Genomic DNA, 72,089 nt, shown 5'->3' on the forward strand with positions numbered 1-72,089 from the left:
TCAAGAAAAACTACCCGCTTACTTAAAATATGACAGAACTTTCCCTCCAACCTAAAATCTATACATCTCATTACATAAATATAGTATTCACTTTGTGGTAGGGCTTTGTTCTAGCCCGTCTGGGTAGGTACCACCTAAATAACACTACTCAGTATTGTTGTGTTCCGGTTTGAAGGGTGAGTGAGCCATTATAACTACAGGCACAAGGGACATAACATCTTAGTTTCCAAGGTTGGTGGCACATTGACGATGTAAAGAATAGTTAATATTTCTTGCAGCGTCATTGTCTATGGGTGACCACTTACCACCCGCTGGCCCGTATGCTCGTCCACCAACCAATACCATAAAAAAAATCTAATACAATTTTCTTTGCCTCATTGTGTTAGACAAATTATAGTAGGCTTATGGCTTTTGGCGAATTTGGACGCGAGGGTTTATCACCAGACCGGAGGCATCAGGACAGAAAACGGGCGCCGACAAGTGCCCTCAAGGTGTTGAAGCCTACGTACCTTTCTGAAGGTTTTCAATGTGTAATAAAAGTAGCCAGACATATGGCATAATCATTATATCATAGTATGGGCATGTTATGTGAAGGAATGAAGAACATAGTGTGAAGAAGGTCTTGAGTGTGAATATGGATGGATATAAAGGTAGACGACGACCAAAAAACGATGGATGGATTTTGTGTAAGATAGTATGGTTACGTCCGACAGAGAAGTATGGAAGGTAAAAGACATGCTGCGCCGACCCCAAATAAAATTCGGATAGAGGATGGGGCTTGTCTGAAAAATCTCGAAAATAAAACAAACATAAATTATTAAATATGGATTACTATTAGTGTGTGTAAATGGAAAAGAATATTGTACTAAACTGGGTTTGATTCTACTAACTACTAAATATAATCCCTATTGTAGAATTTGTTCTCAGTTACGATCAATCTGAGGATTATTTTTGTAAGAAACCATTGAATCTAGAACGAAATAAAATCAGGAACTTATCATAACCGTTTTATGATAGTAGAATTATCCCCCTGCTTTGTCTTTCCCCATTTATATATAGATTTGGAATTCAATATAACCTAACCAAATTACGAGTAGTACGGGAGTACGTGAGATGTAACACGTCACGTCGAAAACAGTCAAATGCAAAGTTAACGCACTAAGGGTTTCGTATAATTATTTACATTATTTCGACACATTAATATAATTGAAACTTTCACATTGGAATTGAAACTAATGCTTACAACAACTAGCACAAAAATCGCTTAAAAAGTAATCCATTCCATTTGTTAAAAATGTCAAGTCTTAACTTAATTTGAGTAGGATTCTTAAAGCGCTGTAAAGCTGATTTATTCAAGCCAAAAATATCTCTTGACAAAGACTGACTGACGGACTGATAACAGGGTTAGTACTTAGGATCCGCTTTTTGCATTATCGAGATACAGAACCCGAAAAGGATAAAAGTCGTATCAACTAAACCAATTATATGTACTTACGTCCTTAAATTTCCGCTAAGGTTAATACCGTTTGGAGAATCACATTAATATTACGTCATAATGTTATTAATTATCTGTGGTTTAGCTTACTTACTTACTATGATAACATGTAAACGTATATATCAACAGATCATTTAGGTACATAAAATTATGTATAGGTACGTAAATATAAGCTATGATATATTATTGAATGGGTGAATTCGCATAGGCTAAATAAAATCTTTTCTAATCTATATTGAAGAATTCCCAGATTTGTTTTTCGCTGCAATGGCGTTATGAGTAATTATTATTATTATTATTATTTACACCTTAACCTAGGATACCTGTGCCCTATCTCTGCATTTCCAATATTTTATGAGTATATAAAGTACGAGCCCAGATGGCCCAGTGGTCAGATCGCGAGCATTTTAACCGATGATTACGGGTTCAAACACAGGCAAGCAACACTGAATACTCATGTGCTTAATTTGTGTTTATAATTCATATGGTGCTCGGCAAAACCTGCATGTGTCTAATTTCATAGAAATTCTGCCACATGTGTATTCCACCTACCCGCATTGGAACAGCCTGGTGGAATATGTTCCGAAACTTCTCCTCAAAGGGAGAGGAGGCCTTTACCCAGCAGTGGGAAATTTCCAGGCTGTTGTTGATGGCGTTGTATATAAAGTACGAAAAGAGTATCTACTTGTATAATTGCAGTTTTGTATAATCACTGTAGTTAAAGTGGCACTGACCGCAATTATTTATTTATAGTACGATAATTACGTACCAACACACATACATATTCTTTCATGATAAATGACTTACCTTTTTTTCTACAGATAATAAAATCTCAGGTTCGGTCATAGCCGGAATGAAAATCTGTATGGTAGTTCGTATTTTCTTAAGTCAGAAATATATAGTCGCATATTTTTTGTTTATGAGTAATCAAAAAAGGATGTTATCAAGAGGGAACGCGGCTATAATAAATAAATATACAAAACCTTTATTAATATTATAAATGTGAAAGTAACTCTGTCTCTCTGTCTCTGTCACTCTTTCACGACCAAACCTGAACCGAATTTGATGAAATTTGATATAAAGCAAACTTAAACTCCACAAAAGGACGCGAGCGAAGCCGTGGGCGTCTACTAGTAAAATATATATTTTTTAGGAAAAACCCTTATAATATCAGTATTAATAAGAGTGTTAAAAACGTCAAGCGTTTTATTATAGGTACGTTTAGGCTATAAATACAATTATGTATATTAAACGTAATAAAAACAATCTTTGGGTCACGAGATCACGATGTATCGCGCTATGGATAAAACCGCAGCGCACGTCTTATCTTGGAGAGAAAATAATTAAAATCCCGCGATACATCGAGATGGAAATTCCGATTCCCGCACTTTGCTTCGGACCACTAGATCAAGGAAATTACATAACACGAACCCACACATTTCTCTTTATCCAATTCATCGATGATTATTTTATAGCTTTTCTTTAACAAACAGCAGTGCAGCAACAGCTTCTAACTAATACTACGTGTAGAAGAATAACATTGAGATAATCCGTACTTTTTAGATGAAATTATGTCACAAATTTAGTACGATAATTGTCAATTTTGGATGTATTTGGTTAGGGTTTTACAAGTTATAACGTTGGAGTAAAGTCCATTTTCGCAAACAAATAAATTGATGATTTTGAAGTCACTTAATTCGGATGCGATCGGTTTTACGAATACTGCCGATGCTACATATATGTTGTAATGCTATATAATTGTATCCACAAACAATCGAGATGTGACACATTTATGGTGTTCCAATTGTTTACAGCTTAATTAATCGTATACAATTTCAACATTATTACATAAGATGTGTTTTTTCCTTAAGCTTTTAAACCATTATATAATAACGTTAACAAAGCAGACACATACGTAACGTTATAACACCAAATTTAACAGTCAACTGATGTGAAGCCATATACGATTGATGACATAAATATATATTAGTGACGTCACTAACATGGTGACATTTGATATTCTTAAAATACCCTTAATAAAAACTTTAATCCGACAGTTTAAATGCGGCTTAAACAATACATTCAAAACTTACGATGAAAACCTCTGTAACATTTTTATGAGAATAATTTATTCATTAAAAAAAACCCGTCCACTATCCTTAATGATGTGATAAAAACAAAAATTGTAAATATGTATATCATGTTAATCAAAAGTCATACCACGTACCATAAAGACAAAGTCGATTTTAAGTTGACACATTTATGACGAAGCATTAATACGTTCGTCTTGGTCATAACACAGAGGAAAAAAGAGACAGCCTATATATTAAACTCATTTTGATAGTCGAGAACGTGTGTTAGTATTCATACAACATTACTTACTCGTTTCAACTTAGTATTTCCTAAAGCACTGCGCCGAGCGCACGCCATAATGAAGTGTTTAATATTTTTTATGTTTACCGTTGCGACGTGTCGCGGGGAAATTGAATTCAGTGGAAGAGTGAGAAACTTTAGTTTGGAACTGTTACACTACACACAGCTGGAAACAGAAGGACATGTGGTCATATCACCCTTCGGTATATGGAGTTTGATGACTGGCGTCGCACTCGGGGCGACCGGCAACAGCAAAGCTCAACTTGAACGGGCTTTTCTACTACCAGGCAATCAAATATCTATCATAAATGGTTACCAAAATTTGACGAAGACGGTGCTTGATCCGAGAACACAGGGAGTTCAATTAGCAAGTAAGAATTTCGTTTTCAAAGACAAAGGATTCCATGTATTTCCAGCATTTAAGAAGACCTTAACCACTGACTTTGGAGCAAAGATAGTTCAGCTCGATTTCAAAGATTCAACCTCAGCAGCGCGTATCGCGAACACAGCAATCGAAGACTCCGGAGCGACAGTTTCAAATGTCCTAAGGTCAGACGATTTTGCGACAGCAAGAATGATTTTGACAAACGTGATCTCCTTCAAAGGACTTTGGTCTTCCCCATTTAATGTATCCGATACAAACATCGAATCGTTTTACGATGAATACAAAAATGAAATCGGTAAAGTCAAAATGATGTATCAAAGGGCAATGTTGCCTTACTCAAACATTCAAGAACTGAATGCCCTTGTTATGGAATTACCTTATGGCAATGATAACAAATACAGCATGCTGATCATCTTGCCATATCCAAAAATTAATGTAACTGAAGTGTATAAAAAGTTTTCAACTATTACATTAAAGGACGTATTTGAGAGACTTGACAGTGATGTTAGAGAGTTCGGTTTGGAAGACGTCGACGTGAAGTTGCCAAGATTCAAAATCAGCACAAATGTCGTTTTGAACAAACCATTAAACAGTATGGGTGTGATCGATATATTCAGTTCTAAATTAGCAAGCTTCGAAAAGATTACTTCGGAGGAAATATTTATTTCCGCTATCGTACACAAGGCGGACATAGAGGTCACGGAGTCAGGTACGGTCGCATCAGCAGATACATCGGCTTACTTCGCCGATCGCATCTCAACTCCCGCCTTCGAAGCGAACCGACCGTTTATCTACTTCGTGATGGAAAAAACGACAACGACCATTATCTTTAGTGGAATCTATTCGAAGCCGAGCGTTTTTTGAAGTGTTACAAACGTAAATATGGTAAACTTTAATGGAAGTGCGTGAAAGATTGATAAAAGAGATGTGATATATTTATTACATTTGTTAATGTCGATCTTCGATGACTTAGTCATTTAACAATACTCAGCTGTGGTACTTGGTTTCCGTATTTCATGCATATCTTTGAAATAAAAGCATTTATTATAAACAAACCTTATTATACCTATTTATATACTGTAGATAATATATGTGTCGTGATTAGCTTACATTGAGATAGAAGTCACTGTGCATTGAACTTTGTATCCGAGTATATAATATATTGTCTGATGCAGCCTTGCGGTGATTTCATCCGGTATTTTATATTGTTTCACACCGATCATGATGATTTGAATGTTTCATAAAAGATGGATTTGTATTAGATGTGTTATTGAAAAGTTCATTTTATAAAATATAATTAACAATTAAATACACAATATTTAACGAAGTTACAACGTGTTTATTAGTTAGATTTAAAATTATTTTATCCTTATAGTAAAGACTGCGGAATATAATTGTCATTTCAAGTATTTTTGTTAATAAAAATGTTAAAAATATGTTACAATAAAATATGTATTTTTTTATTTAATTATATTTATTTACAATAACATTAACTATTTTCGATGTGTATGACTTATTGCTTCCTAGCGATAAATCGATATAAATTTAAGTAGGTCCGTAATTTATAAAGTAATTAAGCTATCACTTATCAAAAAAGCGATTAGCTTAATTTAACGTTCAATTAACAGTCAAGTATTTTTGCCGAGTGACGCATTTCAATCAACGGTCTAACGAAAACGAAAATCGCAATTTACAATGAAAATTACATTGAAAAATTAATTCATAAAAAAATATCATTTTCTTTTTTTCTCCCATAAGCATTATAATTATTTTTATTTTTAGAATTTAAAGCAAATTACTTTACTCTATTTTATAAATGGAAATTGTATTGATCGAATATTTTAGTTTTAATTGAAAAATTAATTAAAGTAATTGGTTAAGATTTATTTAAATAACTAGTGGATCGGCTTCGCACGTGTGGACTGTGGTCATAAGTTTCTTTTTTATATTTTTACCTCTTATTTAAAAAATATTGTTGCTTTATTCCGACATGTTTAACAATTGTCGTTTATTTCAACTCATTTACACAATAACCGTAATAAATAATATACTTAAGCCTTCCGAAAGAAAAAAGCGCATGAAAATCCGGTCAGTAGTTTTTAGGGTTTATTACGAACATATAGACAGTCAGACGCGCCCTGGGGACTTTGTTATGTAATATATACAACAAACAATAACAGCCTGTAAATTCCCACTGCTGGGCTAAAGGCCTCCTCTCCCTTTGAGGAGAAGTTTTGGAACATATTCCACCACGCTGATCCAATGCGAAATTTGTCACATGCAGGTTTCCTCACGATGTTTTCCTTCACCGCTGAGCACGAGATGAATTATAAAGACAAATTAAGCACATGAAACAGCGGTGCTTGCATGGGTTTGAACCCGCAATCATCGGTTAAGATGCACGCGTTCTAACCACTGGGCCATCTCGACTTGTAATATATAGTGACTTTGTAATATATAGTGAAGATGATTATCACCAGACCAACTTTAGTAACAGGAGATTTATCTGTGCTCAAACATAAGTAATCCACACTCCTTAACTGTCATAGTAGGATGGTACGCAACCTATAACGCCGGAAATAGTTCATATACAGTTCAACCAACAACTTTGCTTGCTTTCCGAGACACTGAAACAAATTTTAAAATTAGAAATGCTATTGAGAATTTCTTGTAGGAAATACTACTACTTACTAATTTCATAGGCCTGACCTAAGGCTTGGACAAAGGGGGGGTGGTCTCAGTATCCCTGGATGGAAGGGGGATACCCTAGGCGTTGAAGGCCTACCGTCAAGGCGTCATGGTTTTCAACCCCAACCCCAACCCCCCCACTTTCCGTCACGTGGGGGAAGCGCGTAATGCGTTTTTCTAGCGAGAAAAAAAAGGCTTGATCAAAGGGTCTATACCTACATACTAATATATTAATAAATAAGTAAATAAAGCATAAAAGATAAATAAATATCATTTAATGAGAATGGTGTCTGAGTATAAATTTTTATAAATAAAAAAAAACCGCCTTCAAAAATGAACTAAAAAGAAAAAAATAATCAGTTACATCCATATCCAATTAACGATTTTTTAATCACCTCTCAAAGTCGGTGCCGACATTGCTAATACATACAAAAACTAAATCTATTTATTGTATAGATGACACCATTAGACAAACCTTACTATCGATACAAATTAAATGATTTCAATATAGGAATTTATTTACTTTGTTGGCACCGACTTCAAAAGGTGATTAAAAAATCGTAAATTGGATATGGATGTAACTGATTATTTTTTTCTTTTTAGTTTATTTTTGAAGGCGGTTTTTTTTTATTTATAAAAATTTATTTAATGCTTTTCAGTGTTGTTTTGTTATTTATAATTACAATTGGTAGTGTTTATCATTCACTTTATTATACTCAGTACATTTCGGCTTTCGACTCTAAACATAACTCAACCCCGTTTCAATACGATGTGGACTGCAACTCAAATTAAGCGTTACCTAAGTTACAATAGCCTAATGTTAACTGCTCATCGCCAATTAGACAATACCATTTTTCCCGATGCAATGCCGTTAATTTTTGAGGAATTGTCCGGGTAATCCACCATCAGCTAGACTTCATCATAGGCATATTTACTAACATCAATTGCTTGACGACTATCTTAAAGAAATAGAACTAAACCCGTAAAATAGTTACTTACTAATAGGTTCTGATTACCAGTTGTGGTCTTCACCATCAGTTCCACTTCATCAAATGTCACTTTTCGTGAGCATATGACCAAGGCACTTTGAATAAAACCGAAATCACTATAGGTGTGCCTATAAAATTTGAGGAGTTCCCTCGATTTCGCCAGGATTCCATCATCAGATCCTGATGTCCTGACAATGGGACCACCTGTAAAACATGCCCTTTCAAACAAAAAAAGAATTGTCAAAATCGGCCCAGCCATCTTCGAGTAATTCGGTAACATACATAAAAAATAAAAAAAAAGGCCCCGACGAATTGAGAACCTCCTCCTTTTTTTGAAGTCGGTTAAAAACAAAAAATGGAACAAGGCTTAGTTATTTTTAAATACCTACCGTTAAACGCTTATCTAATAAACAAGGGAGGCGCATTTCATACTTGATCGCCTATTGTGTAATAGTACCAAAAACCCAGCAGACATTATCCTGTATTTATATGGACATATCAACTGTCACGGCGGTCGGTTGAAAGGTTTAAAGTTTGCTCAACTGTATGTCGGTAATTCTTATGTTGAGGAATGCAAACGGTTCGACAATGATTACATAAATCGTACAAAACGTCAGTGTAACCAAATAAAAAAATATATCTTTTGCAGTCTATGTGCAAAAGGTTATCTGATTATTCTTAAGTTCATAGTTGACACATACACCTTTTTGATAAAACGATAAAACGATCGCCTAGATATTTCTTTGGACGGACGGATTCTTTGGTTGGACGGAAGATTGGCTAATTTTGGTACCTATTTTTTTGTGTTGTCTTCCTTTTAAGGAAGGTGAACGCTTTTTTCTTGAAGATTCTAAAGTCGTATCGGCGTTGGAAAAAACGTCGGCAAAAGTTGGTTCTACAGCGTGGTCCACTATTGGGGATTTTCATCATCTGGGTGGTGCTGTGAAACTTGTAATTTTGAATACCCTAGCCTTGACGACCTTGCACAAAATGCCAGTTTTTGGGGACATCAACCGGAACAACTAGGGATGTAGGCCTCTCTCTTGTTTCCACGAGAGAGAGGCCTAAATTAGGATCCCGACAAGATAACATTGTCATGTTATACATGTTTAGATTCCTAGATATAGTCAACTTATACTTATTAATATTTTGTAAGTTACTGATGAAGTGAACGTGGACACTTACGACAAGGTTAGTCCACCAGCTTAAAGTTGCTCAGAGTGCTATAAAAAGGGCTATGCTCGGCGCTTCTCTGAGGGGTCGTATCAGAAATGATTTGATCCGTCAAAGAACCAAAGTCATCGACATAGCCCACCGGATTAGTAAGCTGAAGTGGCAGTGGGCTGGTCAAATTTGTCGTAGAACCGACAACCGTTGGGGAAAACGTGTTCTAGAGTGGAGACCGCGTCTCGGCAAACGTAGTGTAGGACGTCCTCAGGCACGGTAGAGTGACGATGTACGCAAGGCAGCAGGCAGGAGCTGGATGCGAGTAGCCGAAGAAAGAGCACAGTGGCGTGCACTTGGAGAGGCCTATGTTAAGCAGTGGAAAAAACGAGCTAATGATGATGATTAAGTTACTGATACAAAAGATTTTGGCAAATCCGTCAGAAATTAAAATGTTAAAATTGTGACAAGATCTTTAAATGCCTATCTGGACCATATATTCATAAGGTAATAAAAAATATTTTTTTTTACTGTTAACTGGAAACATTATATTTTTTGAGTTCAATAAAGTATTAATTATATTAATACTAGAGGCTTCGCTTGCATTTCATTGGTTGTCATGCGTTCGACAAAAAATCTAGCCTATGTCCTTTCTTTGAGTTTGAGTTTCCTTCATCAAATTTCATCGAATTCGGTTCAGCGATTTGGTCGTGAAAGAGCGACAGACATACAGCGTCACATTTACAATATGAGTATAGATTAATATAGATAACACCAGTTACTTTATGAATAAATTGCACCCGTGCAATTAATTAGTAGGTACCTACTACTTACACTTGTATAATGTAATATAGTTTCCTAATTATTTAATTTAAGTTAATAAAACTGATGATCATAAATACCTTGACCGTTTGAGGTCAAACTCATACATTACATTTAATACAATATTTGTTTTACTTGGTAAGTTAACTAGGCCTCGATAGATGGCGCTGTAAAGTATTTATCAATTTGAATTTGAGCAAGTAATATCTTTGCTCTTGCTCATCAAATTAGTATAAAAATCACAATCTATAACCCGGAGAGTTGTGTGAAAATAACATATACTTTTATTATTAATTTATTTTAGATGTAGTTTGCTAATTCTATTTATACTGTTATGTTTAATGTGTTCATTGATATTCGTTAATTGCACAGAAACAGAGTAAGATTTACTCTGTATGTTGTGTGTCTGAAGAGATTTTCAAGATTAAATCCCAAAGGACATCGTAGACGGTGACATTGTCTAGTTTTCAACCGATTTCAAAAAGGAGGAGGTTATCAATCCGTCTGTATTTTTTTATACCTAAAACTTACGACCGCCTGATAATTATTACCTATTATTTCGCATTACGTAGTATGACGAAATATTAGTAAAGTTTTGTCAATCAAGACTTAAAAACAACATTATTTTAATGACAACAAAAATAAGAAAAAATACGAAATGTCGAAACGCTTGGCCCTTGGAATAGTGGTGCAAAAAGCATCATCAAAAGTATCTCGTAAAAGTATCTAAAAAGTACCTCGCCTCATTGTCTCCCCTGGTGACAGGAGGGCTGGTTCGTTTTTTGCCCAGAGGATCGGAATTGCGAATCAACGGCGAAATGCTGCTAGCATTCTTGCCACCATTCCACGTAGTCAAGATTTATACAGTAACTAGTTTTAATTCGTATTTGTATATATTTAAGTATTTAATGTTATTAATTCTTATGTTAATAAAATCAATCCATATGACATGAGATTGAAAATTACTAGAATGCTTATTAAAATTAATATTCTACTAATGATTTTAATAACACTTATCTGTTAATCATCGAATTATTTTGAACGAATATAAATTTATTTATTTAATATTGCACTTACGTATGTATCTTTCCTGCTAGGGCAGATAATGAGTGGATATTTAGATTAAGATTGCAACCAATATCATTCCAAGTCGTTAATAGAGTGGTGTGTACATCGGTTTTCATGAGTATGCCACTCCGAGGCCCTGAGTTCGATACCCGACCGAGTCTATGTAGAAAATTCATTAGTTTTCTATGTTGTCTTATGTCTGGGTGTTTGTGGCACCGTCTTTACTTCTGATTTTCTATAACAAAAGTGCTTTAGCTTCTTACATTGGGATCAGAGTAATGTGATGTTGTCTCATATTTATATTTACTATTAAAAATAGTTGTTTGTTTATTTTTACTTCTGCGATTGAAATAATGTCATGGTTTTTTTCACAAGCCAACCTGTGACTTCCTTGAAAAACCAGAGTGGGTGCTGCTGGTTTTTAGTGGGTATTTCGTTGCACCTCACCTCAGCCCTAATGAGCCCTCGCTGTATGCAACAGTGAAGGCTATGATTCATCGTCAAAAATAAATATAACGTCAAGTTAACTTGAAACTAAAATAAGGACATTTATATAACAGTACTCACTCGCTCGAAAGATTTATATATATTGTGCATCGAGGCGAACAGATTTTATTATTAAAAGTTTTTAATTACAGGTATGTTACATGTTATTATTTTTTTAAACCAATTCAATCAATGAGGTTTCGTGTAATCTATATTTTACCATGAAGTAAAATACTCCATTGCATTTTATTTTATCTTGGTTTATTTTCTTCTAATTACTTTTATTATACGTATCCAGAATATATACCTAATCCTTTTTAAACCGGGTTACACAATGGTATTGATTAAAAGACTGTATTTTATATGTTTCTATTAATTATTATAACATTTTCTTAAAATACATTTTTATTTTCTTCTCGAAATACGATTCCTCATAATTAATAGAGCTGAGATGGCCCAGTGGTTAGAACGCGTGCATCTGTATTTGTCTATCAAAAATATTTTAGAATTAATCGTCAAATTTCCGCAAAAAATATAAAACATTTAAAGGTAATAAAAAATCAAGTTGAAACAAATAATAATGACGGGTCTGTTTATACTTCCATCTCGACCACAATGAAGAGGAAAAACGAGACGGATTATATTTGAATACAACATTAAAAGATCAGAACTTGTTTTAGTATTCATACTTGTTCCACTCGTTTCATCTTAGTATTTTTCAAACCACTATTGCAAGCGCACGCGATAATGAATCGTTTGATATTTTTAATTTTCGCCGTTGCGACGTGCAACGCAGAAGTGGAATTCAGTGGAAGAGTGAGAAATTTTAGCATAGAACTGTTACACTACACACAACTGGAAACAGAAGGACATGTGGTTATATCACCCTTCGGTATATGGAGTTTGATGACTGGCGTCGCACTTGGCGCGACCGGCAACAGCAGAGCTCAACTATCAAGAACGTTTTTGTTACCTAGCAATCAGAATTCCATCATAAATGGCTACCAAAACTTGACAAAGTCAGTGCTACAAACGAAGAAACCGGGAGTTCAATTAACGACGAAGAATTTCGTTTTTATAGACAAAGGATTCCAAGTGTTCGAATCTTTCAAAAGGACATTAACCTCTGACTTTGCCGCGAAGATAATCGAACTCGATTTCAAAGATTCGACCACGGCAGCGCGTATCGCGAACACAGCAATCGAAGACTCCGGAGCGACTGTTTCAAATGTCCTGAGGTCAGATGATTTTGGGACAGCAAGAATGATTTTGACAAACGTGATCTCCTTCAAAGGACTTTGGTCTTCCCAATTCAATGTTTCAGACACAAATGTCGAACCATTCTACGATGAAAACAAAAAACAAATCGGTCAAGTTAAAATGATGTATCAGAGATCAATGTTGCCTTATTCAAATATCCATGCACTGAACGCTACCGTTATGCAGCTGACGTACGGGGGTGACAATAAGTACAGCATGCTAATTATCTTGCCATATCCAAAAATAAAGGTCACAGACGTATACAAGAAATTCACTATGATAACTTTAAAGGATATTCTCGAAAGGCTTGAGAACGACACCAAAGAATACGGTTTGGATGAGGTCGATCTGAAACTGCCACGATTCAAAATCAGCACAAATGTCGTTTTAAACAAACCATTGAACAATATGGGTGTGTTTGATATCTTCAGTCCTACATTAGCCAGTTTTAAAAAGATTACAAAAGAGGATATATTCATTTCCGCCATTGTACACAAGGCAGACATAGAGGTCACGGAATCAGGTACGGTCGCATCTGCGGCGTCGTCAGCTTATATCGTCGACCGCATATCAACTCCTGCTTTTGAAGCAAATCGACCATTCATATACTTTGTTATGGAAAAGGAGACAACAACTGTAATCTTTAGTGGTATTTATTCTAAGCCGAGCGTTTTTTGAAGTGTTTCATTGTGATTGAGATCAGTGCATGTAAGGGAAATAATGTGTTAAGACTGATGTTCTTTGAATTACTAGGTCACAGCTAATATTGCCCAGGCAAAGTGATTATGTCATACAATGCTATTTTATCCATTATCTTAGAAATCTGTAAAGTTTATATCATATAATAATTTTTTCTCAACATTTTATGTCTTACTGAAAAATACTTTCACAGATAATAAAATATTTACTTAAATAATAATAATTATACTTAAAAGTTATTTTATTTTGTCCCTATTTGATGTCTAAACTTTCGAGTTTAAAAAAAATAAACTAACAACCTGTATATGAACTCAAAGCCTACTCTTCATTTGAGCACAAGATTGGCTTATTCCACAAAGTTACTCCAATGAATTTGTGAATACCGATATAGCAGACTTAGATTCAACACATAGATTCCAGTAGAGCTTGCCAGGGTTTGAATCCATAATTATCGGTTCAGATCACTGTGTCATAGGCACTGGGCTATTTTGATTCCAGTATTTCTTATTCAATCAGAAGTCGATTTAGAATCAAAGGGTCAAGGAGGCGGTGGGTCCAGGCAGGATGCTGAAGGATCTTGGAATTTTGGCGTTTCTTGGGTAAGGACTATATCCAGCAGTGGCTGATAATGACTTATTAAATTTTATAAATTTAAGATCAAATTTTATATCTATACATATCTACAGACGACTGAGTAAGGCAACAAGAAAATATATTTTGATATCGGAACGTACATTGTTTAGATTTTGATTTTGATAATCATATTATTTATTGATCGATTGCTGAAATAGTCCATTCTTTTAATCAAATAAAAATATTGTTTTCAGAGTTCCGTATCCAAAAGGTAAAACGGGACCCTATGAATCAGACTCCGCTGTCCGTCCATAACCAAACTGACTGACTGACTTTCCCTCTATTACCAAACTGTATCTCATGAGCTGTGATAGTTATATACTTGACTTTTTACAGATGATGTATTTCTGCATATACTAAATGAATAGAATGAAATGATTATTCAAGGGAGCTTCCATACAACACACTTTTTTTCGTTTTTGTGGTTTGGTACAGAACCCTTCCTGATTTCGTTTGACTCGCACTTAGCCAGTTTTTTTTATTACCGACTATCGAAGCGCGCGAGTAAATTAAAAATGCAAACAAATAGTTCCTTAGTATTTTCCATATTACGTAATCATAAAGTTCATTATCTAGTCATTGTTTATAGTATATTTATAGTCTACGTTTAGGTCTAGGTCGACCACAGAGGTCGTCAATAGTTCTCATTTGAATTTGTACTTTATAGATTTGTACAGTACACGTAACAGCCCCTAAATCTCTCATCTCTGGGCAATATCAATAATGTCTTCTAGTAAAAGAAATATTTCGTATACAGGTGACAAAGACAACCATATTTGAACATAGACAATTTTAATACTTTTTTATACTTAATTTGTTACTTGGTGGTAGGGCTTTGTGCAAGCCCGTCTGGGTAGGTACCACCCACTCACCAGTTGTTCTACCGCCAAATAACAGTACTAAGTATTGTTGTGTTCCGGTTTGAAGGGTGAGTGAGCCAGTGTAACTACAGGCACAAGGGACATAAAATCTTAGTTCCCATGGTTGGTGGCACATTGACGATGTAAGGAATAGTTAATATTTCTTACAGCATCATTGTCTATGGGTGATGGTGACCACTTACCATCAGGTGGCCCATATGCTCGTCCGCCAACCTATACCATAAAAAAAATCACCTATTCATAACACTTTCCCCCACTTTATTCCAGTCTGGGCTGATGAATACTAAGGACGCGTCCTTTTGTTATGATTTCCCGAAGAGAACGAGATGTATTATAAAATACATAACACCCAATTTGAACTCTCGATCTTCTCTTATCCACGAGGCCATCTTGATTCATATTATGTCTATTAAAAAAACGTTATAAAGATTATAATTATAAAATAATTACATATATACTTAATAATTGTATATTATTATACTTAGATAGTTGTTACAATCTTATAATGTAGTTACATCTAGTTTTTTTTTGTTCTGTAATAATTTAAAAAATCTAAGGTCATTGTGATCACTATTCCGTTTTATTCTTATTTAATGGTGACTGGTGGAAATTCGCTGTAGCGAATATTTGGAGATGCGTCTTGCAACAAATGTACGGAAATTTACAGTCAGAGTAAGAAAACCATCGACATCGTCGTTTTCAAATTCATTCCTTTATCAAGTCTTAAAAGTACCTTTTGTAACTAAATAACAATCATATATCAATAAATTGCTCATACTGAGTACACCAAAAAAGATATTAAGGTGACGAACCATTTGTTAAACCAAGCATCCAAGGGCTGTCCTATCGCTGACCGGCAATGTTATCTGTGCATGTCGCCGTGGAAAAGTGCGAAAAGGCACGAGCCTCAAGTCAAAAAAAAAAATACTAAAATTCCACTAATATTAAAGTCATTTTTAAAAATACATCGGTAAAGAAGGCATATTATTCAGTACAAGATTATATAGACGATAAAAAGCGGGGAGCTAATACTTGTAGAGTTCAATGGTGGTAGCTTCACTTAAAATAGTTGGTAAATGGCGTTTCAAACGTGCTTGTAAAAGTCTGAATAAACTATATTTTGATTTGATATGAGTTATTAGCAATTTGCTAATAGTCATAACCAGTTATCAAATAGCTGCTGTTATACATAGTCAATTGAGAAATATTTAATAAACTGACATGATACAATTATATTGTGTTAATTTATTACTAATCGAAAATAATAACTATTACCTAAAATAAAGATTTTTGGGCTGAAATTATTATAATATGTACTTTCATATAAGTATTTTTCCAAAGCTATATGTGGAACAATAACAAATACTCATCTTTTGTAAGTATCCGAACAGGACTGTTCTCGATAGTAAAGTAACAACTGACAAATGACAATTAGTGACATTTAATTTGACAATATTGTCAATATCACGCTTTTTGCCGACAATAATTCTTATTAAATTAAAATTAGAATATAATAATAAATATAACCAAAATATAATAAATTAATTATTAAGAATTATAAGAATACTGTATTAAAAAATTGTGTTGGTAGTAGTTTATTTATTTGGAAGAATAGGTTATGTTTCTATAGTATTAAAATAATCGAAAATGTTTTTAAGAAAATTTACCAGATGCAATGCTTATAGATTATTGGTATCAGAACACAGCTGTTACAAGCCCCAGCACTTGAAATCTCTATGCGGTTTGTATATTATATAAAAATTTACAATGTATAAAAAAGTCTAAGAATATGAATCAGGCTAATTCGATTCTGCCAAAGCCTTAAACCTCTTAACCCGTATTAACTATATTTGTATTAGGTATGTAGGTATATAAATTTTATTATACTTAATAAGAGGTTGATTTCATATTTGTACTTTTATTTAACTTATGTAATAAATATATGGCCATGAAAGTTTTGTATTATTTCATTAATTAATACTTTTAATTTTTCAGGTACAAATAATAAATTACTCAATGAGTATTTCAGCAATTTAAATAGAAATGCTATTTTACCCACATCATATTCCGTTAGACATTATTCAAAGAAATTAATAGAAGACATCTTTAAAGATTCAAATAAAGAAACAGGTAAATTTTATCATAACCAATGAGAATTGTGTTTCAAGATGTTGTAAACAAAGGCCAGTCTTGTTTGCTAATCAAATTGGATTTTTTTATCTTTATATATTATTTTAGAAATATAGATAATCAAAAATGTCATCTTATGTTAACTGTTTACCATGTGGCCCTGCAAATACTTCATCAACTTTTATATAAAAGGACTTTAAGCATATTTATTCCTAAAGTCCTGTTATATAAAATTTTAAAATATGCTCAATTCATGTTTTCTCTGAACTCGTACATAAAAGCCGATCACAGATAAAATAATATTTATATTACATTGTAATTTCTTTTAGTGTAATTACTATAACTTGTAAGTATTATTTAAAAAAACATATAATATTGTACAAAAAAAGTGCTCAGATTTCAAGAGAGAGATAATGTCAACTCTATAAATTTAAAATTCATCCAACCAGACAAGATTTAATACAAACATCTGATCAATCAGTAAGAGAAGTTTATGTTGTAAATAATAGTAAGGCTGATAAGGGGTCTGTGCAAATACTGTACAACAGTAACAATTAGCTGTAATGTAAATTACTTTTATTTAAAATTACTTAGCACAAAATATCCTCAACTGCAATTTTTATCTCAACTCAAACTCCACCAATTTATAAATAAACTGCATTGAATCTCTTACTCTCTCCATCTCTCTCTCTCTTTTTCTCTCTATATTATTTTCGAAGCTAAATTGTGCTAAATTGTTTATTTTAGTTACAAATAATACTATTTTAATCCAATCACATGGGATGTGTCTATTACATGTCACTTCTGGGAAATTATTTGTGCACTGGCAACACAACTAGAAGACATTATACTTAAAATTAAAATGAATATCCTCCAATGAGGTTTAATTTTAAACCCAATTGCTACTTGATAAGGTTTAAAATTAATTGACAACTTTCTTAATTTCATATTCTTCTGTTTACAGAGTTGAATAAAATCAATGAAATATTTAAACAACCACGGGTAACACTTAACGAATTGCTAACTAAAACTCCACAAAAGATATTCGATATTCATTATAAGCAATCAGTAATCGCTCCAAAGGGTGGAAAGAAAAAGAATATTCAGAATGATTGGACTTGTACGTACACTTTTATATGGCCGGAGAAAATGAAATTTGAAAGGTTTGTTTGATATTAATTTTATATTTGGTTCTGAATTATGAGATTTATTTTTTTAAGTCTTCTTATTCGAAAGTAATATGTTATATCGATTTTTTATATGGCAACAGAAAAAAAATCCATCGACAAATTAAATTAAAAAAAATTCTGTTGTTTTTTTAAGAATTAATAATTATGTGTAACTATGTCATAAAATTAATTCTAAATAGAGAAATAGATATTTTCACAGTAGTCATAATCAAAATGGGCAATTTTATAAGAGCCTTATTGTAGGTGGTGGTAGGTGTAGGTGTCTAAATTTAGTACTAATTTAATTAATATATTTGTATTTATGTTTTAGTACTGCTATATCAAAGAGGAAAGCAGCTGAAAAGGCAGCAACACAAGCAGTGCTTTGGCTGTATAATAACAAACGAATTGACGACAGAGGCTGGCCCATTTATGATAAAACTGTGATAAAAGAAATACAAAGCACATTAAACAAAGATATACATATAACTATAAGTGATAACTCTATCGAAAGAATTAACAAGATATGGAATGAATATGAAAGTGATATAAGTAAGAATTTGTAACTTTATACAATGTATCTGGTTTATATGACAAGGTTCTATATAATAATAATAATAATTGAAACTTGCTGTGCCTGCGACTTTGTCTGAAAAGTTGTGGTTATAGCCTAAGTTACTCCTTATTACATTAGCTTTCTGCCAATGAAAGTCCCATCAAAATAGGTCCAGTCATTCCAGAGATTATCTGGAAACAGACAGACAGATAAAAATGAAAAAAAATTTGGTATACGTACCATGTATACATACACAATGATTTAGTACAAAGTGCTTATTTCAATATTACAAACAGACACTGCAATTTTCTTCTATGTATAGACTAGTGATTTGTCTGAGCTATACTCCCGTTTTATTGATAACAGGTGTGAGGTATTAAAAGTAGCCTTATGATGTATACTTCTTTAGAGTTCAAGCTTTCTTTATATAAAAATTCATGTTCAGTGTTTTACCAGTGAAACAGTTAGTGACAATTGGAGTGAGTCGATTTATAGGTTAGTGCCAAGGACGGCAATGGAACTCCTTAATTTTTATAACTGAATTGTTTTGTATTCCAGAAAGTATATATGAAGCAACATTCAATGAAGCACAACGAAAATTATTAAATACAACATCTGTTTTCAAGAAGGATTCGACTATAGATGATCAAGGTAAATATAAAGTTAAAATATTTACTATTTGCGAAGACTAATAATGTTTATGTCACCGTAAAATTGTAAATACCGTTAGATTATGATCTATTTCTTGACACGTGAAATAATAACGACATTTTGCATTATTAGCGCCATCTATTGGTACTGTGATGTATCATTACAGTAAATTACGTTAAGAGATTATTTTTCAAGGTCGCAATGACGCACCAAAACTAAAATTACCTAAATTTATTTTAATTGATACTTTGTTTTTTGAGCCTATGGCTAATACCTACAGGATATAATGTCTCAACTTTCTGTTATTGTATAGATTTATTTATGAATAATATGATATCTTGAACGCCAAAAATCGCATCGAATGCAAACTTGTGTGATATTTACTATGTGCCTTAGGGTAATGGACGAAATATATATTTTTTATTTTTCTTCTAAAGTATTTTCTTATTACCGGCTACATAGCAAGGAGGGTGATTAATAAATAATTAGCCATATATGGGAAAAAATGATTTCGAAAACAGTCTCCCGAAATAAGAGAGTTCTTATTTTTTCGAACATAACAATAAGATAGAAAATTATTCTTTGTCTGATATATATAATAAATGTGCATAAGTAAAGTAGTTCGTTTTTTAAATTATTGTCGTTTAAATCATAACTGACAATAATTTCAATCACATGTAAAATAGAATTGATTCCAAATTTGAAAATATTAATTTCTTTACAGATTGTTCGGAAGAAATATTGGAAAATGAAGACGATAAATTGGATAATCTTACAGGTACAAAATATCTTCTATTAAGCTCTTAACCAATTTTAAATTGACTTGAAACAGAATTATATTATTTTTTAAATTGGTCGATTGCAATTGATGACGTCAAAAGTGACCAATGAACGTTCAGTATTTAGACAGATTATGTATCTTTTAGTATTGGTAGTTATACTTTCCATTTCTTTATTTTCTCGATGACAGCTGTGGAAACTTGAACGAGCGACTTTCTTACATTATGTGTGCATTATTTTATAAAAATATGACGTTTAAGCACGTATAGTACGACACAAATTAGATGTAGCATCGGAAAATGCAATATTCCATTGCATTTTCCGATGCTAATAAAACCGATTACTGCCAATTCACACAACCAAAAGAAATAGCTCCCTATCGCGCCATTCGACGCTATTCGTCGCTATAGATTCACGCGCCAGAGAAAGCAAGTGCATGTAAATAGGCCCGTCAAATTGATGAATCAAAATCAAAAAAAAAAAATCAAAATAAACTTTATTCAAGTAGGCTTTTATAAGCACTTTTGAATCGTCATTTTACAATTAAGTGAAGCTACCACCGGTTCGGAAAGTAGATTCTACCGAGAAGAACCGGCAAGAAACTCAGTAGTTACTCTTTTTTAACATTTAAAAAATACAACGTCATGTTAATTAAATACAATTATTTAAATTAATGTATCCTGCTTGGAAGTCAACAGGTATTAACTCCACGCTTTTTTATCATCTACAAAATATATTAGGTCATATGATATTACAAGTTATTACGTTTGTGCAAAGATCATATTCGCGTGAGAAATAAATTTTGATTATTTGGGATAGCGTACTCAATTCGGATGTGATCGGTTTTACGAATTTTGCCGATGCGACATCTAAGTTGTGTCGTACTATACAAGGTTAAACCAGAGTCGGAAAAACTTAAATGGAACTTATAGGATAACACGATGAAAGACTCGATATTTTTTCGTCGCTTGACGATAAAGTAAAACATCGTGAGAAAGCCTGCATTTGTCCATAGAACTGTCACATCAGTCAAAATCATGCTTTAGAGTAGCGTGATGTTTACATAATGTTATTTTATGCAATATCTCACAGATTTAAAACCCCCGATCCATCCAGTATTCGGCAAGCAAATAGAACATATAAAGTCAGCCAGGGAGAGACGCGAGCGAACACTCAAACAGACATTCATAAATTACGACGAGAATTTGACGCCACTACCGATAGATGGATATGCGTGAGTACTTTTCACAACAAATCAAAATAAACTTTATTCAAGTAGGTGTTTTGTTAATTAAGTGAAGCTATCACCGTTTCGGAAAGTAGATTCTACCGAGAAGAGCCGGTAAGAAACTCAGTACTTACTCTTTTTGAACATTTAAAAAATACAAAGTCATGTTACTTAATACAATTATTTAAATTAATATATCCTGCTTGGAAGTAAACAGGTATTAACTCCGCGCTTTTTTATCATCTATAAAATCTTGTATCGAGTAATATGCCTATAATTATAAATACGTATTTTTATTTATCTGAGAGTCCTTATTCTATGAAGATGTATTGGCGGCTGTCAACTGGTTAAACGTCGTTTAGTAAAGTGTCTATTAAAAAACTAATTTACCAATGGGATGCGACAAAAATATAATTATAATATTTGTAGCACTGTGACTGCGACATTGGTCTTGTGGCAAGGTATATATTCCAGGTCTTGAGTTCAAACACTTCCTCTTTCTCTCTCTCTCTCTATGAAACCTATTATTAATTTAATTCATTGTTTATCATTTTAAAGATATAAGCTAAGAATTGAATTGAATGCCTTTAATACTCTATTATTGGTAGGTAGGTAGTTGTAATTGTGAATTATAAAATAAAATTGATAAGAAATTAAATAATTGTACAATACACTTGAATATTTTGAATTATTATATTTAAATTAAAATTCGTAACTTTTAGTCCATATATCACGTGAAATAAATCACGAGCCGCCATGGTGTGACGTCAGATAGGTAAAAACTGCCACTTCAATAACATCTGGCACTTTGACAAATAACTTTTCTGGAGTTTTAAAGCTAGTATTTGTGCATAACAAACTCCAACCATAGTTATTGTAATTCAATAAAAAAATAATATCACCAAATATTTATAGCTATTATCGTTCAATGAGTGCCAATCGTACTTACACGACTGTTGTTTTTATCAATATGACGTCACCAAAATGGCTGACAGCATTTGCGGAAGTAAAAAAGGTTTAAAATTAAATTATATGGCAAGAAAACGTGATCATTTTGTCGAAATATATAATTTTGTGACCTTGTATTACAAAAATCAACGTTTGAAAAATAAATTATGTATTGTTACTGTTCTAAGTAAAATAAAATTAATTATTTAAAAAGAGGCGAATATAATAAGGATTTATATTATACTTAATCAATATACTTATTTGAGTCGCTAATTAAAGGATTGCCTTTCAAACGTCGATATATTTTTTACACAAGTATGTCAAAACAAAGTGAGCAGTCTTGCGAACGATGTATAGGGGTCAACACAATCGGTTGATGTACACAATAAGGTCACGCCGAGGTCGCTCGAGGCGGCCAAGGTCGTTATTGTAGGTCGAGTCCAGTAACGAGGACGGGAATACGGTATACGAGGTTACAATGACCTTTATAAGTGTTACGTATTGACCTGGATTTTGTTTTCTATGTCACTATAACATTAAATTGATATCGGATGAACTACTATCACACTTTCGCACTTTCGATTATAATATTACGAAAATGAAAACCTACCATATTTTTTTTTTTTTTTTATAAATATGAGACAACATCACATACATTACTCTGATCCCAATGTAAGTAGCTGAAGCACTTGTGTTATGGAAATCAGATGTAACGACGGTACCACAAACACCCAGACCCAAGACAACATAGAAAACTAATGGTAATCTACATCGACTCGGCCGGGAATCGAACCCGGGACCTCAGAGTGGCATACCCATGAAAACCGGTGTACACCACTCGACCATGGAGGTCGTCAAATTATTAGCTACTTATCAAAATCTATTAAAAATCGTCGAAATTTACTAGACAAAATAATATATGTTTTTGTAAAAAGTTCCTATATACATAAAAGCAAAAGTATTCGTCACAAACTTTCCTCTCATACAAAATTTCACTTTCGTCGCTCAGTGAAATTTCGATTTAGAACTACTCTAGATTCTCTTCGAGTTTCTATCAACGAAAGTGAGAGTGAAACGTAACGTGTTTCACTTTCTATGACGTTCGCTGTCGTGACGTCGAACGAATTTGACGTCACCTGACGTAAAACGCGTAGGTACGCTTTCGTAGTGAAATCGTAATTCGCTTCGACGGTGCGGATTCCGTACTGATTACGTATGAAAATAATACTGTTCCGTATTACGAAAGTCGGGTTATCTTATTGTAAGAATAAAAAAGGAGAGGGTTTGGAACATATCACGCTATTCCAATGGGGGTTGTTGGAATGCACATGTGGCAGAATTTCGATGAAATTTGTCACATGCAGGTTTCCTCACGATGTTTTCCTTCACCGCTGAGCACGAGATGAATTATAAACACAAATTAAGCACATATATATAGTGGTGATTGCCTGGGTTTGAGCCCGAAATCATCGGTTAAGATGCACGCCTTCTAACCACTGGGCCATCTCGGCTCATTGTAGGAGTATTTAAGAAATAAATGGTATTTGAATAATTTATAATATGTGTGTGTATATATTTTTAGTTGTATTATAGATTTAATTACTTATTGCAATATATTATATATAAATGTTGCTGATTGATAATTAATGAGTCCACTCTATAAAATTGCAAGTGTCAATGAAACAAAATTAGGAAAATTGAATGATTACGTCTAATGTCGCGAATAACTAGGTATCCCAACTGATCTGAAGTTTAATTGTAATTGATATTCGTAAATATGTAATACTAGTAGTCGCTCGCGGATTCGCCCGCGTTTCAGGATTTTGGTTGTCATGTGTCAGGCAATAAAGTAGCCTCCTTTCTTGGAGTTCAAGTTTACTTCAAAAAATTTCATCAAATTCGTTTCAGCGGTTTCGTCGTTAGAGAGCGACAAACACACAGTTACTTTCTCATTCATAATATTAGTATAGATGTACTGTTATCAATTAAAGTAATTCGCATTAAAATACATTTAAAAAAATAACTTTGTCTCAATAGGCTACTTGACAATGCGAAAAATAAACTGTGAATTATTGTAATCAGTGTATATTATGAGTTTAAAAATGGTTATTTACTAACGAAAGTTGAAAAGAAAACTTACTTTATTCAAAAATCCATAAATAAAAATGCATTTTTTCAAAAGTTTGTCACGTGACACAAAACGCTCCTGATTGGCCGGGCTTATGATGAAGTCACTTGTAAACTTTGCTTTTCTACTATATGTACCACAGATTAAAATACAGGAAAGTGACGTCACCGACCCCATTGCAGCGCCATATTGTCCAAGTAGCGTTTTTGCGCGCTATTTAAATATGGAATTTTTAATATGATATTTTTCGGCAAATATGTACTAGAAATAAAAAACGCAACTTTTACTGGGTTCCTTAACTTCTACTAAATAATATAAAATGGATTTTAAAAACCAGTCCAATAGCCTTTTACCAGAAATAGTTACATTATTGTGTCATAGGGTTTATTGTGTATAAAAAAAATGGTTTATACCTTTATACGCATGGAGAATATTTCCAAAAGTTATTAAGTAAATAAATTGTTTTATATAAGCTGTATGGACTTTGCATAGTATTACTTCGAAGTGATTTTGGTTTTAATCAAAACACGTATCTATTTTGGGCCCGGTTCTTCCCGGTTTCATTAAATGCTGTCTCGTAATGATTAATAGAATCATAATATATTATATTGTAATGATTTTGTCACGTATTTTCCTTATGGGAAGAGGAAAAATACTACAATTACATCTTATTTGTACGATCTAAAAAAAGTAATTAGATTTTTTTTTAATAGCTTGTCTATTTCATGATATAAAAATCTTAAATATTTCTGAATTGTTTCGAAAAAATGTAGTCTCATAAAGTTTTTTTCTAAAATACAATAAATTATTTATTAATCCTGTATTTTTTTTACAAAAAGCCATAAAGTCATATCAAAATCAAAATATACTCTAGTAGTAGTAGTAGGCTTTAATAAGCACTTTTGAGTCGTTATTTAACAATTATTTTGTATTTTAAATGAAGCTACCACATATTGTATACATCTTTTGCTTTCGAATTACCTTGAAGTAGTAGTGCGAAAAGCTCTCTTAATAGTAAGTATAACATTTTCTATTGCCTCCACTGGTGACAGGAGGGCTTAATTAGTTTTTTGCCCAGAGGATCGGAATTGCGATTCAAACGGAAAATGCTGCTAGTGTTATTGACAACACGCAGTCGTGACTATGTTAAGAACTTAATATTAACAATTCTTTGTTAATAAAAGCTATAAATAAATAAATATGAGACAACATCACATACACTACTCTGATCCCAATGTAAGTAGCTGAAGCACTTGTGTTATGGAAATCAGAAGTAACGACGGTACCACAAACACCCAGACCCAAGACAACATAGAAAACTAATGATAATCTACATCGACTCGGCCGGGAATCGAACCCGGGATCAGAATAGCGTACCCATGTAAACCGATGTACACAACACTCGACCACAGAGGTCGTCAAAAAGCTATTGAAGGACTAAAAATAACATAATAATAAACTTAAAAATAACACAATTTGCACTTTAACTTTATATGTCAAAATAACTAAATGTATTTTTAATAAATATTATAATTTGGAATATATATTTAATTAATGTAAAGTTTGAGGTCCGGTTTCCGAAAGGTCAACTAATTTCAAGACGATCATCTAAAACCACAGGAAACGTTGTTCAAGATCTATACTTATAATAAATCTGTAGAGAGGCCATTTCTGTACATGAAATTTATTTAAAAAAAAAACTATCAAGGGATGATAAGGGATCGCTACTGGTGCCAAAAATGCAATCAGTAAAATTTTTGTCTGTCTGTCTGTCTGTCTGTCTGTCTGTCTGTATATTCGTTATAGAAACAAAAATTACTCGACGGATTTTAACGAAATTTGGCACAATTATTCTTCCTACTCCTGGGCAGGTTATAGTATACTTTTCATTACGCTACGATCAATAGGAGTAGAGCAGTGAAGGGAAATATTGGGAAAACGGGAGAAGTTACTCCATTTTTTAAGCTTCCGTCGCGTGTGCAGCCTTAATGGTTAAAGCTACATAGAAATCATGTACGACACAAATGTTCTTAAATTATTATATAAAAATAAATTCCTCGACAGCATATGTCTATCTTTCATAGTTGACTCACAATAACACGTGAAACTTCCGGAAGCTTAGCAATTCGGCGCTTTCTGACTATATTTGTCTACTCTTACGTTTACAATACTCTCACTCATCCCTAATTACAAAAGTTCACATTATTACCTATTCAATAAAAAAAAGAATCATGTAAATCGGTGTAGAAACACAATAAGTCATCGCGCGTGAATACAGAATCATGCCATAAGGATTATTTTTGTGTATCGGTTGCCGCGTTCGACGCGCTACGCCGCGGGAGGTATAAAAAGGCGGCGGGTCCGCGCGCGAGCTCAATCGTGCCAATACATCTCTCGCAGAGGTAATATTCCGAATAGACTCAGGCGACCTATGCACGTCCTGAACGACACAGACGATAGCCTCACTATCGCAAACAAACCATTTGTAGGGAATAACACACTACACACCACACACCCACAGCGTTTCCGCCGGCGGAAACGAGGACCCAGTTATGCGACGTCTCGGAGGCGGCCGAGACGTCAGTAAATTCACTCAGTGTTAGAATCACTCCCCACCGATTTCGTTCTGAGCCGAGGTGCGATCTCATAGGAGACACCCTCAGGACGAACTTTAGTTTTAATTTAGTTTTAATTTAGAGCCCCGCGCTCAACCTCAGGGCAGGGGACATTAGTTCTCGCCCGAAAGTCAGGTGACGCTGTGAAGGCCAGTAGGGCCAACAGCAATACACAACACACAAAAAAAAGCGCGCGAGCTACATACAATATTTGGCTGTTGATGCGAATAGACGTTTAGAGTGTTCGACCTTATTGACAGACAATAATTGTTATTTACCAACCGTGCTTTTCAGCGCGACTTTTAGTCTAAGCATATTATTAGTTAAAATTTTATTTCTTTATAAGTGAAGTAGTAGTAGGTACGCATTTTAGTTATTGTGGTAGTGTTTAATTATATTAATAGTTTATTTTCGTAATTATCATATAATAATAATTATTACTATATAAGTATATCATATAATTATTACTATATATGTAAGTAGTGTTTAATTATATACCATATTTAGTTATTATATAATATTAATAGGTTTCGTAAGTGTAAGGTAGCTTTGGTTACTGTTGATTGAAAATACACAATGCCACCTAAAAAAAGACCATCTTTATCTCGATATTCGAGAGATGCTAAGAGGATGAGAAATGCGCGTTCTCAAGAATCGGCAGAGGAAAGAGCACATCGGTTAAACTCTATGAGAGTTAGTGCCTCAACTTCTCGAGCCAATGAAAGCTCTTCAGAGAGAGAGATGCGATTAGCAGCTGACAGAGAGAGACGAGCTACATCACGGGCGTCTCAAAGCTTTTCTCAACGAGAGCTGAGGCTTACCATTGACCGAGAACAACATGTGTTATCCCGAGCAGCTGAAACTGCTTCACAGCGAGAATTGCGTCTCACAGCTGACCGCGAACGACAAACTTTATCTCGCGAGTCTGAAACATTTACTGAAAGGGAATTACGTCTCACAGCTGACCGCGAACGGCATGCATTATCTCGCGAGTCAGAAACCTTCACTGTGAGGGAATTGCGTCTCACAGCTGACCGCGAACGGCATGCATTATCTCGCGAGTCAGAAACCTTCACTGAGAGGGAATTGCGTCTCACAGCTGACCGCGAACGGCATGCATTATCTCGCGAGTCAGAAACCTTCACTGAGAGGGAATTGCGTCTCACAGCTGACCGCGAACGTCATATATTGTCTCGCGAGTCAGAAACCTTCACTGAGAGGGAATTGCGTCTCACAGCTGACCGCGAACGTCATATATTGTCTCGCGAGTCAGAAACCTCCACTGAGAGGGAATTGCGTCTCACAGCTGACCGCGAACGTCATATTTTATCTCGAGAATCTGAAACTTTTACTCAATATGAACACCGTTTGACAAATGATAGGGTGCACCACAATATTATTAGATCTCTCGAAGATGAACATGAGCATGAACAACGACTAGAGTCGGTACGCGAACATTACGATTCTTTGAGACAGAACGATTAATAAGTTTGTCTAATGAAAGATTAAGAATCGAAAATATTCGGTCTCTTGAAACGGACGAACAGCGAGAGGCCCGTCTTACTGCAGACAGATTTCGACATAGTCTTAATAACTTAGATGTATACATAGAAGACCAACCTAGAAATACGGTGGCATGGTCCGACAAATATAAAAGTGGGTTTGCTTATAACCTCACAATTGATTACAAATCATCTTCTGTAATAGGCGATATGAACGTGGTATGTTCTTTTTGTAATGCTTCAAAGTGGAGTAAGGAGTCAGCTGGTTTCTGTTGTTCTGGAGGCAAAATAAATTTGCCTTCATTCGAAGACCCACCGGAACCTTTGAAATCACTACTTTTGGGGGAACATGTGCAATCTAAACAGTTTTTAGACAACATTACTTTACACTTACTTTGCACTTATAATAGTGCATTTCAGATGACATCCTTTGGTGCGCAACAAATCTCCGAAGGTCCTTTCATGCCTACTTTTAAGATACAAGGTCAAGTTTACCATTTGATAGGATCTCTTTTGCCTGAAGACCAACCTAAGTTTCTTCAAATATACTTTGTATCCGACTACGACGAACAGTCGAATATAAGAGATCAATATTTCCCGAATTTAAATGCTGAACTCATTTCACAACTTCAGAACATGTTGCATCAGGTTAATTCGTATGTATGCAGTTTTAAATCGGCATTAGAAGCTCTTCCTGGAGATCATGATAACAATTATAAAATTGTTATAAATGCCGATAGGCGTCAAACGCAGGCGCGGAGCACCCTGGGCGTTACAATGCTCCATCCACGAGTGAAGTTGCTGTGGTATTGGTCGACCAGGAATGTGATAGGCGTGATATCGTTATCCGTTCTAGAGACAATCGTTTGCAACGTATTTACGAAACCCACAGAGCTTACGACAGTTTGCAATATCCTTTGATATATTGTCGAGGGGAAGATGGTTATAATTTTGCTTTATACCAAACTGATCCGCGTACAGGCGCACCTATTTATAATAAAAAGATTTCATGCCTTCGATTTTACTGTTACCACTTGCAAGTAAGACGGAATAGGTTTGTATACTTGCAACGTTTTCGTGGCTTATTCAATCAGTTTATTGTAGACATGTACGCAAAAATTGAAACCGAAAGATTAGTTTACATACGATCTAATCAAAGGCAGCTGCGCGCTGAAGAATACGTGCACCTTCGCGACGCCATGCAGCAAGATAATGATACGGTGAATATGGGCCGTTTAGTTATTTTGCCCTCTTCTTTTACTGGTGGTCCACGCTACATGCACGAACGTACTCAAGATGCTTTTTGTTACGTGAGAAAATATGGACGTCCCGACTTATTTATTACTGTAACTACCAATCCTAAGTGGGATGAAATCACTCGGGAGCTTCTTGAGGGTCAAGCACCGCATGACCGTCATGATATCATCGCAAGAGTTTTTCATTTAAAATTAAAATCAATGATAGATCTACTTACCAAAGATAACATTTTTGGAGAAGTATTATGTTACATGTATAGTGTTGAATGGCAAAAACGCGGCTTACCCCACGCACATATCCTGGTTTGGTTAAAAGATAAGGTTCGACCTAATGATGTAGACAGTTTAATCAGTGCTGAAATTCCAAGTCCGATTGCAGATCCTGAGTTATACGACATTGTTAAATCTCATATGATACATGGTCCATGTGGTGTATTTAACGGAAATTCTCCTTGCATGCAAGACGGTCGTTGCACTAAAAGATATCCAAAAGCCTTAGTGGATGAAACTGTAACAGGACATGATGGATACCCATTATATCGTCGCCGTTCAAGAGATACTGGTGGTTTCACTGTTGAAAAGCGAGTATCTGGACAACAGGTTATTTTAGACAATAGGTGGGTCGTTCCGTATTCTCCTGTGTTGTCCAGAGCATTTCAAGCTCACATAAATGTTGAAATGTGTAATAGTGTAGAGTCAATAAAATATATTTGTAAGTACATTAATAAGGGCAGTGACCAAGCTACATTTGCTTTGAGAAATGAACATGATGAAGTTACAAGATATCAGTCAGGCAGATATATAAGTTCTTCAGAAGCTGTGTGGCGGATCTTAAGTTTCAACATTCATGAAAGATTTCCACCTGTGACTCATCTGGATGTTCATCTTGAAGGTGGTCAACGTATATATTTCAACGCCGAAAATGTCACAGAACGGTTAGAGAACCCTAGACAAACAACTTTATTAGCATTCTTTCGACTTTGCCAAACTGATAATTTTGCAAAATCTCTTTTATATGAGGAAGTTCTATCGTATTATACCTACGATAAGCAACGAGGTGTCTTTAATCGAAGACGCCGTGGCAGGCCTGTAGATGGTGAGTCAGGTATTTTCAAAGAACATGTTCTTGGCAGAGTATACGCCGTTCATCCTAACAACGCTGAGTGTTTCTATTTGCGATTATTATTACATACTGTGCGAGGACCAACCTCATTTATAGATTTGAGAAAAGTAGACGATGTTGTTTTTCCCACTTATCATGCAGCTTGCCAAGCGCGTCATTTGCTAGAAAATGATCAGCATTGGGATGACGCTTTAGCAGAATCCTGTGTTAGTGATAATCCAAGACGGTTACGTAATTTATTTGTAACATTACTCACATTTTGTAATTTGTCAGATGCTGTACAATTATGGGAAAAATATAAAAACAAATTTTCAGAAGACTTTCTTAGAAATATATCTAACAACGATGAAGGCACAACTAATGATAATTTCCGTGATCTTGCCATAAATCAGTGCTTATTAGCTCTTCAGGATGAGTTAACAGCAGTTGGCGGTAAATCACTATGTGAATATGGTTTGCCAACACCAACCTCAGTCGGAGAAGTAACTAATAGGGAATATTCCGCAGAGATTAGCTACAACTTAATGGAACTGCTGACAACATTAGAAAACGGTATCCCAATAATGACTGCAGAACAACGTTCAGTTTATGATCGCGTGTGCAGAAGTGTCCAAAATAATTTGGGAACAATATGGTTTTTAGATGCACCTGGAGGAACTGGAAAGACCTTTTTGACTAAATTAATATTGGCTTATGTTCGAAATCAACGTAAAATAGCTCTTGCCGTAGCTTCATCCGGGATAGCTGCAACATTGCTACCAGGAGGTAAAACGGCTCACACAATGTTCAAAATACCAATTGATTTAGATTGCACGGTAAGTCCAACCTGTAGTATTTCAAGAAATAGTGACAAAGCTAAGGTATTACGCGAGTGTAATATAATCATATGGGATGAATGTACGATGGCCCATCGAAAAGCAGTAGAAGCAGTAGATAGAACTTTAAGGGATATAAGACAAAATGATCGACCAATGGGCGGTATCACGGTTTTATTTTGTGGTGATTTCCGACAAACCTTACCGGTAATACCACGGGGAACCCGAGCTGATGAGGTTAGGGCTTGCCTGAAAAGCTCTTATTTGTGGCATGATATACAGTCGGTGCATTTGACTATAAACATGCGAGTGAGAACTGGAGATAACCCGGATGATAGTCAATTTTCTGATACATTATTAAAGATTGGTGAAGGTACCTATCCACAACTACACCAAGGAAAACTTATTCTGACGCCTGAATTATGTTGTATAGTGCAATCTCAATCACATCTTATATCGTCAGTTTACGGTGCCGTAACAAATATATTGAATAGGGACAATTCTTGGCTATGCGAAAGATCTATTTTAACTCCTCGCAATGATCAGGCAACTGAGATTAATAACAAAATACTGTCGAACATACAGGGGGAAAGCAAAGTTTATAGATCAATAAATAGAATGGTCGATGAACAAGAAACTATTAATTACCCGATAGAATTTTTAAATTCTTTAAATATGCCCGGACTTCCTTCTCACGAAATTTGTTTAAAAATTGGCATTCCGATTATTCTACTCCGAAATTTAAGACCACCAAAACTTTGCAATGGAACTCGACTAAAAGTAACCCAGTTGCAACAAAATATAATCGAGGCTCAAATTTTAACAGGTTGCGGTGCAGGAGAAACCGTCTTTATTCCCAGAATACCCTTAATACCAAATAATTTTCCATTCCAATTTAAAAGGACGCAATTCCCAGTTTCGGTGTGTTATGCAATGACAATTAATAAGGCTCAAGGGCAGACTTTTCATGTTGCCGGAGTAGATCTCGGTGTCAGTTGTTTCTCTCATGGTCAGTTATACGTTGCTCTTTCCCGTGTTAGCAGTTCTAGAAATCTTTATGTTCACGTGCCGGACGGGTCAACTTTCAATATAGTTTACCCGGAAGCTTTGCGCTAAAGTATTTTGGTTCTACAGGTACTTAAGCCCCATGTGAACGTGATGAAAATAATATTACCAATACATTTTAATTTAATAACACACAAGGAGTTACACGTTGACGAAGTCACAGGCACAGCTATCTATACTTTTCTGCCGGAAGTCACTATTCCACGCGGACGAAGTCGCGGGCAAAAGCTAGTATTTAATATAATTTTTCGACCAATACTCGTTAAGTAGTAATATATTTACAAATAATTAACAAGTCTGGACATGTTTAACATTTTTTTAGTAATTTAACGTTCAATGTGGTATCTGTTAGTTAGGATTTTCTGGAAAAGTCGTTAATTTAATCATAATCAAAATAAACTTTATTCAAGTAGGCTTTTATAAGCACTTTTGAATCGTCATTTAACAATTCAGTGAAGCTACCACATGTTCGGAAAATAGATTCTACCGAGAAGAACCGTCAAGAAACTCAGTAGTTACTCTTTTTCAACATTTAAAAAATACAATCATATTAGTTAAATACAGTTATATACGTATGTAATGTATCCTGCCTTGAAGTCAAATGGTATAATAATTCCAAGCTTTTTTATCATCTACAAAATCTCGTACGAATAACATGCGTTTTTTACCAATTTATTTTTTATAACGATTTCAATGTTTAACGATGTTACAGGCACCAAATGATTTTTATTCACTATATTATTATTAGAAGAAATAATGGCCTAGTAAATATTAAGTGATTTTGAGTATTGCAGCATAAATCCTTATCCAATTAAGTACCTCAAATACACTGTGCATTTATTATAGATTAATATGGCCATATACGGAACGTAATTGAAACGTATTATACATATTTTAGGGTATATTACAGATTAAAAACGCAGAGGCATAGTTGTTTGTATTGTCCTATGACAAAGAATCTGTAAACGGTGTAGATATATAAACATTCTGTAGTTTATTTAGAATCAACATTATAAATCCAAATACTCTTTAAATGTTGTTAAGACGTAATTCCAATTTCAGAGAAGAAATAACATCAACGATAGATAAGTCCCCCGTGACAGTGATCGTGGGGGCGGCGGGGTGCGGTAAGTCGACGCGCGCGCCCGCAGCGATACTACGTCACTGCGGCGTCGACACTGCCGCCATAGTGTCGGAGCCGCGCCGTGTCGCCGCGATTGGCTTGGCCCAGAGGGTCGCCGATGAACTAGGAGAGCAAGTAAGATGGACTATACTAGCGGCAAGATACGAAGGCCGTTTTGACACATTAAAAAAGTGATGTGAAATGTAAATTTATTATCGATATAATATATTCAAATCTTTGTTTTTTTGCAAGTAATTTATTTCAAGTTTTTGTTGCAAGTAGTATCCGATTAAAAAGGTTTAAGAAAAAAATATATAAAATAAGTTTAAGTAATATATTTAAACGAAATCAATTTAAATCAAAAATTGGAATTAGAATGAATAACTTTATAAACACTTTACATACAAGAAATAAATTGATACAAAAAAAAACACTAGTGGCTATATTTTATCGGAGTCGTCCATACTGCTGCTTTCACTCTCACTGCTATCGTCACATTAATTATAAGTTTTTTTTTTCTAAAATATTATCTATTTTCACATTTATTTCATAAAAAAAGTTATCTTCGCGGTACCCTAATATTTTTAGTTTAGAAATCACATACAATAAATTTTATGACTAACTGCACGTCACTATTGACAATAAAGAACAATAATTTGCTCCTTTGATGTAATTATTTATTAAATACGAAACTTCATGAGCGGGCAAACGTCAAAACGGCCATCATAGCGTGCCGCTACTATAATAGGCTATTTGACAATGCGAAAAATAAATTGTGAATTATTGTAATCAGTGTATATTATGAGTTTAAAAATGGTTATTTACTAACGAAAGTTGAAAATAATACTTAATTCATTCGAAAATCAATAAATAAAAATGCATTTTTTCAAACGGTTGTCACGTGACACAAAACGCTCCTGATTGGCCGGGCTTATGATGAAGTCACTTTGTTGTAAACCTTGCTTTTCTACTATATGTACCACAGATTGAAATACAGGAAAGTGACGTCGCCGACCCCATTGCATATGCCGCCGACCCCATATTGTCCAAGTAGCGTTTTTGCGCGCTATTTAAATATGGAATTTTTAATATGATATTTTTCGGCAAATATGTATTAGAGATAAAAAACACAACTTTTACTGGGTTCCTTAACTTCTACTAAATAATATAAAATGGATTTGAAAAACCAGTCAAATAGCCTATTGTAACTCACGGTTGTTTTTAATTATAAAGATTTAAAATCCCTACATATTATAAATCATAGTCCCCCGGGCCATATTTATCTGTATGTTCGCGATAAACTACTGAACGGATTTTCATAGATAGATTCGTAAGGAAGATTTAAGAAGAAGAAAGAGAACGACAATTGTAAAACGTGTCGGAAAAAAGTAAAAAAAATATATAAATAAAAGGTAAAAAAAAACTTATGTCAAAATTAAAAACGTAACTATTTTTTTTCTTTTGTTCCTTCTTTCCAGGTCGGTGAATCCATCGGGTACCAAGTGCGACTCCATTCCAAGTTACCGAGGCCCCCAGGTGGGGCGATACTTTATTGTACGTCTGGAGTCTTATTACGGAGGTTACAATTGAATCCAGGTAAGTGTGAATGTTGTTGGCTTGATAAACACAGTTAATCATTTATTTTTCAGAAGAAATAAGGAAGGTTTGGGACTGAGAAATCGGATTGCTTTTTTTAATTCAATTAATAGGATTACTTATGAAATCAAAATCAAAATATACTTCATTCAATTATTACGAGCCTACTTAAATAAATGATAAATTACTGTATTTTTTAAATGATGAAAAAGACTAACTACTGAGTTTCTTGCCGGTTGTTCTCGGTAGAATCTACTTTCCGAACCAGTGGTAACTTCACTCAATTGTTTAATGACGATTCAAAAGTGCTTGTAAAAGTCTACTTGAATAAAGTTTATTTTGATTTAAAATAATATTTTGATCAAATTGACGGTACCTTATCATGCAGTCCGCCAAAAGTCCTATCAACAAGAAATTGTCATGCTGACGGTACTTCTCTATTTCAGGTCTGGAAGGTTGTTCTCACGTCTTCATCGACGAAGCTCACGAAAGAGATGTGAACACAGACGTAACTCTTCTACTGTTGAAGCGAGCGTTGAAAATTAATCCAAAATTGAAGATTATTGTCATGAGCGCTACTTTGGATACTGCTGTTTTCACTAAGTAGGTTATATATTTTTCTTATCTTTTTTTTATTTGATTTTTCTATGTAATCTACATGTATACATACAATGATGTTCTAGTAAACAGATATGTTATTAACGCGTAAAAAGTGAAGACTAGAAAACGTCCTAATTGGAACGTTTCTCTTTAGTCGTTTTCATGATAATTGTGCCAGTAATACGTTATAATACATCATAATTATGTAGTTATACGTTTTGCGTAATTAAAACATCTAGTTGTCCTTTTAACTTATTGTTTTTATCAAACTATCCTTTTTACTTCTAACGAAATGTAAAATAAACGGTCCCCGGCGCGGCACACTTTTTTCTGTTGTTTAGTATGGGTATAACATATCTGTTTATTAGAATATCAATAATTGTACATATATATTATAAATGTGAAAGAAACTCGCTCTTTCACGACCAAATTATTGAACCGAATTTGATGAAGTTTGATGTAAAGCAAGCTTGAACTCTAGGGCAACAACTAGCTGTGGCATAAGAATAAAAGTATTGTACGACACAATTTAGATGTCGCATCGGCAAAATTCGTAAAACCGATCACATACGAATTGAGTACGCTATCCCAAATTATCAATATTTATTTTCTCACACGAATATGATCTTTGCACAAACGTAATAACTTGTAATATCATATGAACTAATATATTCGTCAATTTGACGCGTCGATTTACATGCACTTGCTTTCTCTGACGCGTGACTCTATAGCGACGAATAGCGTCGAAAGGCGCGATAGGGAGCTATTTCTATTGGTTGTGTAAATCGGCACTAATCGGTTTTATTTTCATTCCATTGCATTTTCCGATGCTACATCTAATTTGTGTCATACTATAACTGAATATTCTACTGAGTTAAGGAGGCTAGTCCTCTTTGTTTTAAGAGCTTATTCCTTAAGATATTAATTATTATAAACACAATTTAAGTGTATGAAAAGTCAGTGGATTTTTGTTCTAAATAGAAACCACTTTTAAAATATATATATATATATATATATATATATATATATATATATATATATATATATATATATATATATATATATAAAGTTCCTGTATTGAAATGTATAGAGGAATCTATAAATGCTTTCATGCAATCCACAACAGCTATGTTTTAAGTTAACTGTCAAAAATTAATTACTAAATTGACGGGTTAACTACTAATTTTCTCTTGTGGTTCTTCTCTATAGAATCTACGTCTGAACTGAGTTTAAATTTAACTAATCTTGTACAATGACAATTTTTTTTTTATTTATCATTGATTTATTATAAGTTGTGTTTTTTCTGTATAATTCTAGTTATTTCAACGATTGTCCAATTATAGAAGTGCCAGGGAAAACGTATCCAGTGGAAATATCAAACTTGGAAGATATACAGAAGAAATTCAATTTAAATCTTTCCTGGACTCACGAGAATTGTACGAAGCCTGATGGAAAACCGCAAATCGACTGTGTAGAGGTGAACTAAATTTTATACTTTTACTACGACACTTGCATAGATAATAAATAACAAAAACAAGGAATTTTCTTTTTTTATGGTATAGGTTGTTGGACGACCATATGGGCCACCTGATTGTAAGTGGTCACCATCACCCATAGACAATGACGCTGTAAGAAATATTAACTATCCCTTTCATCGTCAATGTGCCACCAACCTTGGGAACTAAGATGTTATGTCCCTTGTGCCTGTAGTTACACTGGCTCACTCACCCTTCAAACCGGAACACAACAATACTGAGTACTGTTATTTGGCGGTAGAATAACTGATGAGTGGGTGGTACCTACCCAGACGGGCTTGCACAAAGCCCTACCACCAAGAAATATAATATGATAATACTTTAATTTTCAAGATTTTTAGTAATAATTTATTTATATATTGAATAGTTACACCATGTTATGATTTTGATTTGTCAAATTTAAGGTAAAAAGTTTATAATAATTATTATTTGCTGCCTAACGTATGATGACCATGACGTCATTAAAACGCGAGTAACACGTACTATTAATAAATTAAATATTACATTTTACAGATAGTCGATGTAATAAATGCAGTTGATAAAACTCAGTCAGAAGGTGCCATTCTAGTGTTCCTACCTGGATGGGCAGAAATAAAACAAACGAAACAATTGTTAGATAATTTATACAACAACTCGCCATTACACATGGTGTTGCCAGTGCATTCCAGGTAAGTTAATAATTTACAATGTTACATAAAAACTCTTTAAGTAATTTAAAATTTACTAGTCAGGTTCTAATTATTGATACTAAGGATATATTTTTTTTTGTTTAATTTTAAGTTTCGACATTAACTTTCAAAGTATCGTTGCGTTATACGTTTGAATGACACGTTTCTCTTGCAAAATTATTTTACTTGTATATATCTATTTTCTTATAAAAATGTCTCAAATCCGAGTTTTTACGACTGATGTTTTATATCTGCCATATAATTTTTATTATTAATGTCATTCGTATTTTTACAATTGACTACAAAATAAGAAGTTAATTAATGTAATTGTCTTTTTAGTGCTTTTTTTTATTAGAACTTCGACATATTTCTCATTGTACGATGAAGATTTTTACTTAATCAAAAGCCCTTAAACTAAAACAATCATAAATGAACAAAAATATATCTAAGTATAAATACATACTATACTACAACTATTCTCCATATAAACTTTTTCTGATTCTACAACAGATTATCAACATCGGACCAAACGAAAATGTTCGCTAAGCCGGCGCCGGGCGTCCGGAAGATCGTACTGGCGACGAATATTGCCGAAACATCTATCACCATACCGGACGTCGTGCACGTCATAGACAGCGGCGCGCACAAAGAGAATCGCATCAAGGAAGGCACGGGTACCGTCAACAACAACAGCCTGTAAATTCCCACTGCTGGGCTAAAGGCCTCCTCTCCCTTTGAGGAGAAGGTTTGGAACATATTCCACCACGCTGTCCCACTGCGGGTTGGTGGAATGCACATGTGGCAGAATTTCTATGAAATTTGTCACATGCAGGTTTCCTCACGATGTTTTCCTTCACCGCTGAGCACGAGATGAATTATAAAGACAAATTAAGCACATGAAACAGCGGTGCTTGCCTGGGTTTGAACCCGCAATCATCGGTTAAGATGCATGCGTTCTAACCACTAGGCCATCTCGACTATACCGTCAACAAAAAAATATTATTTACAAGTTCAATTCTTAGTTTAATGGCTTTTAGTTGTGTCAGCAGGGCACAGATTATTTTGCCAATGTCACGTAGGATGGAGAAGACACGAATGAGATTGATCGGTACGTTTGAGACACTAAACTCAATTGAATTTTAAAGTCAAGAATAGTTGTATTAATTTCCTTGTTAATCCTTAACCTAGAACAACACAAACTTTAAGAGTTAATAATAAGATAGTTAAAAAATAGTTGTTAGTATTCTAAACTATTTATGTAATAAAATATGAAAAATTCGACTATTCACAACTTAATTTTATTAAATTTGATATATTTACATAAGATTGAACTAAATGGACTAAACACAAACGTCAACAAACATTCAACCGCTTGCGTTTTGGGTGTTTGTTGTCATGTTTTAGGCAAAAAAAGTGGCTAATGTCTTTCATTAGAGTTTTAATTCGCTTCACTCAAAATTTCATCAAATTCGGTTGGTTGGTTGTGAAAGACAGAGTTACTTTTATATTTATGATTTTAGTATAGATTACATTTAGGATTCAGATGTGTGAATTGAAAAAAAAAACAGAAACAGTTTAATTACACTAATTCATTAAAATTGCAACCACTAAAGAGCGAGAAGCTTCAAAGTCTTTGTGTCTATATGTCGTTTGCTGTTGACCCTACTGGTCTTTACAATGTAACCGTAATAGACTCAGTCTTGAAGTTTTAGCACTCGCTCTGTTAGCGTATTCTTATGGGACTCAGTCGGTGAGGTGGGGAGTGTGTTTGCTCGTAGCAATGTTTTTATTGACGTCATGATGACGTCACTAATATGGGATCTAGAAGTCTTTGAAACTTATTCCGGAGTACACAGCGTTACATAGATAATAATTAATTAGTGAAAAGATTATTACAATAATAATAAGGTAGAACTGTAAGTTTAACGACCTCCATGGTCGAGTGGTGTGTACACCGGTTTTCATGGGTACGCAACTCCGAGGTCCCGGGTTCAATTCCCGGCCGAGTCAATGTAGATCATTAGTTTTCTATGTTGTCTTGGGTCTGGGTGTTTGTGGTACCATTACTTCTGATTTCCATAACACAAGTGTTTCAGCTACTTACATTGGGATCAGAGTAATGTATGTGATGTTGTCTCATATTTAAAATTTTATATTTAAGTGTGTGTGTGTGTGTGTGTGTGTGCGCAGGCGCGGCGAGCCTGGAGTCTGTGTGGGTGTCGCGTGCGGGCGCCGCGCAGCGCGCCGGACGAGCGGGCCGCGTACGCGCAGGTCAGACCGCACCCTTATTTTATATACTCTTATAATTTTTTTTTTTTTATGGTATAGGTTGGCGGACGAGCATATGGGCCACCTGATGGTAAGTGGTCACCATCACCCATAGACAATGACGCTGTAAGAATTATTAACTATTCCTTATATCGTCAATGCGCCGCCAACCTTGAGAACTAAGATGTTATGTCCCTTGTGCCTGTAGTTACACTGGCTCACTCACCCTTCAGACCGGAACACAACAATACTGAGTACTGTTGTTTGGCGGTAGAATAACTGACGAGTGGGTGGTACCTACCCAGACGGGCTTGCACAAAGCCCTACCACCAAGACACAATTCACTCCATCATGACGCTATGTGGTAATCCACTGGGATATGTACCAACATTGGATATTCTAACCACCAAAAACCAAAAATATTTTATTCCAGTAGGCTTTTACGAGCACTTTTAAATCATTTAACAACTATATTAAGTGAAGTTACTACCGTTTTTCACTCGATCATGACGCTATGTGGTAGTCCACTGGGATATATACCAACATTGGATATTCTAACCACCAAAAACCAAAAATACTTTATTCCAGTAGGCTTTATTTTTTCAAGCACTTTTGAATCATTTAACAACTATATTTGAAGTTACTACCGTTTCGGTAAGTAGTTCGGTAGTAACTCTTTTTCAACATTTAAAATTACAGTCCTGTTAGTTAATTATAATTATGTATGTAATATATCTTGCCTGGAAGTCAACAGGTATTGATTTCTCGCTTTTTTATTATCTGTATAATGATTTGAATTTATGAAACGGTAAAGTTAAAAATGTCTATACAGCAGCAGTACTCAGTATTGTTGTGTTCCAATTTAAAGGGCCAGTGAGCCAGTGTAACTGCAATCAGAAAGACATAATAATTCAGTTCCCAATGTAGCTTATTAAAATTACTTACCTACAGTACCCAAATATCTATTAATGTTGGTACCATTCTTCATCGTAGTCCAACTTTTTTTTGAAAAATATTAAAATTATTAAATAATAGTATTGTAATATAAAACGTTATCAATTAATAGTAATATCCTAAACAGGTCACTGCTACAGAATGTACACAAAAGACAAAGAGGAGGAACTCATTCCACACACGACTCCTGAGATTCTAAGGTATGTAGAACAACAACAAACAACAACAACAGCCTGTAAATTCCCACTGCTGGGCTAAAGGCCTCCTCTCCCTTTGAGGAGAAGGTTTGGAACATATTCCACCACGCTGTTCCAATCCACACATGTGGCAGAATTTCTATGAAATTTGTCATATGCAGGTTTCCTCACGGTGTTTTTCTTCACCGCTGAGCACGAGATGAATTATAAAGATAAATTAAGCACATGAATCAGCGGTGCTTGCCTGGGTTTGAACCCGCAATCATCGGTTAAGATGAACGCGTTCTAACCACTGGGCCATCTCGACTCTGTCCATGTAGAACACGTTAACAATATTATACAGGGTTATTGGTAAGTCGACGTATATCCGTTAGGAGGTGATAGGGGTGACTATTTGCAGCATCCTTTCTGGTGATTTTATATCGATTTATTTGAAATAATTTCCTTCTTTTTATACATTTTTGGAAAGCTAAGAAAACGGTTATGTTTTTAAAATAATCTGCAGGCCAAGTTTCATAGTTTTTTTTTAGATTTTGAGGCATTTTTGAGGAAAAAAAATCAATAAAATATTGAAATAAATTCGTTTTCCGCCTCGCATTTTTAAATTTGAACCGATAATTATTGTTTAAATATTGACGAATAGCCAGTGTTTAATCGTTTTTATAAAACAAAAGAAAAAAGTAGATTTTAATTGAAACTTTTTTGTAATAAATTTTTGAAGTTGCATTTTTGACAATTTTTTAAAAATAACTAAAAAAACATGAGAACTCAAAAATGGTTCACTTTTGGATTATGCATATGGGGGTTAAAATTATTGCAAATAGTCACCCCTATCCCCTCCTAACGGATATACGTCGAGTTACCAATAACCCTGTATATGTCGGAGAAACATCACTCTTGTTGACATCGTTGTCAATGGTTACGGGCTTCATGAGTGTCATTGGGGTAAAACAAGCCCGAATCACAGCTATCACCTTTTTATAGCATTTTAAATAATACAAAATCAAGAAATTAATACTTTATTTATTTAATGTCGTCTTAGATTTTCGCGATTATTACGCATTGAAAAAGCGTTGGTCACGGGTAGGCTAGTAATCTGTAAAGTGCTCGAAACATCGGGATGATAAAAATAATTAATATACCCGATTTAAATCCGTTAAAACTAGTTTTACTTTATTTATTTTTATTTTTCGTTTTTGTATTTTATTAATTTTATTTTACTTTTTATTTTTCTGTGTCTTTCTATATTTTTATTTGTGTTGTACAATAAAGTATATTTCATTCATTCATCCATTCATTCGCTTTATCGAGTAACAAGACCGAGCATGATCTGTCCCTTTTTTCTAATCAAACAAATGATACGGCCAAAATGATACGGCCAATAACAAATGATATTCAAAGTTGTCCATACATCTGTCTCAACCTCTGTCAACTAGATGGCGCCTCGAGCCCGCTGAGGCAAATGCTTCGCTCTGATTGGTCGTTACAAGAAATACAATATTCATAACTTTTATAATATGTACAAATCAAATATAATTCATAATAATTAATGTAAACAAATAATATTGTTTGTTATAAACATCAACCAACCCGACTCATGTCTTTTTCCGACATATAAATGTAATAATAATTTTGTACGTTTCTTAAAATTTATGCTTTTAACCAATTATGATGAAATTTTGCACACTCATCAAAAACAAGGAACAGAAAATATATAGAATATCTAACACCAGTTCCTCAAACATATATAATAATATATCATTTGAAATAGTATATGTACCACTTACTTATGTGGATATAATAGCTATTGTTAATAAATAATTCTAGAAATTTCCATCCCCAGGATACCGTTAGAACAAACAGTACTGGATTGTAAGTCTTACGCCCAAGACGATAAGGTTGAGAATTTCCTGTCGCAACTGCCGGAGCCGCCGAGCAAGCAAGCTATACAGTTCGCCGTCAACGATCTCATAGAACTTGGTAATTATATGTCTTGTATTTTGCTTGATATTTTTTCTAACTATAAGGAATCCAGATACCCAAAAGCAGAAATATAAACAAATATTCTTTACTTATATCAGACTATGTTACAGTTATATTACATGTCAGTAACATCCTGTAAATTGTCCACTGCTGGGCTAAGGCATTATTTCCCTTTGAGGTTGAAGGTTTAGAATAAATTCCACCACGCTGTTCCAATGAGAGTTGGTGGAATTCACATGTGGTAGAATTTTCAAAATTACACATATGCAGGATTCCTCGCGATGTTTTTTTACACCGCCGAGCATGAGATTTATGCACCCGCAATTATCGGTTAAGATGCTCGCCTTCCAACTATGGCTATGTTGATTCTATTACAGTATTCACTACAAACAGTTATGATTAATACGTATGCTTTAAATTTACAGCTGTCAACATTCAAAACGTCAAAATATCTTTAACGTTTCCATAATTAACGTTATGGGTTCCCATTATTTCCAGGTGCCCTAACGCCATTGGAACAGATGACCCGTTTAGGGTCGTTGTTGTCGGGTATGGCCTTACACCCGCGTTTGGCTCGTTGCGTGCTCAATAGCGCCGTGCTGGGCGGGGCCGTGCCCGTAGCCAATATCGCCACGCACTGCTCTGATAACGTCGACCTGTTTAGGAATTCGCCCGAGAGACGAGAGGGTACGGAAATATATGTTGTTATTCTAGAATCCTCGAAGTTTTCAAGAAGTTTCCAGAATCCTCCTTATAATTTGTAATATGGCAGAGAAGCAAGAGGGACATAACATAAAGGTTACCAAAATCCGTGTCAATGCCGTTAATGTTTACATTAAGAATTATAAACATAAATATTTTTTAGGCACGTGAAAATGTACTGGTGCTTGATGCAATTCTAAACGTCAGTGTTTTTTTATGGTATATGTTGATGAACGGGCATATGGGCCACCTGATGGTAAGTGGTCACCACCGCCCATAGATACACCATCAACCTTGTCAACTAATGTTATGTCCCTTGTGCCTGTAGTTACACTGACTCACTCACCCTTCAACGTAACAATACTGAGTTCTGTTTTTTGGTGGTAGAATATCTGATGATTGTGTGTACCCAGACGGACTTACACAGAGCCCTGCCCCCGAGTTTGATAGAGCTTTGTGTCTCTAATCCTTGTGAAATATATATTAGATTACCAACATAAGCGGAGACGTCATTATGACGTCACATTATATAGACTCTACTTCCCTTTTGTTTGCATCAAAAAATGCCGATGATACAACAGATAAATATAAAACAATTAACTTTCATATAATTCCTCCCATTTTCCAGAGATACGCAATATTAAACGCCAGTTCAGTAAGACCTCGGATCACGCGGCGCTGCACTGGATACAAGATGAATTTGAGCAGATGTTAGAGGAGAAGGATTGGGATGCTGTGGATCGCTGGTGCGAGAAGTATGGACTTCGGAAGGACAGACTTAATTACGTGAAATGTGAGTGAATATACTTCTTCCAATTCAGAGTAGATACCACACGGATCAATATCGGTGTTGACATCCGATTTGAGGTATCGCCCTGTCTTTGTTCAACTTAACATTGTTCTATATGTGAGAAAGAGATGGAACGGTTATAATATCGAAATCGTAACATTCGCTTCATCTCTTTCTCACATATAGGTCTAATTTTAAGTTAAAGAGAGATGGGGCTAATATTTCATGAATTTAATGTTATTGTTCTTTAAATGCGTTAACGATATCCGATGTCATCGGATTTTAGATTACTTTCGATATATCAGACACATGTCTACTCTCTTGACAGTTAGCAATGGTGAGTGAGCCAGTGTAAATAAAGGGCACAATTGACACTCTAGGAATAATTGGATCAAATTTCCATTCCGGAATGGCGTAAATATATATGTATAAATAAAGAAGACCGTATGTCTGATAAGAATGTATAGTACGACAGAAATTAGATGTAGCATCGGAAAATGGAACGGAATGAAAATAAAACCGATTACTGCCGATTTACACAACAAATAGAAATAGCTCCCTATCGCGCCATTCGACGCTATTCGTCGCTATAGATTCTCGCGTCAGTGAAAGCAAGTGCATGTAAATCGACGTGTCGAATTGACGAATGTATTAGGTCATATGATATTACAAGTTATTACATTTGTGCAAAGATCATATTCGCATGAGAAATAAATTTTGATAATTTGGGATAGCGTACTCAATTCGGATGCGATCGGTTTTACGAATTTTGCCGATGCGACATCTAAGTTGTGTCGTACTATATGTAATTTTATACGAAACAGAAAACTACAATTTATATTATCTGTGGGACTATAATTAATATTAATTTCGGTCTAGAGTATTATCAATAACGTAAATAGTACATACTGCTCATGCTAGGTTGACAAGGCTTTTGTTAAAAATAAAATTTAGATGATGCTCCAGCTAGATAAGAATAATAATAAGATTATTAAAAGTGCGATCTTCGTATAATCAAGCGGTTATATAACTTAGATAAGGAAGAAATTTATTTAATAAAGTCCACCAAGTAAAACTATTATTGAATAATGCAACAAAAATTATATATTCATAATTTAAGAAATGTTGTATAATCTGTTATGTACATGTATAAAATATGCCACTGATGACCTCATTTATCCTTTCCCTTGTTACAAATAACCAATAAACTTAATATAATACCTTGTTTATCTTCCAGCGATATCAAACCTTCACTTAGAGCATTTATTCAAATCTGGAATAGTCGAGCGCACGATGGAGGTTTCGGAGCTAAATCGCTTTTCCGATATAGACGAACTCACGTCCGCCATATTGCTATCCGGTTCAAACTCGTTATTGGTTACAAGGAAACACGTCAAAACGAAGGGCAAGCTGATGACTGGCGTCGGTGTATTTACAAGGTATGATTTATTTATTTATATAAATTCATATTACTGAAAAAAGATAGACAGAGAAAATATACTGTCAGAAAGAGAAAACAACAATGCATTGAATACTTGATGATGAAAAAAGGTTTTAATCTGTATTCTATAAGTAGTTTAATACAAAGTCTTACTGATTATGGCATATGTAAATGAATAAAACTACCTTAACATTTTTAAACCCTTGTCATAACAAAGAATTGTTAATATATAGATTTGTTGGATTTTTTTTATTGTTATTTATTTATTTAATAACAAAAAAAATATTACAAATACAATCAAAATAAAAACCTTTTGACACGACCAAACCGCTGGACCGAATTTGATTAAATTTTGTGTGAAGCAAACTTTAAATCGAAAATTTTTAGCCTAATACATTACAACCAACACCCTAAAACGCAAACGACGCCGTGCGAGACTTCTAGTTAAATATAAAGCTATCACCTCCTTAGCTATTATTAATTTTAATTGATAAAATTACTATATACCAAATTATGATATTAAAATAATCGATGTAATATAATACTTTACTCTTTATTTCACAGTAAAGGCGAAAGGGCTCACATCGGAAGCGAAAGTGTCAACTACGGTATAAAAAAGAGCAAACTCAACACCCAACTTCTAACCTACTTTGGTGGTTACCATTCGACGGAACGACGAGCTTTGGTCGTTTATAGAACATCTTTGATATCGCCTCATGCGGTCTTGCTGTTTTCTACGGGCGATATAAAGCAAGAAGTTTTGGTATGTATATCTGAGTCAGTTTAATATATAATTTAACATTTATTCGACTGGCAACGTTTACTTGGTGGTAGGGCTTTGTGGGTAGGTACCACGCACTCATCAGTTATTCTACCGCCAAATAAAAGTACTCAGTACTGTTGTGTTCCGGTTTGGATGGTGAGTGAGCCAGTGTAACTACAACACAAGGGACATAACATCCTAGTTCCCAAGGTTGGTGGCACATTGACGATGTAAGGAATAGTTAATATTTCTTACAGCTTCATTTTCTATGGGTGACGGTGACCACTTACCATCAGGTGGCCTATATGCTCGCTATTCCACCAAGCCGCATTGGAACAGCGTGGTGGAATATATTTCAAACCCTCTCCTTAATGGAAGAGAAGACCTTATCCCAGCAGTGGGAAATTTATGGACTGTACTTTACTTTTTTTTACTCATACAAAATATATATTAAATAACAATCAACGCCCACATGGGATGAATTAACTAGCTATTATTCCGCATAATCTCGTGGCCTTGCAACTATAGTGCGATTAGAGTTCCCTTAAAATGATATATGAATAGAATAGTTTAAATTAATCAGTGTTTTTTTTATTACAGGAAGGAAGCAATGGTGAAACAACTGAGTTGTATCACTCGAAACACAAGCTCGCAGTTCAAATGCCTACTGGGTTTGTTTTCTGTGTATATTATGAAAGACTTAGAGCGATGAATTTAGTTGTTTTTTTTTAAATAGAAGATTGGTACTTATGACGTTGTTGATATTGGCAAATCCAATACCATATAACTTCATCAAGCTTCAATCCTTCTCAAATAAAAAAGAAATATCATTCTGCCCAAAAGTATCTCAATCCTGGGCTAATGCCTCACCCATTGAGGAAAAGTTTTGGAACTTATTCCACCACACTACTCTAATGCGGCAGAATTTCATGAAATGTATACATGTTCAGGTTTCCTCACGACATTATTCTTATTCTATTTCTATATATTTTAATTATTATTAATCATTACATTGTTTATCTATTGAGATATAGCGCATTCAGTGGTGCTTACCTGGAATCGAACCCTTAATCATCGGTTTAGAAGCACGTATTCTAACCACTGATCTATCTCGGCTCTCAAAGAGAGGGAACTTAAGCCTAGCTGTAGGAAATTATGAACTGTTATTTTTATAATTTATTTTACAGTCAAGCCGAGTTAATACTGAAAGCAAGGGAAATGTTACGCACCACACTCCAATACTACATAGAACGGGATCTCAGAAACGTTGAATTTGATGATATTACTCTAACGTCGAGATTCAAGACCAGACTCGTGAAAACCCTGGGCAGAATACTAGTCGAGGCTGACAAGGAACACATACAAAATACGTCAGATGATAATAGATAAACCAAATATTTAAAAATTAAATTGTTTTTTTTTTCAATCCCTTATGGCCAGTGACATTTCGAAACAGTCAATTTTTTATGCGATAAAAATATACAAATATATTGCTTTAGCCTGATTATTTATTGCAAAACACATATATACTTTTTTCGGAGATTATGAGCGAAGGATTTTCATATATAAGTGGGAACTTCTTTTTACTAATATTGCCATATGCCAATTCTACTGTCTGTCTGTTTGTAAGTTTGTTTCTCTTTCACGGCCAAATCATTATTAAGAAAGCTTGAGCTCCAAGCCTGACACTTGACGAGTAATATCTAAATTTGTGCGATAATTAATAAGAATTGAAATAGTGTACTATAAAGTTTGTATTATAAATTTTAAAAAAAAAACTAGTATTCCGCGAACTACGCGATAAGTTCAGTGAGAATTACGATTTCCTTCCTATGTTTTGATAATATATCGACAATAGCATTAAATCACAGTAACATGATTCAATTTAAATAAAATTTAGACAATAATATAAATGTGTCGATTTTTTAAATTGATTCGATTCGGGTTCTACAGTATTGCCACTTCAAGATATAAATCAAGAATTAGAATAGAGTGCGCGCCTGGCTTCGTTGTGGTATATTACCAAATACTTGCAGTAACAAAATACCACGCAAAATGACCTAAGTCTCAAAACCCATGTACTTTGAAAGCTAAAGCAAACAATACTTCCTGAAATTACTTATCTAGAGGTTTAAAACAAATTCAAATATTTTATTTTAAGCCGTGGAGTAATACAAAAATAATAATTAAATATATATTAAAAAGCGCTGTATAAATGTCGCCTTTCAAACAATGTAGTATATTTTTTTATAATTAATTCATATTTCAAATTTTGAAAAGTAGGTAAAACTAAGTAAAAAAAAAAGTACTGACTTTCTAGCCGGCTTTTTTCCGTGGAATGTGCAATCCAAATTAATTTTGTAAAATTACGATTCAAAAGTGCTGTAGAAGAACACTTGATTATTAAATAATATTTTAACTTTTTGAGTATTACCTGTTTCGTATGCTTATTATGTGTGGTTTTATTTTTTTAATTAAAAAGCATAAACGCGTGGCCGTAATCTAAAACTTTACAATAAAGTTCGCACATTGATAAGGAAAACAGTTATGTATGATTAAATTAGTAATGGTCATTATTTTGAACGCTATTTTGTTTTATAATATTATATATGCTTGTTGTTGAATTTTTATGTGTTTTATAAAACCGATAACTATTTTACTATCGTTTAATTAAGACAGAACATAGCTTTTCTCTTGTATTTAAAATTAATATTTAGAAATCACAAGAACTATTTGAAAGCCAATATAAGATTAATCATTGGTTTTGTTCGCTAATTATAGCGACAGTTTTTTGTATACTCTTTGCGTAAGGAGTGTACGGGCATTTTTGTAGTATCCCTCAAATTTTATGAACTAATTATATATAATTATATTGTTTAATCTATAGAGGGCTCTGTTGGAACTAATTTGAAGAAATGCGCTTATTAATAACGTTCGTTTCTTTTATTAGAATTTAAAAAGAGAGATTTGTCTAACTATGTAAATCAGTCTACATACTACATAAAAAAAAAAGCTTTTTAAGCTTTTATCAACTAAAACATTGTTTTAATAAGATCTAATGAGATGTTTCATCTTATAAACATGTTGTTAATATAATATGATATTAAACATTAATTATATTTCTGGAATCAGATTTTTTACAGTTTTGTGGCTGCTACTTCTTGTTGACAACCGTATTTATGAGATACTTAACACAACTATAATATTTTATATCTTGACTCCATAAACCAACTTTGTGTCGTAACTCTGTATTTGTTATGACACTGACGTTTTACATGTCAAAAATGTCTAAAAATCTCAAATTAATGTTAGAACTTAGAAACTGAACTTTCAATTTAATCATTTCAAGTTTTCAACTGCTCATTCATAGTTCACACTGCCTTGCTTATTTCCTATTAATATAAATTATAAAACCAAACTTACACAGTTGAAATCAATGTATGACTTTGATAAACAAACAAACAGAAAAATGAGAACCGGTTTAAATTATAAATAGGGTTTTCCCAGTTGCCGATTGTTGACCGTGACGTCTGCGGACATAGTCACAGACGAAGTACATTTAAGTTAAGTCAATTTCAATTGCCCAGTCTCGCTCGTGATGCCTTTAACATGAGTTACGCGAATTAAATAACGAACATTTTAAGTAAATAAAGACAGGAAGAAATTTAATAAATTGTTTTAAAATAAAAAAAATATATCAAAATGCGTGATCCTGTAACATTGTTGTGTTTAATTTTTTTAACTCTGTGTAGTAGTCAAAAGTCCGTTGATGTGATAAATAAAAACCTTCATTCAGGTTTGACGGAAAAAATTGGAAATTTTTCCATGGAACTACTTTATTTTACGGCGGAATCGCAGCCTAAAGGTACAAATTTGATTATCTCACCGATCACAGTGTGGACTGTGCTGGCTGTGATAGCCGAGGGTGCGAGCGGCGAAACACTAAAACAAATCTGTCAGGCTTTGAGAATATTACCAAAACGGAGAGCAGCTGTGAGAAAAGAATATCAAAATATCGCTCAATGGCTCCAAGTCAATACAACCACAGTGGAACTGCAGAAGTTCAATGCTTTATTCGTCGATGGAGGAAGTTTTCCTTTAATAGATTTCCAAAATTCAGCAAAAGAATATGATACTAGAATGATAGGTGTTAATTTTACAGACTCTAATGTAACAGCACAGTTGATCAATGCAGCGATATCAACTGTGACAAAAGGTCGTATATCCAAGCTGGTAGAGAGCAGTGACTTGGATAATGCCAACTTAATTTTAATAAGTGCATTGTATTTTAAAGGACAGTGGACGGTACCATTCAATGCATCATTAACCAAACGTGAAAACTTCTATGATAGTCATGGGAATAAATTGGGTCAGGTTAATATGATGTACAATCGTCACACATACCCATTTGCCAATATTGAGTCATTACAAGCGCGTGTGATAGAGATTCCATATGGACAATATAATCGTTTGTCTATGCTTATCATGTTACCTAACACAGGTGTGTCAATAAATCAAATGTTTTATAATTTAGCAAACATCTCTTTTGATGCGGTGTTCGAAGAACTGAAAGTTTCAGTAGAAGAATATGCTGATGATGAAGTCGATTGCTTTATACCCAGATTTAAAATAGAGTCAAGTCTTACCTTAACGGATTCCCTCAAAAAAATGAATATCAGGGATTTATTTGACCAAAGAAATGCAAGATTACCGTTGATGACACGTGTACCTGTTCATGTTTCTAAAATCATACATAAGGCAGAAATAGAAGTAACGGAAGAAGGAACAACGGCATCAGCGGTAACTGGTGCGGAATTTTCTAATCGAATTGGCATTACAAGGTTTGAAGCGAACAGACCATTCTGCTACTTGATCATAGAAAAAGTGACTAATTCAATAGCATTTGGTGGTTTCTACCACACACCGTCATTGTATTAATTAAATAAAGTACATTCTAAAATTTCAAGTGAATGACCGAGCTGTGCAAAGCTGGGATTCATGTTTTGTATTCTATTGCTCGAATTAAAATGACAAAACTTTGATATAATGTTATAGCAATGTTAAAAATATTTTAATAATAATGTTAAGAATAAATGTTATGTTTATTAGTATGTGTTGAATCTCTTACTTTTAATTATTTATTTGTCTGAATAGAGAGATGCCATACTTTTGGAAAATCAGCCAATCATTGACTCATAAGCTTGGTAACTATTACAATTTAATTAATTTATATTGGAAATATTTAATAAGCATCACTAACATAATCTATGCATTCAGATACAAATATTGAAGTTACCCAAAATGTATGTATGTATCAAATGCACCCATGCATTTTTAATATGATTTTTTTTTTAAATTGTAAATGAATGCAATGAAATTATCTTAACAGATAACAAAATGTTTAATGAGTATTAATTTTTAATAATTTAAATAGATACATTTTTAAAACTTTTCCAGGTAATGTTATTTTATTACGTAAATTGTTATATAAATTCTAAACAATAAAATTGCAGCATTAAAAAGTGTATAAGGAGACAATTAATATGTGATAATGATATTATGTAATGTTTAATAGTTCATTCTTTAATTAAATGCCGCCTATACACGACAGGTCAAACTCGCAACAGCAGAATAGTTTACAAACAACTAGGTCTCTTAAGTCATTATATTCCTTAACACTCTATATATTTATAATTTTATTATTTTTTATTGTTAAAACATTAAAAAAACGAAATTATAAAAAAAATACATATTGGTTGTTTTTATTATTACTTCAGTATATACAGATAAAATTAATTAATTGGTGCTGTTGAAATAATTCGACCAAAATAAATATATTAAATAGAAAATAGATTTAACTTCATTACAATTGAATCAAAGAAAAGACAACGAATGCGTAAAGTGGTAAAATTTGATGTCTGCTGATGTATCAACAGAATTTTTATATAAACCTAAATTATAACATCTTACTAATATAACTACTATAAACAAAAGTCTCATAATCATATCCGATATATTATATACATTAGATGTTAGTATAATCATACGAATATCTAATGTACCTATACAGGCCCGCCGCTAGCTGTTTTGTCGCCCGCGTGCAATACCTATTTTGCCGCCCTTTTTTGCTGCAAAAACGCATACCACTATTCCTCCACATGAGGTGGGGGGCGGGGTGTATATCTGCTAAAAAACATGTAGGCTCACCTCTGCGGAGTTCCACTTCCTAGGGAGTTCTCAGGGTACAGAAACCCTTAACCATGGGACACTTATGGCGGGAGGAGAAGACATCCATAGCGAAGACTCCTTCTACTGGTCTTCTTCGGCGAAGCGGGTCAGCAGCACTGTTCCCACTGTCCCGTAAGATAAGAGCCTTGTTACGAGCATTAAGGGAGTCCAACCAAATAGGTGTATTTTCCGTCCAAGTACAGAATCAGCAAACAAATCCCATACCATTGCATCAAGGTGTGAGACGAGGGGACGTTATTTCCCCCAAATTGTTTACTAATTCAATGGAGGATATGTTCAAGACGCTGAACTGGAAAGGACGTGGCATCAACATCAATGGCGAATACATCTCTCACTGAAGATTTGCAGACGCTTGCTGATTCTTCTATGCGTATCGGCCTACGGATGAACTTGCATAAAACCAAGGTCATGTTCAATGAACATATTCTACCGGAATCGATTGCGATACACGGTACCGTCCTCGAAGTTGTTCAAAAATATATCTACCATGGGCAGACTTTGCGATTAGTTAGAAACAACCTTGAGGACGAGGTGAATAGAAGAATTCAGCTGGGTTGGGCAGCGTTTGAAAAATTACGTCGAATCTTTACATCGTCGATCCCACAGTGCCTTAAGACGAAAGTCTTCAACTAGTGCGTCCTACCCGTCATGACATACGGAGCCGAAACGTGGAAACTCACGGCAAGGCCGGTCCACCAGTTTAAAGTCGCTCAGCGTGCTATGGCAAGGGCTATGCTCGGCGTTTCTCTGCGGGATCGCATCAGAAGAAATGAGGCGATCCGCCATAGAACCAAAGTCATCGACATAGCCCACCGGATTAATAAGCTGAAGTGGCACTGGGCGGGCCATATTTGTCGCAGAACCGATAACCGTTGGGGACAACGTGTTCTAGAGTGGAGACCGCGTCTCGGCAAACGTAGTGTAGGACGTCCACGGGCACGGTGGAGTGATGACTAACGCAAGACGGCTGGTAGGAGCTGTATGCGAGTAGCCCAAGAACGATCTCAGTGGCGTGCAATTGGAGAGGACTGGACATATCCAGCAGTGACCGGAAATGGGCTGGATTGGATTAGATTTATTTATTTACAATAAATAAAAAATACAATGCCATAGAGCGCACGCAGGCAAGGTTTTTGGTTTGCTCATCAATGCCAACGAAGGAGGACCTCCTACGTTGGCATTGATGAGCTTTAAGCTGAGTTGGACAAAATGTTGCACGAAGCTCCATCCAGGATGAGGCCCAGATCCTTCATATGTGTCTGCGCCTTAATTGCCGTCTCTTGGAGGGCGGTAGACGCCCCTCGAGGAGACCTCAGCAAGGACCGTGGATTAGGAGGCCCTCCGTTTTAGTTAGAGAAACCATCAAGACCAGCATCTCGATTTGATCCACCGTGAGCGACACTCCGACTTTAGGGCCGCCATCTGAAAGGTTCGTCCCGTCACCGTGACACAACACACCCATCCCGGGCGAGGTCGGTGCCCGCAGGAGCCAGTCAAACCAACTTCAAACGCCGGACAAGTCGTCCATCGCCCCCTCCCAAAGGATCACCTGATCCTGGAGGTATGCCCCAACGGCCTTCTGAGATAGGAAGGCAACTCGTGATATCGAAATGGTCCTATGGTCTCGAAAGGAAGACGGCGAGCTTGAAGTCTAGCGAATATCTGCTGATGTTAAGTAAAAATATAAATATAAAATATAAAAAAGGCATGGGCCTATGAGCCCGTGGATGCCGTAAATTAAATTAAGAAAAAAAGAAAGGAAGACTATTGAAGTCGTTCGCCACGTCCAGTGATACCGTTAGGACTACGTTCCCTTGGACCACCGCCTCTATTGTCCGGGTCTTCAGGGTGTTTTAGGGCATCGATAGTTGAATGACCCGCCCTTTTTCCCGGAAATAGCAGTCAGATCAGTCGCAGGAGATCTGGCGGTAGTTATTCCGTAACAGGAGCGCCGTATGTTCGGAGCTTCCCTCGCAAACCACGATAGGGACGCCCCTTTGCTCTCTGTTTACTTAACGCCTTTTCTAACTCTTTTTTCAACTGACGATGTGCAGTCCACAGGTGTACCTCTAAGTTTCCGTTGAGCACGTTGCGCCTGCGACAGCGAACATATGCCCTCCGCGCCCGGTTTAACGGTGCCCGTAGCTCTGCTATTTCGAGCGACCACCAATATAACTTACGACGTGATACCCTTCAAGCCGCCCTACGACAACGCGCTACTACAAGTAACGGATACCTAATCTACCAATTGATAAGGAAGCTTAAAGGGGATTTTCCTAACTTCGACAGTACTGTTTTTCATAGGATAACAGACGCAGGACTTTTAACTTTACTGAGTGCGATATTTTTCGATGCTTTGAATAATTTATTTTACTTAAGGATTTGTGGGAATTATAATAATGACTTGAATTAGGTACGTGATGTATTGCTCAATTTGCCGCCCTCTGGACGTGCCGCCCGCGTGCGGTGCACGCGTCGCACCCCCGCTTACGGCGGCCCTGTACCTATATAATATGTCGGATAAGTTATTTTAATTTTACGTTAAAAAATTATGAATTCGAAAAATTAACGTGATTTTTTTTTACAGTTAGGTATGGACAAAACTAATATATTTTAATATATACAGAGATAAGATTGACAGTCTATGCACATTTGATTTTGAAAAAACCTTCTTTTAAACATGTGGCAAACGAATAATGAATAAATGCTTGAATTTAAAAAATGCAATAATGTATAATATACTATCGAACTGTTATCATAAACACTGATATAAATCAATCTTCATGCTTTGTCATGGGAAATAAAACGAAATCGAATAAAATCAAACATGGATGTTATTTTAATAAACAAATGAACAGCATTCGATTTGCTGAAATGATGATTTAAACTGTAATCCCTGTATGTTAAAAAAGGTACAATATATTTTATTAACATAAGAATTAATAACATTAAATGCTTAAATATATACAAATATGAACTAAAACTAGTTACTATATAAATCTTGACCGCGTGGAATAGTGACAAGAATGCTAGCAGCATTTCCCCGTTGAATCGCAATTCCGATCCTCTGGGCAAAAAACGAACCAGCCCTCCTGTCACCAGTGGAGGCAATGAGGCGAGGTGTTATACTTAATACTTTTGATGAAGTTTTTTGCACCACTACTCCAAGGGCCAAGCGTTTCGACAGTGAATAGAACAAAAAAATAATAATAATACACGAATATTTAGTTCTTTTTTTGCTTCAGCTTTTTCCGCAGCGGCACCGGCTTTTAACATTGTGTCCCGGATATGAGACGGGACTAACAAATCTATATTATTTATATATATAGATATTATAATTATTTATTTATCTATATTTAGATATGTTTAGTATATTTACTTTAATATAATTCTGCTAAAATCATACACGTGGGTCAAATTACACAATCTAGAAGCAAAAACCTATTCTTTTGTCTTTTTATCATTGATACGGATGTCTTTTTTTTGGCTCATTATGTAACAGGCAAAAAATATAATTTATTATCAGGGGGAAAGTAATAGATGATAATTATTTTGATATTAATGTGGATTTTAATGTAACCTAAACTTATTCTAAAGGCAATTTCTTTGCATTTAAGTTTTATTTCTATTTTTTATAGGTCTGAAGCTCCTCACTAGTTTTAAAAAGAGAAGATGAAATTACTACTTAACTGTTATATTCACTTTTTTTTATATGGAATAAGTACCTTCATTCATTGATTATCTAGAATCTAATAAATACATTGTTATCGTGGGAAGTTTGTCGTAAGTGATGGAAAACTCGACTACTTTAGTATCTTTAGAAAAACATGTTTTTCCAATGATATAGTAGGACGATAAATGCGCCTACAATGCACCTACTTCAGTTCACTGCCACCCATAAACAATGTAGCTGTAAGAAATACCATTTCTTACAGCGCCATTGCAACCAACCCTGTAAACTAAGATGTTATGGCCCTTGTGCTTGTAGTTACATAAGCTAACTTACTCTCAAACTGTAACACACCAATACTGTATACTACTGCTTGACAGAAGAATATCTGATAAGTAGGATTAAACCAGACGGACCTGCACAAAGCCCTACCACTAAGTAAACATGATCATATACACTAACTCTAAGAGTCTATTAGGAATATGTCTAGATATAGTACGACACAACTTAGATGTAGCATCGCCAAAATTCGTAAAACCGATCACATTCGAATTGAGTACGCTATCCCAAATTATCAATATTTATTCGTCAATTTGACACGTCGATTTACATACACTTGCTTTCTCGGGTTGAATTGACGCGGGAATCTATAGCGACGAATAGCGTCGAATGGAGGGGTAGGTTTGGTTTTGTTGTGTAATCTGTTTTATTTTTATTTCATTGCATTTTCCGATGCTATATCTAGTTTGTGTCGTAATAAACGTAATAATTGACTATGTGATTATAGTTTTTCAACCGACTTCAAAAAGGAGGAGGTTATCAATTCGTCTGTATTTTTTTTATTTATGTTTTTTTTTTTTTTTTTTATGTTTGTTACCTCATAACTTTTCACTGGGTGGACCGACTTTGATAATTTTTTTTTGTTTGAAAGGTAGTGCTTCCCGTGGGGTCCCATTTTAATTTTATTTTTTTCCGATGACGGTATCCGTATGAAAACGACATAAGTCTTAAATTTGCATTATGTATATGCGCGACATATAGGTGAATAACTGAAACTCACGTTAAGCAATTTTGATGATTCTTTTTTTATTATAAAATATATACTTCAAGGGTAGTTTGGTGAAAGTTTGGTAAGGTTCTGAGCATAGCATCCATGACAAAGTAACGGAACGGAAGGGAACGGAACAATTCTGAGGAGCACGTTAACGATACTCGGTCGAATCTTTTATTTATAGGTTATTTGGATATTTAAGTCACCTTCCGTAATGTGGTTTTTTTTATGTAATTATCATAGTCGAATATTATAATCAACTAGCTACCCACCCCGGCTTCGCACTGGTGCAATACTGATACTAAATATACTACAGATTTTTTTTATTTACGACATCACATTGCAAATTTCTAATATTGTCTGGGTTTCTTTACTATATTGTTCATGTATTATATACACAAACCTTCCCGTTGAATTACACTATATATTAAAAAAACCGCATCAAAATCCGTTGTGTAGTTTTAAAGATATAGGGACAGAGAAAGCGACTTTGTTTTATACTATGTAGTGATGGAACTCCTAAACAACTTACAGTTAGGGCGCGTTTTGGGGCAGAATTTCTTACTGTCTTTAATCAAATTTTGTGTATATGATGTGATGCCATATGATGTACGACATATATTAGCTATTTTGCAAAGTTTTTTTACTGAGGTCGATTACAGCTCTTTCGAGGGTACCTTGTATTTTATGCCGCATGACGTATTAAAGCCGTATTTTCGAAAGTCTATTTTTGCTTTATTCGAAAGATTCTTTTGAAATTGTCCCCGAAGTAGTTTCTGTTTCTATAAACGGAACGCTCAATCTATCCATATTAATAAAAAATAGTTAGTCCACATCAGCTTCACTTAAAATATAATATACTTATAATATACTGGATCAATCAAGGGGCTCGTATCGCTTCTTTCTTTTGATTGTTGGGGCAGGGGCACCGTCGCTGACACCGACTCCAAATATAGCAATAATTATAACTACATTATATAATCGTTAATCGACTTTTAAGTAGTCTAATATTTTTCATTTCATTTTACTTACGAGGACTCTAAAAATATGTTGAATACACAATTATTTTTATTACTTTTTAGTACATATTTATTTGTTTTAAGATAGTGTTTTGTTTGAAGTCGGTTTTTCTTTTTGTTAAAATTTTATTTATATGATGAAAGCACGCCAGTTACTTATTATTCTATTCTATAAAATTGTTTGCCTCCACCATCAGTGCAGATGCAAAACTATTGAGCCCTAAAAGTTCGAAAATAGCAGCGTCTCGTAAGTAATGGGAGTATTAGGAGTACTTTGTATGAATTTTATCCGTATGAAATTTGGTCGGACAGCTAACTGAAGTAATATTGCAGACGCAACTATAATAAGTAATAACAAACTCAGCAGTATATTCAAACCGCAAAGATGGTGCTTGACATATTTTAGACGCACCTTGTAGACCAAAGCGATTAATGAGTGTTTATAATTTGCCGTCAAAATAGCTTAAACATTATAACCTCTAACATTGAATATATTAAGTGAAAGATTAAACGGTTGTGGTTAGACGGTTCCCTACTACTCAGATGTGTGACTAGCTTAATTGCCTTGGCCTGGCTAGCCGTTACGTTATATGGCTGCTCAGAATATTGAGTAAGCGATCTAAGAGATATTTTACATACAAACCACTTTTCCTTGAATATTACGTAGGTACATAACACCTTTTTGCAAAGATAAAAAGAAAAACTTAATTCGTCTCCACTAAAACCATAAATTAGGTATATCATTCATCAAATATAGAATGATGCTAATTTTATATTGATATCGGATTATATCGCATTCATAACGAAATACTGAATCATTCCATAACGTATTTTGATAATAATTTGATTCAATTTTACATTCATCGTACTTCCTCGAGTTATATAAATAACAGTAGTAGTTATAATTTCCTTATAATATTTACTATGGAACTGAGTCACAATACAACGAATTTATAACAGGTACTTACAACTTTTTGTAATATATGGAAAACATACATGCTATATGTGACGGCGTGAGGTATGAATCATTTTGCAAATGTATTATAGTTGTGTAATAAATTTAATTATATATCATAGAGTATTAAATACAAAATTTTAGTGAGTGATTAATTTTAAGTAATTATAATAATCTTTCAAATTAAGTCAAAATAGTCTTTATTATTTTAACACAACACAGACATAGCTCACGTGCAAGATTTGGTGTATAAAGAGAGATGCCTTCATCGCTAAAATGGCTATTTAATATTATTGTATCGTAATTATTAGTTTTCATTAAATAAATAGACAGAATGCCAATTGGAGCTAACAATTGACCAATGGAGAACTGCCAATCACCTCGGGTTTGAATGTCCGGATGAATTATAACCAATGATTACGATTTCTGGCTTAGTACCACAGAATTTTTATGTACTTGACTTGTATATTTATAATAAATCTCGAAGTTATTATAAAGGAAAATATGCACGTGTCGGATTTCAATCAGCCACTTGTGTATCAACCAAGCAGCATTGACGCAGTCTTTTTTTATCTCGCTGGAAAAACGCGTTTCCTCAAATGAAGTTACGAAGTAACTGGGACTCGCCGGTGCCAAGAACGCTACCTACACCGGAATACCCACTAAAAACCAGCGGTACCCTCTTCGTCTTGTCGGCGGTGACCACGGGATTGAAGCGGCCATATGGAATACCTAAGCTCTAAAACATTTTATCAATTGGAGAGAAACTAAGAAACCTAACCGGGGTTAAGGCTTATTTATGCCCCACAACGGGTGTTAGGATATAAATTGATTGTTGCTGACCTATCTGTACTATTTCGAGTTGTTTTTTGACGTAACTAGAATCAGTGCAAACTATAATTTAAAAAGTACATCTGAAATGAGTGGAAAACAGTAATATAAATTGTATGTGAATGCTTAACTCGAAAGGTCAATAACATATTGACTATTGAGGTATTATTAGATCAGATTGTTTTGCTATTTTATTGAACATAGAAAAACGAATCTTAAGTCAAAGCTATTAAAGTTAATTCTAAAATGATTGCGACTAAAATGGATTTAAGCGTATAACTAAAATAGATTTATACTAATATTGGCTTTAAAACCAATTTAAATAATAGATGGCGATGTCAAGGCTGCAAGCGAATGAAAATGACGTAACTCTGCGAAGTATTTTAAAATAAGTCTGATTCAAGTAATCGATGCTGGTCGGACAACGCACTTGTACCTATAAAAGTAAAAAAAGTCCTCTATGGTCGAGAAGATAGGTCTTCGACCCGCGATTTGTCATCAATCTTAGCAAAATTTAGGTTTAAAATTACCTAAGCCGAAATTTTATGTAGCCCTGACTTCATTATTTTATCACATTTAGATCTCAAGTCAACTCTTGGGTCAGGACAATTAAAATTTTAGATTAATATTCAAATTTACCCAACATTAACATTTACCGGGTAGATAGAGGTCACTACCACCCATTGACATTGGCGTTTTAAATAATAACCATTGAGATCTTTATTACGTCCTATATGCCTTGAGCGTTGGAACAACAGGAGCAGTTGACATTCAATCAAAAAGCCATTAAACTAAGAATTGGATTGAATTTTATTCAATATGGATTTGCGAAAAATGCCGTTCTGAACGTCGACGATGCTATTATCAGAATTTTGGAAGTAAAATTAATGTGGAAATAAGTGCAATAGTATTGTATTATAAATAAAGATGTATTATTATGAGCATATCGCATGAAATACGTAAATCTGAACGTGGTTTGTCTTTTTTCCTCTTTCATTGGAATTGGTTACAGATAAATTAATTATGAAGTACCATTTCTAAAAACTACTATAGTCGAGATGGCCCAGTGGTAACATCGCGCGCATCTTAACCGATGATTGCGGGTTCAAACCCAGGCAAGCACCGCCGATTCATGTGCTTAATTTGTCTTTATAATTCATCTCGTGGTCAGCGGTGAAGGAAAACATCGTGAGGAAACCTGTATGTGACAAATTTCATAGAACTTCTGCCACATGTGTATTCCACCAACCCGCATTAGAACAGCGTGGTGGAATATGTTCCAAACCTTCTCCTCAAAGGGAGAGGAGGCCTTTAAGCCCAGCAGTGAGAATTTACAGGCTGTTGTTGTTGTTGTTGTTGTTTTCCAAAAACTAGCACGAGAACTATATTTGCAAATTAAAGTGCCCAAAAGTAGAAGAAGAGAGATTAGAGAATTGTATTACGTAGGTTTAATGTTTGTGTACTTCTAGGAGATATTTTAGTCAGTTCACCTTTTCCGTATAATATTATCATTACACTATTGAACAATTGTTTACAATGGAACATAATGCGACATTTCTGTGACGTTATATTCGTAGTATCGAGTGATAGTACTTAACCTAAACTTGACCTAAATCTAACAACTTTTAAGCGTAACTATACTTACTATTTTAGGAAGGAATGTCTTCGGATGATATCTGGTTGTTTAAAGGCATCGGAGCGGTTCACTAAACCATCCTTTCTATAAGAGAACTGCGTTAACTTTACTTACAGCCAGCTCCGTATTACACAGCAAATGTACAGAAGTAAGAAAACCTTCGTCAGTTTTCAAATTCATTCCTTAATCAAATCTTAAACTCTTAGTACCTTTTGAATCTAAAACATCAAATCATTGCGACGAAATATATCATTTTGAATCGGTATAGCAGATTATCGCTCTTACTGAGCACACGAAAATAGATCGTAAGGTGATTAATCTTTTGTTACCCCGACTGTACGTAATCAGGCGAACTCTCGTTTACCAAAACAGATGTAAGAAGCCTTAGTTTGGTCACGATGTTCTTAGAAAATTCTATGAGAGCCAAATAAGATGCTCGGTTTTTCCCATGCACCGTAAAATTCAGATAGGCTTGCCTACACCCAATTTATTTTAACCAGTCTTTATTTGAATTATAATGTCCTCTTGTGGTTTTTTTTTTTTATTTACGTTATGTATGGCTGGGGAAAAACCGTCATGGTATCTATAGTTATTTTATTTAAAAAAAATATTGGAGCAATGACCTAAGTTTGTCGCTCTAGGTGCCATTAACACATAATATATGACAGTATGTTGATCTAGGTTCGGTTAACACTTACTAAATGATAAACACAATAATAAACAAATTCTATGTGTAACATTTATTTAATTGCATACCGCTGTAATTGTTACAATTAGCAGTTCTGGCGAAAGCCTTATTTTAATACTGAATATAAATTATAGTTTAGGATACGGAAAATCTTTTTCATTTTTTTTTTATTTGTCTACAGATGAAGTTATAAATAAGTTTGTTTTAAAAGAGGCTTTATATCAAATAATATTTCTTAAAATATGCTCTTGTATTTGAACAAATAGGTCAAAGTTTAACATATAAATATATATCTAGATAGAGTATCGCACTAATACTTTACGTTGGTGTGCGTGACAGCCAACTCGCCAACTGTTGGCGAGTATTTTTTATTTTCGATTCGTTGTCAACTTTGACAAACTATATAGATATATAAATTTTTAAACAGATAATAAAATGCCATTAATTATATTTCCAATACAGATTAAAAAAACTTTAATCTTAACCAATGATATTCTAATAAACAGATATGTTATATCCATACTAAAAAACAGAAAAAAGTGTGCCGCGCCGGGGACCGTTTATTTTACATTTCGTTACAAGTAAAAAGGATAGCTTGATAAAAACAATAAGTAAAAGGGATAACTAGATGTTTTAATTACGCAAAACGTATTACTACGTAATTATGATGTATTATAACGTATTACTACGTAAAACAACTAAAGGCAAACGTCTCAATTAGGACGTTTTCTAATCTTCACTTTTTGCGCGTTAATAACATATCTGTTTACTACAACATCATTGATCTTAACACAGACATTTTGTTACTGACAGTTAGACATGTTACACAGATACTAAATATTCCGAATGGGTACTGTGCCTTGTTTTTTTTAATTGTGTTATAGACTGTATACTATTCTACGCGTAGTGTTTATAAATATTTATCAGACATTTCAGACGTATTTTTAAAAGCATATTAATGTATATACAGCTTAAATAATGATTTAATAAACATGACTAGTGTTGCTCCAATAATCTATATATTTACAGAGAGATATTATATTATGTTTTATTAGCATATAATTAATATTTTAAAATACATTTAATATATTTAAGCCCGTGACTGTTCGCGAGGATTCTGAATGCAACTTTGGAAGAACGTAAAATAAATAACTTGACTTAATGTAAACTAAAATTATTACATACAGCTATGCTAGGCCTTTTTACGTTTTTACAATTATCAATAAACTAATATCATGATCTAAAATTAATAAATTAATGACATACTACGTCTATCAATATTTCACATAAACTACAGTTCTAGAAAGATCATTTTAAATATTTACAGACTATAAAATGTATCTTAATGGCAACTTATGTCAAATCACTGAGAGAATGCATTTCTGACATCTGTCATTTGTTATTAAACCTATATATTATAAATGTGAAAATAATTCTGTCTGTCTGTCTGTCTGTTGCTCTTCCACCACCAAACTGCTGAACCTATTTTGATAAAATTTCGTGTGAAGCAAACTTGAATTCCAAGGAAGGACGTAGACTACTTTTTTTTCCTAACACATAACAACCAAATCCCTAAAAGGCGAGCGAAGACGCGGGCGACAACAAGTGGATTAAAATTGAATGGTTATTTGTTTCAAACAAGCTCTCGTTGCTTTGAAACAAAACAAACAAACTCTGCTTCATAGCTGTATCTTTCACCTATTTAAGTTATTAATTAGGTAAAGTACAGAATTATTTTTAATTTTAGTATTTTAAATTTTTTATACTTTTATAATTGTGCTTCTTCTATCTTTCTTTGTGTTTGGAGATCGGGTTGTAAGTATCCTGTCTTTCTGTAAACCTGACAACTCATAACTATACTCTAACTTTACGAAAATAAATGACGATCAATTCTTGTATCAGATGATTTCAGTACTTATTAGTAATGCATTCTCTCAGCGAAATTATAAAACTGAAGCGTTACATACAAACATTCTTGGTCCTTCGAGCCGGATGCTTAATTCTTGTACATGTCAGCCAAGACCTTCTCCATGGGCGTTTGTCCGATGGTCTTGGAGAAGAATTCCCGTTCCAACTGCGGGGGGGTGACGTGACGCAAGAGGGGGAGGAGGAGAAGTAACCTCCCGAACCGCGCAGGCGCCGCGCCGTGCGCCGTGCGCGTGTGTGTCATCAGCATTACCTGTGCTTGGTCTTGGAGGTTCTCGATTTGGAGGGGGTCTTTTAGACCTCGGGTTTCTGGATTTAACATTGTAGATAATACTGTCAATATTGTTAGATAAGAATTTTTTTTTAGGTGAGTTACTTATTATGTTTTTGTTGAAACTATTTTAATTGAGATCTTCTACGAATAATATTTTCAGCTGTTGTTTTCTGTTGAATGTTGAATTACTAATATCAGTAAGAGACAAAATTAAAGACACATTAAATAATATTTACTAGTGAATTTGTATAACAATTAATAAAATACATTTCTAAACGTATAGACAATATGGCTTATATATCATATGATAGCATTCAGGGGTTTTACGAGTGCGATTCTGTAAGAGATTTTCTTATGTCAAAAAAATGTTAAAATAAGAAACTTTATAACTATTTTAATCAACGTCGCATATGACATTCCGTCATTCGAGGCCCGAGAGGTGAGGTGAGGTGGGGTGAGGTTACCTGACTTGAAGAGCACGATGGCCTTCATGCAGGCGAACTCTGCGGGGTCGACTAGCACGCTGCGGTATCGCGCCACAACCTCGCGCAAGCGCCGTAGCGCCGCCGAGCCTCCACCGCTCTCTGCGGACGCGAACAATCGTATACATGCACTCATAGCGCATCTATATCGCTAAAAGACGACCTCCATCGAGTGGTATGTACAGTGTACACCGGTTTTCATGGGTACGCCACTCTGAGATCCCGGGTTCGATTCCCGGCCGAGTCGATGTAGATTACCATTAGTGTTCCAATGCGGGTTGGTGGAATGCACATGTGGCAGAATTTCGTTGAAATTAGACACATGCAGGTTTCCTCACGATGTTTTCCTTCACCGCCGAGCACGAGATGAATTATAAACATAAATTAAGCACATATATATAGTGGTGCTTGCCTGGGTTTGAACCCGCAATCATCGGTTAAGATGCACGCGTTCTAGGGCCATCTCAGCTCTATATATATATCGCTAAAAGACGACCTTTTTTTTTTTCGCTGGAAAAACGCTTTACGCGCTTCCCCCACGTGATGGAAGTGGGGGTGTGTGGGACTCCCCAGTTTCCTGGACGCCTATTGCACCCAGGACCACCGGGTTTACCCACTAAAAAACCAGCGGTACCCTCTCCGTCTTTCGGCGGACGCCACGGGATCGCTTACGCATGCTACCGTGACTCTAAAAAAAAAAAAAAGACGACCTCCATCGAGTGGTGTGTACAACGGTTTTCATGGGTACGCCACTCCGAGGTCCCGGGTTCGATTCCCGGCCGAGTCGATGTAGATTACCATTAGTTTTCTATGGTGTCTGGTGTCTGGGTGTTTGTGGTGCCGTCGTTACTCCTGATTTCCATAACGCAAGTGCTTCAGCTACTTACATTGGGATCAGAGTAATGTATGTGATGTTGTCTCATATTTATTAAAAGATTCTTCCTTTCAGACTTAAATTAGAATCTGACAGCTCAAAATTGTATTTTTTATTTTTTAAAAAGATAGGCTTTAAAAAGTAATTAAAGTAAGAGCATGAAAATTTCCCACTGTTGAGATAAGGCTTCCTCTTCCTTTAAGGAGAGGGGCTTGGAATATATTCCACCAAGGTGTTCCAAAGCGGGTTGGTGGAATGCACATGTGGCAGAATTTCGATGAAATTAGACACATTATCGTTCATTTTGTCTTTGTGTTATAATTGATAGATGATTACTATTTATTCTTTTTGAGTGAACAAATATTCTATTCTAATAAAGTTATTACCAAAATATGGAAAAGCATTTTCCATGAAAACCATTGCGCAAAAGTGTTACATTTAGCAGTTATTAATTTATACAGAAACTATTTTTTATTTCAAACTTGTACATACATAAACACTTCATGTTAATATTTCCTATGTTAATAAACTACTTAAATAATTACATATTACAAATGCTAGCTACATTTTTTTACACTAAGGACAGATAAGATAAGAATGAAGTGTCAAACCAATGCAAACCTTGGTCAGCTTGCTCAGTACCGAATAAGGCAGCGCAGGCGGCGTCCAGCGGCGCGCACCACTGGATCGCATTCAGCAGGAACAGTTCCGACCACGCCTCTTCCAGCAGGATCACCTGCGACCAAACCCATCCATCACTCAAACACACATCACACATCACACACACACACACACACACAAAATCAAAATATGCTTTATTCAAGTAGTCTGTTGCAAGCACTTTTGAATCATTTAACAACTATAATATAGTTGAAGTGACCGTTTATGAAAGTAGATTCTACCAAGTAGGACTTACGTATCATTGATGCTACATAAAAAAATATTGTATTTTTTTTTAATATGTATGATAAAAAACAAAGTCTAACCTATCCTTAAATGGCGTATTAGCAGGTTTTCGTTTTTGCTGTGGTAGAGTTGATAAGTACTTATGTAACGTGAAATTTGTTGATTCGATGGTTTCCTCATTTATTTCTTTATGTTTTCATTTATTTTAACAAAATTATGATAATATTTAAACAACATGTCAAATATAAACTCGTAAGGCTTATTCGTTAACAACATTTTTTTTTAAGTTTAGCGATATTAGGGAGATACTTGATTTATGATTATACTTTGACTTGACTTTATGCATTTTATATTAAGAAAACTAATGTAACGTTTTGAATACGGTTTAATATTAAAATCTTTAATGTAGTAAGTATAGCAAAGTGTATGAATGTGTATGTATGTATGGGTGTGTGCAATTTAAACTTACTTGATCTCGAAACGCGAGGCTGGCAAAGGACGGTAGATTCTTGGCCCATTTAACAGCCATGAATAGAAGCCGGGCCGCCGTTTCAGCTGCACTCTCCACGCCCAATGGCCTGTTAAATGAAATAACTACACTACAGACAGTCCTAGTAATAATCGTAAATGTACCGTTTGATTGTTGCCTACAGACAATACTAATATATATCAAATTCAAATTCCTTTGCTCAATGTAGAAGTATTACACTTTCTTATTGATCAAACTTTACACCACATGTTCGGAAAAAGAAACACCCTGAGAAGAACCGGCGAAATTAAATACATATATATATTTGTTATGAGACAACATCACATACATTACTCTGATCCCAATGTAAGTAGCTGAAGCACTTGTGTTATGGAAATCAGAAGTAACGACGGTACCACAAACACCCAAACCGAAGACAACATAGAAGCTAATGGTTATCTACATCGACTCGGCCGGGAATCGAACCCGGGACCTCAGAGTGGCGTACCCATGAAAACCGGTGTACACACCACTCGACCATGGAAGTCGTCAAATTGAATATGATTAGAAAAATGCAGGCGGCGATCGTTTCATTCCCAAGGTGTACTATCAATCATAAACTCACAATTGTAAAGTAACCAAAAAAAAGTAAAGTGTAATGTAACCGTTCGCATATAAGCGTTCCTTAACAATTTTTTTAAATTATCAACAGAAGCATTTTGAACGCTTTCTGGTATCCTGTTGTAGAACCGTACACATTGCCTTACAAAAGAGATATGACTCTAAATTTGAGATATTCTATCCTGAGAAACATTGGCGCGTCTTGATTCTAAATATGATTTGTAAATCGTAATGACGCTTTCTTATTTTATTATTCACGGATGTTACGGGTAAGTCGGATTACGGATATGTGAAGAATATTTTACCGGTTTCGGATATATAATTATTTCGGATTATCCGATTCATTCCAATAGTTTCAGTGACGACAATATAAATGTAAAGTTCGACTTAATTTGTAAGATATTATTGAAAGTAAGGTTTACTCCCAGAAAAAAATTAATTAACCTTAAAAAACAAATTTAATTTTTCTCTTTAAATATAACACTATGCAAAAATAAATCTTTCAATTACCCTAATTTTCTTAAAATCCTAAACATTGGGAGGTGGATTCAGGGCCGTATTTAGGGGAGGGCAACCGGGGCCTCCACATTAGTGGGGACCACAGTTTTCAGCAAGTTAACAAATACCGAGATATAGTCAAATTATAATCATGTTATTATTTAATAGCTTACTAATTGAAACAAAAAAATTAATTAATTCATAATAATATAATTATTAGGTTGTTCACGCTTCTGTTTGTCTAGAGCCCCCACTGCTTTGTGGCCTGGGGGCCTCCAGACCTTTAAATCCGACTCTGGGTGGAATGTTTACACTTTCGTGTCTTAGAATGTCATTGGCTAGGGTCTTACTATAACGCCTGAATTAGCTCTGAATGACTGATTTTAACCACTTAGATTATCGTTCATTGTGTTATTCCATGGACTTACCCGTATGGTATACAGTTTTGGGGGTAACCAGGCGCTGCGGGAGGCGAATAAGACGTGGAGTCCTCTTCGTTGGTCACGTCAATACTATCATCTGAAATATTTAATTAACATCTATAATATCTTTTTTTAAATCGGAATGTGTTTGAATTGTCTTATTTCAGGAAATAATAATAATAATTTATTTATTAAAGCATCATATTGAAAAAAGTATATGAACGATAAAAACTGTGATAGTATAAAACTGTAGTGCAGTAACCAACACAGCGACGTTGCTCTATTATTTAAATATTACACACACATTTGTTAAATACATATAGGTAGGTATTAATACAAATAAACAAATGACAATAGAATTATGAATTAACGGATAAAAAATTTAAAAAAATAACAAAAAAATACTCTAGACGAGTATTTTTTTGTTATTTAACCGATTTATAAGAAACGTTAACAGTTCGACATTGTTAGAAATGAATTATATTTGAGTATGGTGATCCATTTAGGCTTTCAAGCATGTGTGCTTAATTTCGTAAGTGTATGTTTGTATGTTTGCCTACGAATTTCTCGAAAACGAAAAGTCGTATTGATGTGATCATTTTTAATTTAAATAAGTTACACTTCAACATAGGGAGCAGTGTAAGTTTCATTAAAATCGGTCTAGTTGTTTCTTAGATTTTAATTTTTAGTTCACTAGCTGTTTCTAATTTTTGAAATCGGTTTTTGTAATACATTATTTTTGATAAATAAGTTTCAAAGAAAATCCATATTTTTTGTTTGAAGAAAAATATTATTGTACGATATTGTTGGCAAAGTGTGTTGATAAATGTTACCTTGATACAAAAACATGTATTTCAACGATATAAGTTTTATATTCGATAGCAATCAATGTTTCAAGGCTTTCAACATTCGCGTTCTCTTCTAAATAAGATTATTGTTAGCTACTGGTCTAGTAACTTGTACGGCTGCTGATCACGTCGCTAGAATCTTGGTTAGTGATTATCACTTAACATCATCTTAACAAAAAAACCATTTGGCAGACGACCTATCTATATTACTAATAATATAAATGTGTGTTCAAAAGTAAACTCAACTTCAAGCATTTACAAAACGCAAACTGACGTCGACGACTGCGATTGGTCCTTCTACGCTATTCTAACAATATAAATTTGTAACGATTATTACGATACGAACCGTCTTCGAAGTAAAGCGCATACTATTTAATTCGCCTTTTTAAATATTAACTCCGAGCGTTAACTATGTGAAAGTATATCTGTCTTTCTGTCTGACGCTCTTTCATGACCAAACCAATGAACTGAATTTGATGAAATTTGTCATGAAGCAAAATTGAATTCCAAGAAAGGACATAGACTACTACTTTTTTGATTAACACATGACAACTAACACCCTAAAATACGACTACTAGTTTTAAATCGACACTAACAATGTATTCTACGCACACTCCGCTAATAATAACTGTAAGCATAATGTAAATCGATTGATTACAAAACTTTCGTTTAGTGAGAGTTTTATAAAATTTGTAATTCATTAATTTTGTACATTTCTTCAAGATTTCTTTAGTACATTGCAAAATAACATATCTTAAGCAACTCGGCATATAAAACGATTTTCACTAAAATTCGAGTTAGAATAAGAAATAATCCAATTTAGGTTTTACTAAGCAAGTTTCACTTCAATGACGAACACTAAAACTACTTATTTCCCGTTCGTAAAACATTTGACGTTTAAAAATTGTTAATAAACCGTAATGACTGAAGATCAAAAGACTTCATAAATATCTTACCATCGCTATCAGAATGCGCGTGATCATGATCGTGTGATGAATCAGGTTGTGGCGGCTGAGTTGGCTGTGGTGGTGGGAGTGGCGCGTAATGTGGTGACAGCAACGGATAGCGCGCTGGGGATAACGCCATTGCGAGAGATACAGGAGGCCTGAAAGAGAAAGATTTTGAATAAAATTATATATTA

At 34.5% G+C, this 72,089-nt stretch overlaps 5 protein-coding genes across 5 annotated transcripts in view; 4 read left to right on the top strand and 1 right to left on the bottom strand.

Annotated features, from left to right (window-relative positions):
- Positions 1-3,841: 3,841 nt before the first annotated feature.
- LOC124539359 (serine protease inhibitor 77Ba-like) lies at positions 3,842-5,715 on the top strand. The gene has a single exon (XM_047116730.1). The coding sequence runs from the start codon at positions 3,927-3,929 to the stop codon at positions 5,115-5,117; it is 1,191 nt and encodes a 396-aa protein (XP_046972686.1). The 5' UTR covers positions 3,842-3,926; the 3' UTR covers positions 5,118-5,715.
- Positions 5,716-12,164: 6,449 nt separating this feature from the next.
- Positions 12,165-13,657, top strand: LOC124539417 (serine protease inhibitor 2.1-like). Its single transcript, XM_047116808.1, has one exon. The coding sequence runs from the start codon at positions 12,218-12,220 to the stop codon at positions 13,406-13,408; it is 1,191 nt and encodes a 396-aa protein (XP_046972764.1). The 5' UTR covers positions 12,165-12,217; the 3' UTR covers positions 13,409-13,657.
- Positions 13,658-16,590: 2,933 nt separating this feature from the next.
- Positions 16,591-48,934, top strand: LOC124539177 (ATP-dependent RNA helicase DHX30-like). The gene is made up of 22 exons (XM_047116475.1): positions 16,591-16,684; positions 16,939-17,073; positions 18,038-18,236; positions 18,574-18,794; positions 19,357-19,449; positions 20,174-20,227; positions 21,322-21,463; positions 33,972-34,167; positions 35,511-35,628; positions 36,075-36,231; positions 37,546-37,705; positions 38,277-38,431; positions 38,942-39,105; positions 40,622-40,702; positions 41,781-41,853; positions 43,694-43,830; positions 44,332-44,520; positions 45,164-45,328; positions 46,563-46,764; positions 47,331-47,529; positions 48,130-48,200; positions 48,717-48,934. Exons 1-22 carry the CDS (start codon positions 16,591-16,593, stop codon positions 48,916-48,918), a joined length of 3,207 nt encoding a protein of 1,068 aa, XP_046972431.1. The 3' UTR covers positions 48,919-48,934.
- Positions 48,935-50,833: 1,899 nt separating this feature from the next.
- Positions 50,834-52,640, top strand: LOC124539339 (serine protease inhibitor 77Ba-like). The gene has a single exon (XM_047116703.1). It carries the CDS (start codon positions 51,232-51,234, stop codon positions 52,465-52,467), a length of 1,236 nt encoding a protein of 411 aa, XP_046972659.1. The 5' UTR covers positions 50,834-51,231; the 3' UTR covers positions 52,468-52,640.
- A 12,740-nt stretch (positions 52,641-65,380) lies between these two features.
- Positions 65,381-72,089, bottom strand: part of LOC124539178 (photoreceptor-specific nuclear receptor-like) — a 15,660-nt gene continuing 8,951 nt past the window's right edge. The window contains exons 3-9 of the mRNA XM_047116476.1: positions 71,905-72,053; positions 70,107-70,197; positions 68,560-68,668; positions 67,827-67,920; positions 67,358-67,370; positions 66,293-66,441; positions 65,381-65,863 (exon numbers count right to left, since the gene is read on the bottom strand). Coding sequence (XP_046972432.1) covers positions 65,625-65,863; positions 66,293-66,441; positions 67,358-67,370; positions 67,827-67,920; positions 68,560-68,668; positions 70,107-70,197; positions 71,905-72,053 — 844 coding nt within the window. The 3' untranslated portion in view covers positions 65,381-65,624. The remainder of the gene's footprint in view (positions 65,864-66,292; positions 66,442-67,357; positions 67,371-67,826; positions 67,921-68,559; positions 68,669-70,106; positions 70,198-71,904; positions 72,054-72,089) is intronic.

Source organism: Vanessa cardui, chromosome 22 (genome assembly GCF_905220365.1).
Source record: "Vanessa cardui chromosome 22, ilVanCard2.1, whole genome shotgun sequence".
NCBI lineage: Eukaryota > Metazoa > Arthropoda > Insecta > Lepidoptera > Nymphalidae > Vanessa > Vanessa cardui.

What these genes read in the sequence shown, in the direction of transcription:
- LOC124539177 (XM_047116475.1), top strand. Translation starts at nt 16,591, where the DNA reads ATGTTTTTAAGAAAATTTACCAGATGCAATGCTTATAGATTATTGGTA. An exon ending in TTCGCCCGAGAGACGAGAGG is followed by an intron (nt 44,521 to 45,163) that starts GTACGGAAATAT and finishes CCCATTTTCCAG; the next exon opens with AGATACGCAATATTAAACGC. An exon ending in GCAGTTCAAATGCCTACTGG is followed by an intron (nt 48,201 to 48,716) that starts GTTTGTTTTCTG and finishes TTTATTTTACAG; the next exon opens with TCAAGCCGAGTTAATACTGA.
- LOC124539339 (XM_047116703.1), top strand. Translation starts at nt 51,232, where the DNA reads ATGCGTGATCCTGTAACATTGTTGTGTTTAATTTTTTTAACTCTGTGT.
- LOC124539359 (XM_047116730.1), top strand. Translation starts at nt 3,927, where the DNA reads ATGAAGTGTTTAATATTTTTTATGTTTACCGTTGCGACGTGTCGCGGG.
- LOC124539417 (XM_047116808.1), top strand. Translation starts at nt 12,218, where the DNA reads ATGAATCGTTTGATATTTTTAATTTTCGCCGTTGCGACGTGCAACGCA.